The 72,089-nt window shown below is 34.8% G+C and overlaps 2 protein-coding genes and 1 long non-coding RNA gene across 3 annotated transcripts; all 3 read left to right on the top strand.

Moving 5' to 3' along the window:
* Positions 1 to 42,538: 42,538 nt before the first annotated feature.
* On the top strand, positions 42,539 to 46,854 carry LOC104906196 (transcription factor PRE6). Its single transcript, XM_010694921.4, has 2 exons — positions 42,539 to 42,989; positions 46,465 to 46,854. The coding sequence occupies exons 1-2, from the start codon at positions 42,864 to 42,866 to the stop codon at positions 46,618 to 46,620; spliced, it is 282 nt and encodes a 93-aa protein (XP_010693223.1). The 5' UTR covers positions 42,539 to 42,863; the 3' UTR covers positions 46,621 to 46,854.
* A 5,877-nt stretch (positions 46,855 to 52,731) lies between these two features.
* On the top strand, positions 52,732 to 55,143 carry LOC130590565 (uncharacterized). Its single transcript, XR_008968417.1, has 2 exons — positions 52,732 to 52,958; positions 54,914 to 55,143. It is a non-coding gene; the product is annotated as an uncharacterized LOC130590565 (long non-coding RNA).
* Positions 55,144 to 55,493: 350 nt separating this feature from the next.
* LOC130590439 (uncharacterized) lies at positions 55,494 to 56,196 on the top strand. The gene is made up of 2 exons (XM_057392875.1): positions 55,494 to 55,962; positions 56,057 to 56,196. The coding sequence occupies exons 1-2, from the start codon at positions 55,494 to 55,496 to the stop codon at positions 56,194 to 56,196; spliced, it is 609 nt and encodes a 202-aa protein (XP_057248858.1).
* The last annotated feature ends 15,893 nt before the right edge of the window (positions 56,197 to 72,089 follow it).

Genomic DNA, 72,089 nt, shown 5'->3' with positions numbered 1-72,089 from the left:
ATACTCAAAGTTATAAGGGTAAGCTCAAACTCGAGACACACTCAAAGCTGAAACTTGAAAACAGAAGGTTTTTAAATCTTAAACACAAAGCTATTTTTTCTCTTCCACTACACCACATATATATAGCAGGCTAGCAGCTAACATGAGAAATAGAAAACCAAAAGTTGGCTGCTAATTAGGCAAGAAAAATCGGCCAAAAACAGTTACAAAAGCACCAAAAGCTATTCCTTTCACTCCTCTTGTAATTGTTCATTAAATGAACTATTAAAGAGCTTAATTGGAGGCTAATTTGACTCTTTTTGCACGTACTATTGATAGCCAGATTATAGCTCCTTTAGGAATCAAATCTAGTCTTTAGCTCATTACAAGCTTAAATAAACATACATTAAAGCAAATAAAAGAGCCACATACAAAACTTGGTCTTAACAAGCACACATACCATCTTTTCCATGCTTTCACACGTCCATTTTGATGCAGCAACAAGTGGGCTTTAATCATACTCCCATGTAAATAATAAATTCGGGCTTAAAATTAACATTAAAATACCGCTTGCAACCTTGGATTGTAAGACGATCAAAATATAGAAATTGAAACTATCATCTAATTTGGATATTTTGAGTCGCCTTGACTGACATTTCTCAAGTATTTATAGTAGTATTTGGGTATGTGGTAGGTTTTGCTCTTTTCGGCCAACGGGCCAAATAATATCATGGACTTAGGAATGTCAATTTAGTCTGAATCCGACCCTATTCCGTTCTAAGAAAACAATCCGAGCCGACTCCGACAAATAATTAATCCCATCCGACTCCGTTTAAAAAGTCACGACTCCGAGTCGGGGAAGGTTCAGATCCCATAAAATAATTTAAAACTCCGACTTTAAGGGAATTAATCCTTTTTTCATTTATATTAATATATTTTGTATGCATAATCTGACTCTGACTTTGAGGCGATTATATTATATAAGATTTTTTCATTGAAAGAAATGATTGTTAACAATAATATAATGTTTAAATTATTTGTACTATATAAGATTTTCGTATGATTATTTAAGAAAATAGTATTAATTAGATTGATTGTATTATCGGAATTTTTTTTAATTAAAAATAGGGAGAGAAAGAAGTCGGATCGGAGTCGACTGTTAGGATTTTAAGTCGGGTTGGAGTCGGATTTTCTGAATCGAATGTCGGAGTCGGAATCGGAGTCAAATTAAAAATCCCACTTCTTGTAGAGTAGGAGTTGGATTATGCATAATCCAGTCCAAGTACAACCTGTTGCAATCCGTAGCCCCAACATATAATAAATACCATTAATTTATCCACTATCGAGTAATTTTTAGCAAAAAAAATATTGAGTGATTTGAGAAACATTCACACAAATAGATTTATAGTTAATCGATCTGCTAAGAAGATTAGATTCAACACAAATTATTAGAATAGACGATCTAAATTATTTTTTTAATTAAATGAACCCAAGACTCAATTTTTCTAACAAGCCCATTTCATTTCACTCTAACCCAACATCATGCTAGTCATCCCTTTTCTTCTCCTTCCTTTGTTTTCTTGATTATCGAACTACAACAGGCAATATAATTTCAAAAAATAACTCAGTAGTCTTGACGAACGGATTACACTAGTAACTAAATGGATTGGACTACTCACTGAATGGGTTAGAGAATGTTATTTCTGAATAGATTAAACTATTCACGAAATAGGTTAAACTGGTCCCTATATAAATTAAACTAATCACTATGTTAATAAATGTACCATGTTCTATTCTTAATATTGGGTTTAGATTGTGCCTAATCTATATAAATATATTAAAAGGCATGCGAGACAATGTATACACGCTACGTCGCACCTGCTTGCAACAAAATTTGAACCCGTGACCTCTTGCTATTATACATGACACAATTACCATCTCAACCAACTTTTACTCATACTTTAAGTATTCACATTATTATATTTGTATCTTTTAAATGTTGAGTTTTCCTTAATATATTTTAGTGGGAATGAAAAAATAGGCATATTAAGTTCGGAAACACAATACCAGTCCGGAGCAACACCCGAGCCTAAATACTAATCTATACAAATATATTAAAAGGCGTGCGAAAACAAGAAACTGTGCCACGTGGCACTCTCCATAGGGAGTTTTAGCTCATGTAATCCATGTACAATAAAAAAATTAAGAAATTGCATAGTATAGAGTTTGATCCCAAGACCTCAAGTACATATACTAAAGTTCTAACCACTAGGCTAAGTTGTATTTATTGTTATTATCATAAAATATTACATTAATAAATGAATTTTTTTCTTACCCGGAGCATAGCCCGGGCCTCCTAACTAGTTTTAAATTAAAAGTAGGCAATTTCTTTCAATATCAATTATAGATTTAATGATCTCTTCCCTATATCGCTACAATAATATCCTATAGACCTTATTAATATCTAGTGTCGGTATTAAACTATGTATGTAAAAACAGTTTTGTTCTGGCTATAAACACATATATCATATCTATTATTCTTGCCTCTTGGTACTCCGATAGTCAATTCTAACATCGTCTCTGGTGGAAATATCATTAACTTTACGAAGACATGAATAGATATTTGTCTTGAACGTATGCTCACTGTCCATGAAGAACGAGAACCCACTTGTAACACCAATTTTTACGATGGTCTTGTCCTTGCAAAATACCTAATCCTAATTACCTGCTACGGATTTCAACTTTTCTTCAATAGTAAGTGATTGAGAAACATAAAGCACAATATTTTTTGTTGACTGATTTTGTTAGAAGACCAAATTCAATTCTCCTTCTATTGGATCCCAAGAATTTTATCTTATTAATTCTATAATTTCCAGACGGCCGGGTCGTTATTGAACTATTTAAATAGAAGGTTATACTATATGCCTAAAATATGGATAAGTAAGTCTTTATAATACTTTAACTAGTTTTTAGGCATAGATTATGTCCCGGCTATTTATTGTCATCATTTATTTATATTTTAGTTTGAATGATAACACCAAACATTGCTTGATTTATTAGTTAATTAATATTTTAATTTATAAGTTTGGAGTCGATCAAATTTTATACGATGCATTTACTATATATTTTTTAATGTGTGTAGATTATATGTTACACCATAAGGGAGAGCATCGCGCGGCGTTGTTCCTTATTTGGGAGCGCCTTTTCAATATATTAGTAACTAGTATTTTGGCCTAGATGATACCCCGTGTCTGTTACAATTATCAAATATATATTATTATTCATAAATCTCATACTTGATTTTATTAGCTTTTCGTAAAATTATATCTAGTGTAAAATGGAAAAATGGATGTTATGGCATGATAAATTGTGTAAAGAAAACTTACAAAGAATTAGGGATAAAAAAAACAATTTCAATGGAATTAGTGTAATTACTGCTATTACTTAAAAGTATTAGATATAATTATAAGACTATATTATGTTTTTGTGAAAGATTACGCATTGAAATTGTAGTGTATAAGTGGTTAAACTCTCATATTTATTTCAAAGGCTATATGTTCGAATCCTACCATCTATATATACTAGCATTTTTTGCACGCTAGGCGTGCGTGTCCTATTATCTTTTTTGATTTTCTCAATTAGTTATTAACCAGTGTTACAAAAATTTGATTTGAAAATATATTTATAATTATTATTGACTTTTTAACGATATTTTCTTAAATCAATGCTTCATTGATTTTTTTAGTTATTTGTTCATCATTATTCAAATATATTATCGAGAGAGAGAAATATAAAGTAGAAGAAAGTTTGTGCTCAAATAAAGTGAAATTTTTTTTGTATCGGGTTCAATCATCGAAAATAATTTGATTCACATAATAGAGATTACTGAAGAATAATCAACATTTAGGTTTTGAAATATTATGAGTATAATTATTAATATGAAAATTCAAATTTTTTATTTTTTCTTCTAATTGTGTCAATCAAGTTATATTGTCATTTTAATTTTTTAATAGAGTTTTTCACACATAGGCAAGAAGAGGAAATCATCATCCTTAATTTAATATTTAATTGAAATTTCAAATTCAATTCCGTTATTAACTTGTTCAATATATATGGCAAGTAGGAGGAAAACAAGATTATTTAATATATATGACAATTTAAATTTATTAAGGGTATATTAGACTTTTTAAGAGGGGACACCATCTTCCTCCCCCTTCACTTATATAATAGAGATATTGATTTTTAAATGAGATTATAAACATGTGTATTAGAAGCTATTGAAAAGAGTACCAAGTGACACCGTTCCTTTGATAAGAATGTCTTTTAATATATTTGTATAGATTAGTATAATTATCTAGTTCTAACAACTTGTGTGCAACTTTTATCATACACCCGGGTGTACCGTGAACATGCATGATACATCCAAGGCTATATACAATTATACAGTTCTGTACAACTTTTATCATACACTCGGGTGTACCATAAATATGATACATTAAGGCTATATATTTTATATTTTTACAGGTTCTTCCTTTGAAACCTCCAAATGAATGAAATTTGTACAAAGAAAGACCTATAAATGAGCAAAATTTGCATAAAAGAGAGAACTCCAAATGAAAAAAACAAAATGCAGAAAAACTATACATATACCTGATACATCGGAATGTATAATGATGTTATTCAAATTATGGCTAAACTATTATTAACTTTATTGAAGACATCCATAGACATTGTTCTGTAAGAGTAATAGTCACATAGATTGATGTTAGGGTTGGTATTTCTGTTTCATTTTTCATAGCGTTTGGCACACCACCCTTCATTAAGATTCGGAGGCAATATTTGGTGGAACACATGACTTGCATAATTCTTTTAGTAGGTATTAATTAATATGCAAACCTTTCTCCATCTTTTTCTATAATCTACATGGTAAATTTGCAGCTTTTAGAAAAACATGACACGTGTCAAGTGGTGACGAGTGGGCCAAGACATGTAACAAGAAAGTTGACAATGGGGGAGTCCACTCTCACTTAGATCTGCACCGGATTAAGAGGAAACAAGGGACATTGATAAGATGGAGGATTTCAATCATAATACTCCATTCGTTCCATAATATATATAGTGCTTGCATTCTTCTTTGGATGTCCCAAAATGTTGGGCCAATTGATCAATTTGGTAAAAAAAAATTGGCACATAACGACAATTTGGTAAAAAAGTTAGGTCGGTGACAACTTGGTAAATAAACTTAGCTTCGAATGACAAATTGGTAAATAAACTTAGGTTCGGGTGACAAATTGATAAAAAAGTTAACTCTTGCGATAATTTATTAAAAAAAATTGAGCTCTTGCGACGTTGAGGCCAAAATTTTAAAAACCTATTTTCCTATGCTTTTCAATTTTTGTTAAATTTTATTCTTCTTTCCCACACATCTATTTACCTAACTATCGCTCATTATTTTACCATATATTCTTTCCGTTCTAATTAATACAAGAGGAGAATAAAAAATATTATTTCACTCATCATAGTTTAAGTGCAAACGTATTCAATATTTTTTATAATATTTAATGTATTATTGTCCCTAAAGTTGTTACTCCGGAGTGTATAGTTTCATTAAAATATTGTATCTATCTTAGAAATATTCCACAAAAATATTGAAATAAATTTCAATACATATTGCATACAAATGTTATTGTTTTTGAATGTGTTTTTTGAAAGGTTGCTCTCGAATGTTAATTAGAATGCAAACAAGAGAAAAATAATTGTGTAGAAAAGAGAATATTTTTAATTTATTAATTTCACCATTATTTCTTTTTTCTATATGCAATTATTTACCCAATTATCCCCTATATTTTCTTCTCCATTTTCATTCTAACTAACATATGAGAACAATAACATTTGTATTCAATATGTATTGAAATGTATTTAATATATTTGTGGATAATTTTTAAGATGAATACAAGCTTGTAATGAAGATATATGACAACTTTGGGGATAATGGTGCATTAAATTATCCCTAAAAAAAATCTCAAAAATATCAAACACATACGTGAATACATTTGCTCTCCACATGTGATGAGTGAAATAATATTTCGATGATTCTCGCTTGTATTGTATTAATTAAAAGGAGATACCCCTAAATTCAACAATAAATAAAAAGAAAAATAGGCTTTTAAAATTTTGGCCTAAACGTCGCAAGAGCTCAATTGTTTTTACCAAACTGTCGCAAAAGTTAACTTTGTTTTCAATTTGTCAGCCGAACCTAAGTTTATTTACCAATTTGTCATTCGAAGCTAAGTTTATTTACCAAGTTGTCACCGAAGCTAACTTTTTCACCAAATTGTCGTCAAGCTAAATTTTTTTACCAAATTGGTCAATTGGCCCAAAATGTTGTGCCTTTTTCGTTTTTATCAATTTGTTTGGACTAAATTATCTGTCATTTCTACATAAAACTTTCCAAAATACCCCAACTTTCTTTTAAAATATGTGCCCCTATTTATTGTTTTACATCATTCCAAGGTGTATTTATTGCTCTTTCATTTTATTTTAAAAGAAAAAAATGAAAAAAAAAACTAGTTCCAAGATAAAAATACCCAATAAACATTTACTTAAATATATATTTTTTTGAAATCCTAAAACTCTTTCCGTTTTCCTTAATTCTTGTGAAAAATGAGAAGTGAGCACTATATTATGAGACGAAGGGAGTAGTTTTTTTTATTAGGAAAGATAATTGGCTCGAAAATCAACTCCTAATAAATTACTAACATATAGGCATATCAATTCAAATGCTAGGTATAAGGTTAAATAATCCAGAAGACAACAGGCGTGAAGGCCTACGTGCCAGGCCATTACAAGAATAATTTCCAACAATTGTTGGAATGAGAATTCGAACCCCATGGCATTGCTCTATGATTCGGGTTGATATTCCACCTTTCCCTCAATCATAATAGTTTTTTGACATTGGGAGTTTGTTTTATATAATTGAAATGTAATAAAAAGAAAAACGAAAAAAGCCAAATTAATATAGATTGAATATCCGTTAACTTCTTCAGTTATTTGGTCAAGTTAACGTAACTGTCTAATTATCCTTCCGAAAAAAGTATGAGTTTATTAAAGTTCATTACTGAAGGTAGGAGGTATGAGAATCTCAATTTATAGACAGTATGTGGCGTATAATCAAGGGGTTTTTAGTGAGGATGAGATGAGAAATGCATGAGTGTGCATGAGATTTCATTTCCGTGTTACCTCAACCAAACAACATTTTCATTATTAATAATATCACATTGATTTCGTTCATTCCTAAACATTGAACCAAAATTAGCTAATTCCGAACCGAAATAGTTAATTGGCTATTAATTGAAGGCAAAAGCTAACAGACGTCCTAGGAGCGCTAGATAAGAAATATATTATTCTAATTAATTAATCATATTTATATAAAATAATATAATAATGTTTAATTCCAATGCAATGCTATTAATTTCCCTTACCTTTTGAAAAACATTAAATGTTTTGCATTGAAATTATATATTATTCTATTATTTTGTATAAATATGAGTAATTAAGTACAACAATATATTTTTTATCTAGCGCCCCGGGACGTCCGTTAGCGGGATCCTTAACTGAAAAGTAAAGGTTTTGCAATATATTTAAGCCCTCTGTGCCCAAAGAATTTTCTTCCTGTTTTTGAACTTTCCAATAAACAATTTGAATAATTAGTAACTTTACAACTCCTTTTGGAAATATTTCAAATTATTATGTATGGAGATAAATAATCTAATTTTATATTTGGCTACATTTATGATCGAAGTATGTCTGAATCTGAATGTGAAAATATGTGTAAAAGTGATCAAACTAAAATGAGTATTGCCTTCACATTTTAGAAACGACGTTTGCTTTTTTACTTGAACCAAAAAAAAAATTAAAACGGTAAATAGAAGGAGAGTGCAAAAGTAAAAGTAAAAGAAAAGTGAAAAAGATTAAAAGAAGGGCGTAATTGAAGAGAGCATGAATTATTTAGCTAAAGCAAAGACAATATCAAGAAAATTTAGCATATGTCGCTCTTAACACCACAAAATAACAAAAGGTACCTATGAACACCCATTAATAACAAAATATACCTATTAACACAAAAAAAAAAATGATATACACACTGTTAAGACTACATGCTTTCCCCATTTTTTAAAACTTGCAACATTTTCATTTTTTATCTTTGTCGATGCACAACTTTTACCGCTAATTCTAGTTATTAGACCCGGATTATGCCTCGGGTAAGGAAAATTTTAATTTATTAATATTATACATTAAAATGATAACACAAAATACAGCTTGGTCGAGTGGTTACAACATTAATATACGAACTTGAAGTCATTGGATCAAAACTTATGCAATGCAATTTCTAATTTTTTTATTATTATTTGGGAACATCTTTTAATATATTTGTATAGATATCTAATTATTTATGTTTGAAAATTATAAAAAGTTTAAAAGTATAAAATCTTGTAAATATGTATTAAGATAAATCAAACAACACGTTGCTTACTAAAATTTGTATTATATATTAGTAATAATTCACGATCAAAGTAAGTACATAAATAACGAGAATGTCAAAATGTTTCAAGTGAGAAGAATGGCAAAGGAAATGAAAAACAAGTAAGATTAAAAATATTAAGAAATATTATTTGAGAAAGGGTGTATTTTATAAAAAATTATATATAAATTTCTCCTTGGATGGTGCCCATCGTTTGACCATTAGAACCTTGACCTAAGGGGATTAGGTGAAACCTTTAGTTTCATTTTTAGTCCCCAAAAATCGTGTTAGATCATGTAATACTCCGTATTTTTTTAGTAATTTATTGTTTATATTCTTATAAAAGTTTTAGTTTTTAAAAAAGTTTTATTTACGAAAAAGGCTTATTATTTATTAGAAAGGCTTTTATAAAAAAAAAGTTTTGGGTATTGAAAATAAATTTTAGCCCAAATGAATTTTGGGCCTAACCTTCCTAAGTTTTATATTCAAGTAGTTTGTTCAAAATAAAACTAAAAAAATTTTAAAAATCATTTCAAAAAGAATTTACAAAAAGGTTTATAAAAAGAAAAATAAAAAATAAAAAATAAAAATCTCAACTAACCAAATTCAGTGCAAACTCACGTCAGTGAGTTGCATCCAAATTGGTTATTGTGGTTGTCTTATCTTTTGATTAAATTTGTTTGTTTTATCTTTTAGTTACTTTGTTTCTTTTATCTTTTGGTTAATTAAGCATCTAGACTATTTATCTTGTGGAATATTCTCTATTCTAGCTATATTATCATAAAAGATAGTTTATCCTAGCTAAAGTAATTATCTTTTCTCAAAAATCTATCTTTTAGTTCTTATTCCTATTCTTATCCTATTTACCCAACTAGTATAAATAGGGGTCTCTACCCATCATATTCTTCACACCAAATTTGAGAAATAAATCTCTTTTCTCAAGTTTAAACTCTCTCTCCCTCTTAGCCTACCTTTTCTCTTCTCCCTAATAGTTATAATTATTCAAGGTGCGTGTATACGTAGATCTTTAAATGTTATTTACATAGGTAGTATAATGTTTTAGACTTGTTTTTCTGAATTGAAACATCTGTTTTATGAAGTTGATTTTAAACGTTATGAGTTATTATGAACTTCTTTGAGTTTTTTGTATGATCATTAGTAGCTTACAATGAGTTTGATAGTATGCTTTTTAAATTTACTAGTAAAGTCACGTTTAATATGAGATTTCATAGTCTACAATTGGACGTTAGTTGCAACACTGCGTCAGTTTGTTTCTCCAAGCTAAGGATTGTCAACACCCACGCATGATTAGTCAATTTTTTTCTTTGTGGTGTTATTTGTTATTAATACAAAATTTATTATCTAATGTATCATTAAAATTTTCCAAGATGATTTCATGAGCAAATATTTTATTTATGCCTTTATATGGCTAAGTTTTAAGAATTATTATTCTTTTTAAAGGAGGATTATTTCCGAAGGATTTTTATTAGTTATATGATCTTTTATGATCACATTTATAAAGAGGCCACGGCTTGTTATTTATTAGCAAGAACGGTAGCTATTATATTATTTACCCATGTACTTTTTGTATAAGTCATGTGGACAAGGTAGTTCCCCTCATAATAGACTCATTAAAGAATACTAAACTTGGGGGGTGTGCACACTTTAGGCAAGGTACATAGGCAAGGAAAAAGGATTTTTATCAAGGTTATATGTTTTATATTATATAAGTATTATCAAGTATCCAGAAAGGTTTTTCGAAATTAAATATGTCAAAGGATTTATTAAATAAAGTGTTTAATATTCCACATATACATATACTCAGTATTGTTACTGACACGCTTTTGTTTTGTTTTGTTTTATGGCTTTGTCCCTGTGATGACCCTTTTGGTGAGCAGATTTTACAGGTTGATTGATGCATACTTCATGTTGGGGAGCTAGTGAGGAATAATAATTAGTTAAGGAGTTGTTATTTTATTTTCTTTATTTGTATTTGTTATATAGTTGTACAATAAAGTTTATATTAATAAAGAGAAGTTATTTAAGTTATTTCCGCTGCAATTAGTTTAAAGTTCAGTTAGTAGTTAGTATTAAAGCCTTTAACGTTATCACGTGGCAGTAATACTCTCAAGTTTCTCAAGGAGTTTATATTAAAATATATTTTTAAAAAGAGAGAAATTTGGGGGTGTTACAGATCAGGTCGGATCCTATTGAAAACATTTAAGTCTTAAAAAATTTAATAAATTAAATCTTCTACTATAGTACCAATAACTAATTTAGTAAACCACTTTGTCGTACGTGAGGTTAAATATATTGAAAACTTAATCTCTAATCTGTTCAACTTATTTTAACTTATTTTATAACAAATAAGATAAGATACGATAAAATCAGATAAGATAAGATACGATAAAATCAGATAAGATAAGATAAGATAAAATAAGTTGAATTAAAGGGACCCATAGTCATATCTCTTTCTCTCCCTTCTCCCAAACAAATCCTAGTTTTTCTTTAGCTAGTTGGGGATTAGTACTATCCTTTTCTAATGGTGGTAAGCTCCAAATTCTACTTTTTTACATTTATTTTTCTAGCTTTCGTCAATAATCATTGTCTTCTCTCGCACTGTTAGAGAGTTTAATTTCCTTACCTAGTTATTGGGTTCTATAATTTGTCTCCTCTAGTGGGAGTTTAGAGTTTCATTTAATAGTTTCCTCTTGTGGGAGTTTAGAGTTTAATTTAATAGTTTCCTCTTGTGGGAGTTTGAAGTTCGGTTTTTATGGTGTGTTGCAAAGATACACTTTATTGATGAGTTTGTTATACAAATTTGCAATTAGTTTCGGGAATTCATACACTATCTACGCAGTCCAATAAAGAATTTTGTCAAAGCTATGTCAAAATCATAGAAGCTCTCATAGGAAGTTGCATGATTCAACATACAAAAGGGGCTATGGCCATGTCATATTCATTATTATCATAGTTATATCGTACATGAACTTTATTTGATTTGCTTAGGTTGTGTTTTTTTTAATATCGATTATATATGTCATATGACTTTCAATTAATAAAATTTACCTTTCTCCTTTAAAAATAAAAAAGTTGAGGCCAAATTATTTACCAACTAGTCTTAATTAGACTTGTGACCTGTGTCATAAACGAGCATTAATTTATTACAGATTATTATTCCATATTTTGTTGCTAAAGAAATTACTGCAATAGGGACTATGTTATGTAAATACAATGTATAGTATATGGTTAGAAGTTTCAACTATTTTACATATTATTACAAGAATCTATAAATGCATATAAAATTTTGATTTTTTATATATATGGTACTGTCAGGACCTTTTTGGGCCTTTCTGTGTATAATCTATGTATTGGTTGTATTAGCCTTAGTATATTCTTACTCTAAAGCCCATTAGTCTTAATAGGTTGTATTTAATACTTGCTCTTGGCACTAATACAACTAAGAAAACTTAATTCCCAGCATGGTACCTGAGCAAAAAGCCTAACCCTATCCTGCCTATTGCCGATCTGCTCAGCCGCTTCCTCATGGCAGCACCAGTCGCGCCGCCTACTCATGGCAGTGCCGTCGCACCTGATTTCTTTTTCTTTCTTTTCCGTCCTCTTCCTCTCGTCTGTGTGTCTTACATCATGACAGAATATAACAAAATTGATCCTTCTTCTCCTTTCTATCTAGGTTCGGGTGATCAACCCGAGAATTTAATCACTCATGTGGTTCTTAAGGGTGACAACTACCTTGCGTGGGCTAGGGCAATCACGTTGTCCTTGAAGCTCGTCGAAAATTCGTATTTGTTGATGGCACGATGAATAAACCAACCGAGAAAAAGAAAATTCTCCATGCTTGCTTCATGGATGCTTCGAAGCATGTACTCGAAATTTTTTGCTTCAATTCCCCATTTTGATGAGGCGCGGGGGTTGTGGTTGTACTTGGAAGCCCGTTTTTGTTTTTCCGACGGACCCCGTCTTCAACAACTTCGTGCCATTATCATGGCCTGTAAAACAGACCAAAGGCATGACTATGGTCGATTACTATAACACTCTCATGGCCAATTGACCAATTTGGTAAAAAAATTTAGCACATAACGACAATTTGGTGAAAAAGTTAGCTTCGCTGACAACTTGGTAAATAAACTTAGCTTCGGATGACAAATTGGTAAATAAACTTAGGTTCGGGTGACAAATTGATAACAAAGTTAACTTTTGCGACAGTTTGGTAAAAACAATTGAGCTCTTGCGACGTTTAGGCCAAAATTTTAAAAACCTATTTTTCTTTTTCTTTTTATTTATTGTTGAATTTAGGGGTATATCCTTTTAATTAATACAATTTAAGCGAGAATCATTAAAATATTATTTCACTCATCACATGTGGAGAGCAAATGTATTCATGTATGTGTTTGATATTTTTGAGATTTTTTTTAGGGATAATTTAATGCACCATTGTCCCGAAAGTTGTCATATATCTTCATTACAAGCTTGTATTCATCTTAAAAATTATCCACAAATATATTAAATACATTTCAATACATATTGAATACAAATGCTATTGTTCTCATATGTTAGTTAGAATGAAAATGGAGAGGAAAATATAGGGGATAATTGGGTAAATAATTGCATATAGAAAAAAGAAATAATGGTGAAATTAATAAATTAAAAATTTCTCTTTTCTACACTTTCATTAGCTTATATTATGATTTATCCAGATTAAAACCTTTGCACGGATGTACTTGTGGTTCGTGTATTTGAATTGATGCGGATGCAAACACACTTGTTCTACATGAGCCTGTTGACTTGGTCATGGATACTCTAGGGTTCGAACTCAAGGGAAAGAATCAAGTCTTGGCATGTGTGGTGACTTGGCTCATGGAAGAAAGCGTAGGAATGGATGGCAAGGAATAAAAAAGAAGTCCTAGTTCTGTCAGGATTTATTCTTGCTTGTTACATAGAATCTGAGTTCTGATAGGATTGTTATGTTATTACATATATATAGTAGATTTTATAGTTTGACTAGGATAAACGTATAATAGTAGATGTGTGGTTATTAGATAGAATTAGTTTAATTCTTATCTTGTTAAGTTGTGTTTTCCTAGTCAAATTAGCATAGATTGTAGCCTATATATATAAGCGTGCTATTCATTAATAATACATAGATTTTTTTTTTTTTTTTTGTGTTTTAAACATACTTGTAATTATTGTTTTGCTTGAGAGCCAAACTAATCAAACCATTAAAGGCTTTTCAGGAGTGTTAAGTTTTTGGTGTTAAACATCTTAATGTTAAGAGTGTTTAGATTCTTGTTTCAAGTTTCAGGAGTGATCTTTGAAGAAGATATATCCTTGTTCGGACTAATATCATTGTGTGTGTCTATTCTTGGAGCTAATCTCTTCAAGATTCTTATTTCTACTTGGTTATCAAGGTTATTGGTTTAGTAATCATATCAAGTGATGGTATCAGTTTCCGAGGGAGGAGAGGATAGAAAGGATTATCTTTGATCAACAAAGATCCGAGGGCTAGAAGCAAAGTTAGTTCGAGTGTTGCTACATGTTAAAGGCTTGATATTTTACTACAAAGATCCATTCTTTACGTTGCAAGGTAGTAATAACATGGGTTAGAAGTGGTTTTTACATCCAATATTCAATCTTTCACGTCCAAGATTCAATCTTTAAGACCAAGAAAGTCGAGACAAGCATAAGAAAGTACATAGCCATGGAGTCCGAGATGGACAAGGTGATCAAAGCTATTCAAGAACTCAGAAAGTTGCATTATGATTCACAAATCCGACTTAAAGAGATCACTACTACAATCAATGGGATTGGTAGTAACATGAATAGGTTGGACACACGCGTGAATGCCATTGCAACAATCATACAAAAGAAGCTTCATCCGAATATGGACACCTACATAGGCGCCAATTCAGATGAAGATGTGGAAGAACGTGGAGAAAGATCATCCAAGAATACATACAATGATGATCGTGGCTTAAAGTTGGATGACTACACAGGAGATAGTAATCCAGAAGACTTATTGGAGTGGATTCGCCAACTTAAGAAGGTGTGTGATTCTAGAGGCTTTGATGAAAAAAAAAAAGATTCAAGATTGCCTCCATAAGACTCACTAAATATGCTGGAATATGGCTTGAGAGTTTGAAGGCACAACGAGCCAAGAAAGGTAAAGAAAATCTTTGTAGTTGGGCAAAGTTGAAACAAAAGCTTAAAGAGAAGTTATTGCCTAGTGACTATGAGCAAAAGCAGTTTCTAAAGCTCATTACTTTGAGCCAAGATACGCTTAGTGTACATGAGTACACCATGAAATTCGACAAACTAGGTCTTATATGCGACATAGAGGAGAAAGAACACATGAAGATTTCAAGATATATCAAGGATTTGAACAGCCATATTGCCAAGAAGGTCGAAGTATCCCAATATCACACCTTTAAAAATGTGACAAAGTTGGCTAGGAGGTTCAAAGAGCATGAGAGGGAAGAGGCCTAAGAGTACATACACGCCTAAGTATGATGCTAATGCCAAGGCCAAGGCTGTAACTTCCTACTCAAAATGGTATGAAGGACCCAAGAATCCCACCCAACCTAAAGAAGACACAAGAGTTGAGAAGCCTAAAGTCCTCGTTTTAAAGGAGAAGTTTGAGGAGACAAGGAAGTGCTTCAAGTGTCAAGGAAGGGGAGACATATCAATCAATTGTCCTAACAAAAGAGCCCTCACCATGAGACAATACCTAGCTTTGCAAGAAGAAGAGGATGTCTATGAGTTCGTCCCTGAAGAGGAGCAAAACCTAGGGGAAGAAGAGGAGGAGGATGCTTTTGCTGAGGATGATTTGAGGCTAGTAGGGGTCATAAGGCGCACCTTACATGTCGACCATAAACCTAGCATGGAGCAAAAGGAAAATCTTTTCCACACTAGATGCAAGGTAGGTGACTATATACATGTAATGTGATAATAGATAGTGGCTCTTGCACTAATGTTATTGCATCTGAGGTGGTGTCAAAGCTAAACTTAGCTACAAGGACACACCCCAAACCATACAAGCTGAGTTGGTTAGATGATAGCACTGGCAAGAAACAAGCTTTGATTGAATTCTCTATAGGGGGTTATAAGGATGAATTATGGAGTGATGTACTACCTATGAGTGCATGTCATCTCTTGCTTGGAAGACCATGGCAGTTTGATAGAAAATTCATCCATGAAGGGGAATCTAATGTGTATTATGTGTTGGTTGGTTCCAAAAGGGTACATTTGCACCCTCTATCCCCTCATTCAGTGGCACCAAAGCAACCACCTAAGACACCCAATTACTTCCTCTCATCAAGGGAGTTCGAACAAGAGGTGGAAGAAGAAGGTTGTGCTTATCCAATGATTGTAAGACATGCTGCCACAAGTGTCAAGACTGTTAGCAATGATAAATAGAAGCCTTGATGAAGGAGTTTGAGGATGTCTTTCCAGAGGAGCTACCACAAGGACTACCACCCTTAAGAGGCATAGAACATGCCATAGACCGTGTACCTGGCGCCCCATTGCCAAATAAACCTACTTATAGGTGTGATGCAGTAGCATCAAGGGAGTTGCAATGGTAAATTGAGGACTTGATTGACAAGGGATAGTAAGGGAGAGCATGAGTCCATGTGTTGTGCCAGCTTTGCTAGTTCCTAAGAAAGATGGTACATGGAGGATGTATATTGATCGTAGGGCAGTGAACAACATCACAGTTAAGTATAGGTTCCCTATGCCTATATTTAAGGACATGTTGGACGAGCTATATGGAGCCTCCATCTTTTCTAAGATTGATCTTCGAAGTGGCTACCACCAAATGATTAGGATTAGAGAAGGTGTTGAGTGAAAGACAATATTCAAAACCAAGCAAGGATTGTATGAGTGGATGGTGATGCCTTTTGGCTTATTTAATGCACCAAGCTCATTCATGAGGTTGATGAATGAGGTACTTCATCCTTTCCTTTACAAGTTTGTGGTTGTTTACTTAGATGATATACTTATCTATGGCCAAAGTGTAGAGGAACACTTGTTGCATTTGCGTAGCTTATTTACAAGGCTTCGAGAGCAACAACTCTATGGTAAGTTGGAGAAGTGTGAGTTCCTAGTACCTAGAGTGGCGTTTTTTGGGTATATTGTGTCACAAAAAGGAGTTCATGTTGATCCTGAGAAGGTGAAGGCTATTTCTTCTTAGATATCACCCAAGAATGTCTTTGAGTGTAAAAGCTCTCATGAACTACCATCATTTTACAGGAGGTTCAGTCGAAACTTCTCTTCTATCATGGCCTATCACAGAGCTATTTAAGAAAGGAGAGTTTACTTGGACTTCCTCATCAGAGCAAGCCTTCGAAGATGTCAAAGGTAAGCTTTGTTGTGCTCCTATTTTAGCACTCTCGGATTTCCACAAGTTGTTTGAGGTGGAGTGTGATGCAAGTGGTGTAGGTATTCGGTGATGTTCTCTTACAAGAGAAACGTCCAATTTCTTACTTTAGTGAGAAATTGAGTGGTGCTAAGCTCAATTATTCTAACTATGATAGAGAATTATATGCTATATATTGTACGTGCCTAGGATCATTGGTCACACTACTTGAGACCAAAACCTTTCATACTTCATTCTCATCATGAATCTTTGAAGTACATCCATAGACAACAAAAGCTCAATCATAGACATGCTAAATGGGTGGAGTTTCTCCAATCTTACACATTTTCCTCAAGATACAAGGAAGGTAAGTCCAATGTGGTGGCAAATGTTTTTTCTAGGCGTTTCTACTTGTTGACAATTGTGGATGCACAAGTGTTAGGGTTTGAACACTTGAAGGAGTTATATAAGGAGGATGCTGATTTTGGGGAGAAGCTAGCTCATCTAGAAGGTCTCTATGTGGTTCATGAGAGTTTTCTATTTAAAGGAAACAAGTTGTGTGTGCCTAAGTGGGGCGTGAGAGGCCTACTTGTGAGGGAGGTGCATAGTGGAGGTGTGGCTGGTCATTTTGTAGTGCAAAGGACTCTTGATACTCTTCAAGAGAACTTCTATTATCCACACATGATCAAAGATATTCACTTGGTGGTTACACATTGTGCAACTTGTCAAAAGGCCAATAGTACATTTCATAAAGGTCACTATACACCTTTACTAGTGCCTGATCAACTATGGGACAGTGTGAGCATGGATTTCATAGTGGGGTTGCCTCGTACTCAAAGAGGGAAGGATTCCATAATGGTGGTTATGAATCGTTTCTCTAAAATGGCTCACTTTGTTCCTATGCATAAGACTGATGATGCAACACATGTAGCTAACTTATACTTTCGAGAGATCATTAGGCTACATGGCATTCCAAGGAGTATTGTATCCGATAGGGATTCTCAATTCCTAGTTCACTTTTGGAGGTGTTTGTGGCGCATGATTGGTACTAAGTTACTCTTCAGTACTAGTCATCATCCTCAAATAGATGGCCAAACTGAGGTCACCAATCGCACTTTGGGGTCTTTATTAAGAGGCATGGTAAGTAAGACACAAAAGGATTGGGATATCAAGCTAGCTCATGCAGAGTTTGCTTATAATAGGGCACACTCATCTACCACATCCTCATTCTTCATTTGAGGTAGTCTATGGTGTTAACCTTTCGCTTCCTATTGATTTTGTTGTTATTTTTAAGCATGATGTACATACGGATGCAAAGAAGAGGTTGGAAGCATTCACCAAGACTTGTGAGCAAGTGAAGGCTAGGATTGAGAAGATGAACATCCAATACAAGACAAGGGCTAACAAAGGGCGCAAGCAGCTGATAAGTGACATTTATGTCACTTCTAGGGGTAGTTTTTAGCGTATTTTTATAGTTTATTTTCATTTATTTTAACTTTTTTAGCCTTTAATTCTTATTTTTGTATTTTATGGCTTAACTAGATTAATTAGTTATTTCTATTAGTTTTTAGTTCGTATTTTATTATTTTTATATCTCGTATCTCCCCTCGTGTTTTGATGTTGCTTGTAGGTGAGCATTTTGGAGCTATGGTGTGAGATTTAAAATTACAATATAAGGCTTATCCTCCACCACACTCTTATCCTTAACCTACACCACACTATTTCATATCATACACCACACTAAGCCTTTGCTATACCACAATACAACACCACCATCTCCCTACCCCAAACACCACAGCACCACCATCACCCACGGCAAACACCACCTCCACAAATCTGTCCCAAAACAAAGAGGAGCGGTCGCTCCCCTGTATAACGGAGCGGAAGCTCCGTTTGAGTTCACCACAAACAGGGAGTTCCAGAATGTTTCGAGCGAGGCACGAGCGACTTTAGAGCGGGAGCTCCAGCACTTTTACGGAATTAATGATCTTAAACGGCTGAGATTTGTTCGAGCAAAATCCATGGCCAAAGTTTCATGACAAAAGAAATTGGATTGGAAAAGAAACAACAACCATGATTGATAGACAACGAAGATCGACGATGATGATGGACGTTGATGATGATGATCGACGATGGTGATGGACATTGATGATGGTGATGCGGCGAACTCAAGACAGCGAAGAAGAGGAGAGATAAAAGATGGGGTTTTGTTTTTGGGGTTTTATTTCATTTTATTTTCTTTTTCCTTTTTCTTTCTCCCTTTTTTTTCTCCACTTTTTTTTTTTTTGAATAGTAAAATTAATTCATTAATAAAAAGTCATACGACATCTACATAAGCAATCGAATCAAACAAATACATAAGTTGAATCAAACAAAAATTTCCTTCATAAAAACTACGATCGTCAAACAAATCTTGCAATGTGGAACATCTCCCGCTTATATCGCTGGAAAATACAGCCTTGTTGGAGAGACAATCTAACGATCCCTTGTAGTCGTGAGGATGATTTCCGTCGGATTCATCTGACTGTATTCGAAAAATTGATAACCTTTGTGATCCCGCATAATTCTTCACCAACAAAATAATTTCACGGCAACCCATTAGATCTAGTATCCCGGATTGTAACCTGTAGAAATTCCCCCTCTAAAAGAGGAGAAAAACCCTGTCTTTCGAAGGAGGTCGAAAAACCTTGTCTTTCGAAGGAGATCGAAAAACCTTTTCTTACGAAGGAGATCGAAAACCCTGTCTTTCGAGGGAGAAATCGTTATTGGAAACCTAAAAACAAATAAAAAAGCAAAGGTGGGGGCTTTCCAACGGTAAAAACCGATGAAAGCCCCTTTAAAAATCAACAATGGAGGCTAGGGTTTTTGAGAGTAGAGAGGAGAGAGGGGAGAGAGAAAAAAAAGGTATTTTGGATGTTTCTTTTCTCCACTTCTTCTGTACTTTCCGGTTTGTTTTTTTTATTATTCACTTTTCTATTTTTCTTTTCTTTTTTTCTTTCCTCCCTTTTTCTACTGCTTTTTGGTTTTAGTTTTTAGGTTTTATTTTCTTTTTCCTTTTTCTTTTACCTCCCTTTACTTTCTAGTTTCTACTCTTTTCCTATTTTTTGTATTTTTCTCTCTCATAATATTAGTAGTATAAATATCTTAAGTCATCTTTTTAGAAAGAGAGTTTTTCTTATTAGCCTAGTTTTATTTTTTCACCACTCTTAGTTTTAGACTTTTTAGGGTTTTAAGGAGGTTTAGCCTCCATAGATTAGTTTAGGAAGGAAAGGGAGAAAACTCAAAGAAAGATGGAAGATTGTAGATTCAAGGGTGACATTTGTATCGAAACTTTCAACCATTAATCAATGAGCATTTCTTACTCTTTCTCCTCTTTTATTGTTTTATTTTCATTGTTTTTCTTAGATTAGTTGTTCTTGATTAGTTTAATTATTTATGATTTATTTTATTTAGTTTAATGTTAGATTAATGATTATTATCATGTTATTAAAGTTTAATTTCTCTAAAGTCCTCATTTTTGTATTTATGGAGTAGTTTGTTGGTTAGGGTTTGGGTGAAAACCCAACATGATTGAATTGGGCATTTGAAATTGGATTTAGAGATTTTTGTGATTAAATTATTGCTTGTTTAGCTCTTCTAATCTATGTTGCATTCTCTTTGATCACTTGAATGTCGTATTAGATGGAGTTGATTGATTTAGGTTGGCATGAGAGTGTGACCTATTGATTTCTATTATTGACTTGGGTTACCTTGAACCTCGGGATATGTTAGTAATGGATGAGAGTCCTTATTTGATGTCTTTGAGGATTTCTCCGCCTATGAGAGTAGGATGGGAGTTGTGTGTTGGGTCAATAGCTAATTCAAGTAATGTTCATGTATTATCTCTATGTTTGATATTCTTATGCCTATTTCATGATTAGTTGGTGTTTAATCCCATCTCCTAACTTTAGTTATCTTTGATATTTAGCTTTTTCGTAGTTCTTAGTTGGTTATTGACAATTTCCGACTTGATTCTGGCCTAGCTTATTGTTTTATCAATACATTTTGGTGTTCCTTAGTCCCTGTGGATTTCGACCCTTACTTATCACTTTACCTAGTTTAGTGATTTAGTTAGGTTTTGTTTGATTTTAGGAGGCTAGTAACGACCTAGTTTTTCCTAAGTCAGCAGCATAGATTCAAAGTTGGTGATCTTGTGTGGATACATTTGAGGAAGGGAAGCTTCCCTAGAAAAAAGGAAAAACAAGCTAATGCCTCGAGTAGTTGGTCCATTTGAGGTGATTGGAGTCATTGGAGATAGTGCTTACAAGATAGACTTCCCAGATCAGTTTGGGAATGTAAGTTCTATCTTCAATGTAGGTGATTTGTCTCCTTACTATGACAATGACAATTTGAGGGTAAATTCTTTTGTGGAGAGGGAGAATGATGCGGATGTAAAGGCACTTGTTCTACATGAGCCTATTGACTTTGTCATGGATACTCTAGGGTTCGAACTCAAGGGAAAGAATCAAGTCTTGGCGTGTGTGGTGACTTGGCTTATGGAAGAAAGCGTGGGAATGGATGGCAAGGAGTAAAGAAGAAGTCCTAGTTCTATCAGGATTGTTCTTGCTTTTTACATAGAATCCTAGTTCTGTTAGGATTGCTATGTTATTACATATATATATAGTAAATTTTATAGTTTAACTAGGATAAACATAAAGTTGTAGGCGTGTGGTTCTTATATAGAATTAGTTTAATTTTTATCTTGTTACGTTGTGTTTTCCTAGTCAAATTAGCATAGATTGTAGCCTATATATATAGGCGTGCTATTCATTAATAATACATAGAGTTTTTTTTGTGTTTTAAACATACTTGTGATTATTGATTTCTTGAGAGCTAAACTAATCAAACCATTAAAGACTTTTTAGGAGTGTTAAGTTTTTGGTGTTAAACATCTTAATTTCAGGAATGTTATTAAGAGTGTTTAGATTCTTGTTTCAAGTTTCAGGAGTGATCTTAGAAGAAGAAATATCCTTGTTCGAACTAATATCATTATTGTGTGTGTCGATTCTTGGAGCTAATCTCTTCAAGATTCTTATTCATCCTCAGCTATTAAGCTTATTGGTTTAGTAATCATATCAGTAATGTTGCCGACAAGTTTGCTGCTGATTGCCATGAGGAGAAGCTTCATTAATTCTTCATTGGCAGGGACGATGATCTTTTACTCCACTGTTCGATTGAACCTTCTCTTTCAACAACCTCCTCCCGACCTTAACAGGGCCTATCAAGCGTTCCTTCAAAAGGATCGTGTTTAGGGCATTGCACGTGAAAAAACCATTGTTACCGAGGCTCAAGTTTCTACTGTCAAAGCCTCGCCTGGGCACCCCGACAAGTCGAGCCTCAACTGCTCTCACCGTAGAAAAACGTGGCCATGAAATGTCCACTTGTTTCAAGTTTCATGGGAAACCCGCTTGATGGGAAGAAAATATGGGAAGGGTTCCGGGTCTACTGCCCCACCGAGAACGACGTGCCTCATCTCACTCCTGTCGCCTCGATCAAGTGTCGCACTTTTCCCCTGCTGTGTGTGCTCATGCTGTCAATAGCACCACATCCTCTCCTAGCAGCAGCATGGCCCCTGCCAGGTTTAGTGATGGTTGTACCAGCCCGAGTACCCCGCTTGACTCCATGAACCTGACCCGGATACAACTCGTCTCGAACTTCGTAAATGAGAAATCCAATGATCACATGATGGGTGAGTGTAATTCTTCTCCTTGGTTAATTTATACGGGATCATTTACCATGTTACATGAAATGCACAATTTTTGGTTGATATTGTTTGTATTCCTACTTTCCTTGTGAAATTACTGAATGGTCATCATATTGTTGTTACTCAAGCTGGGACAATTACTCTTATTGGGGGTCTCACCCTTCGTCATGTTATTATTGTTCCTGGACTTCAATGCAATTTAATGTATGTGCCATAGTTGACCGATGATTCTGATTATTGTGTTCGCTTCACTGATTCTCTTTGTGCTATACACGACCTTCGCTCAGGGAACCTGATTGGAGTCGGCGAACGTAAGGATGGACTCTATTTTTTTCATGGGATTCCGAGTGTGTGTGCAGTATCAGTGAATTTGAGTTGTGGCATCGTCGACATGGTCATCCCTCAGATAAGTTCGTTAAGCTTCATCCTGTTTTCAACTCGAGTAGTAGCCAAAAGTCATTGAATAAAGCTTGTAATGTTTGTCCTTAAGCTAAACAATCCCGTCCTAGTTTTCCCATTAGTTACAATAAAGCGAGCCATATTTTTGAGGTTATTCACTGTGACTTGTGGGGTTCTTATTAAATTACTTCTTCTTGTGGTGCACATTATTTTTTAAGTTTTGTGGATAACTTTTCTCGTGTTATTTGGGTCGATTTGTTAGCCTCTAAAACTGATGTGTATAAGTCATTTTATTTTTATTTTCTATGATTGAATGTCAATTTGAGTTGAATGTTAAAACTGTTTGTAGTGACAATGGCACGAAGTTTAATTGCGTTCTTGAATACTTTGATACTCATGACATTATTTTTCAAACCACTTGTGTTGGTACTCCACAATAAAATGGTCGTGTTGGGCGTAAACATGTATAACAAAACCCCTTATGAGGCTCTCTTTGGTGTGGCTCCTAACTTTTATGCATTAAAAGTATATGGCTCCCTTTGTTTTTCTCACAGTCAACTAATAAAGGGGACAAGTTTGCTTCTAGGAGTCAAAAATGTGTTTTTGTTGGTTATCCTACTTATAAGAAGGGTTGGAAGTTGTTTGATTTGGAAACTCATGAGATTTTTGTTTCACAGGATGTGCACTTTTTTTAGAATGAATTCTCCTTTAAACATGTATCTTCTTATTTGGGTGATTCTGTTGGTTTGGATAGAGAAGTTTTAGATGACATGAATTATGTTCTCCTTAATGATGATGCTTTGGTTGGCTTCCCATGGACCCGCCTAGTGGGTCGCAGCCCGTGTCTCCCCCTGGTCCGCTTGACCTGCACGCTGCTGCTTCTACACTTGGGCCTTCAGCCTCGGTCTCCACTGAGCCTCCTTCCCCACAGGCCACTGGCCTCGCCCGCCTCTTGGCTCTATCAGCGCTACTGCTTCTTCTGGCCTGCTACTCTAACTGGGCCTACTGCTTCTTTGGGCCTGCACGCTAGCACTGCTCCCACTCCAATAGAGGAGCTTATTCCCGATTTGGGTCGAGTTAAGCGCGATAAATTCCGCTCAGTTTTGCTCCGTGATTATGTTACTACTCTGAATCCTACTTTGAGTCCATCCCCAAGTTCTCCTACTTCTACTGGTTCGTCAGGTACTCTATATCCTTTAACACATTTTGTGAATTCTGACAAATTCTCTCTGCGCCACCGTATTTTTTTTTGCTGCTATTACTGCAGGACATGAAACTCGTAGCCTCAAGGAAGCCATGGCTCATGTTGTATGACGTGAGGCTATGCAAAAGGACATCTATGCTTTGCAAGCTAATGATACTTGGGTGTTAACTACTCTACCTCCCCGGAAACATGCTCTTGTTTGTAAATGGATCTAAATAAAGTATCATGCTGATGGTTCTATCGAGCGTCTCAAAGCTCGCCTTGTGATTTTTGGTAATCGACAGGTTGAGGGCATTGATTACAATGAGATCTTTGCTCTTATGGCAAAGATGGTGATTGATTTATGCCTTACTGGCTATTGCTGCAGCTAAAAATTGGGAATTGCATCAAATGGATGTTCATAATGCTTTCTTCCATGGTAATCTCGATGAGGAATTGTATATGAAACATCCTCCAGATTTTCAAGGTCATACATTTAGTTTGTTGTGTCGGCTTCAGAAGTCTCTTTATGGTCTTCATCAAGCTTCTTGTTGTTGGTTTGCTAAGTTGTCCACGTCTCTTAAATAGTATGGCTTTCTGCAATCCTACTCTTATTGTTCCCTTTGCACTTTTACTCAGGGTTTTGTGCAACTCAATGTTCCTGTTTATGTGGATGATCTGATTATTTCTGGGAATAATTCTTCCGCTATTGCTGCTTTCAAACACTATTTGGGTGACTATTTTCATATGTAAGATTTGGGCCTTCTCAAACATTTTCTTGGTGTTGAGGTTGCTCATCTGTGAAAGATTTAGCCCCGAGGGGATTTTTCTCTATCTGTGAAAGATACATTGGATATTATAGCTGAATCTGGCCTTCTTGGCGCTCGACCCTCTACTTCTCTGATGGAACAGAAACATCGCCTTGCTCTTGCCACTAGCGCTCTTCTTGATGATGCCAAGAAATATCGCCGCCTCGTGGGCCGCCTTATTTATCTTTCTTTTACTCTCCCTAATTTAGCTTACACTAGTCACATTCTTGCTCAGTTTATGCAGGTTCCTCGCCAAGAGCACTAGGCTGTATCTCTTTGGGCCGTTCAATATATGAAGGGGTGTCCTGGACAACAAATTCTTTTTCGTGCTGATTGTGTTTTTCAGTTGAATGGGTGGTGTGATTTTGATTGGGCTAGTTGCCCCCTTACTTGCTCCTCTCTTACTGGTTGGCTTATGTTTCTTGGTCATTCCTCTGTGTCTTGGAAGACTAAGAAACAACACATTGTCTCATTTTTATAAGAACGCTTGTGAAGCACTTCATTTTTATATCAGGACATATTTATATAACGTTTAGGTCCTATATCTTCAATACCTTTCACATATTTATCAACGACTTTTTCATTTATTTTAAATTTTACGGGTTTTTCACCAAATACCTCTAACCAATTTATTTATTTACCAGATACCCTCACTATTTTGAAAATTTACCATATATCCCACGAGTTCAAAAAGAATGTAGAGAAAGCCCTTAAAGACTAATGGAGGTTAATACAACTTCTTCAGTCATTAACCCAAACTCTGCAAATAATCCTTAACCTTTAAACCTCCTAATTAACCTAATCAATCCTAGAATTTTTATTTTAAATAACTTTCTTTTTAATTTAATTTTCTTCCTCTTTTCCTCCTTTTACTCCCATTTTCTTTTCTCCCTCCACCAAACCACCGCCATCCACTTTCTCCATCCTCCCCACCCCAACCAAAATTACCACCCATCCCACCCCAACCAACCCCACCCACCCACCCACCCTACCTTACCCCACCCACTGCAAACTACCCCTCCCCTTCCCCAACCCTGAAAATCCCTCATCGAATCTCGAAACTCTTGGATCTACATGAAATTCTTCAGTACCAACAATTTTTATAGCTAGCGCACCTGCTATCCACCCCTCCCCGCTTACGGTTGAGCCACCCTCCCAGTACTCCTCCCCCCATCACTTTCCTTCCTCTCTCAGTACCCCCCCTCCCACCTCACACCACTACAATCCCAGTCACAACCCAAAGATGAGCAACTCATTGAAGAACAACAACACAATGAAGTTTAACAATTTGCTTCTTGAATTTCTGATGGGGCGTCTTCCACTCCGGCAACAACCTCTTTATCTTCTACGTCACTCGTTTGAAGACATCCTCTTCGATGGCGCCCACTTTTCTCTCTCCTTCAATAAAGGAGACTTCTCCACCATAACAAAAATGTAATCCCCTGTACTTTTATTAATTTTATAAATATATTTTAATGTGTATTTATATATAATTTAGTATATTTTAGTATTTAAATGATTTATTCTTAAAAGTTTGAATATTTAAAAATCAAAGGAATTATTTAATGATTTTAAGTAATTAAATATTTTATTTAGTCATACTTGAAATTATTTAAATAGCTTGAACATCTTTTGTAGTAAAAATGATTTTAAAATGGATTAGAGGAACCCAAATATGCCCAAGTACCTAAGCATTACATATTATTGAAAGCCCAAAAACCTTTATAACTTTTATATGACCATCTTTTATTAAACTAAACCATCAAGCCCAATTTTCTTTTGAATCCTAATGGGAACCTATAAATACTCTTTCATTAAACAAATACCACATTGAAAAGACAATCTATTTTCTCTTCCTCTCTCTCTCTCCCCCCTCACGTCATTTATTTTTCTTTCTCTCCCTTCCCCTACGTTTCCCTCTCTTCCCCAGCCATCCTACCGCACAGCCCCCGGCGTCTTCATCCTCTCCTTCTTGACAGTCGTATCCTCCTTCCTCTTCTCTTTGGTTATTTTCTTCTTCCTCTAGTTGTATTTAATGTTAAAGTTTTTTTTTTTAAAGGATTGTTTAATGTGTTTATGATTAAAGTTATAGTTTGATGTTTAAATATAAATTTTAGATTATGTAACTTATATGATAAAGTAATTAAATTTCAGATTTATTTATTCTGTTTAACTTAAAGTTTTAAGCATCAAAGGCTGTTTTTTTAGGGTTTTATTAGTTGAAAAATAATAGTAGTATATAATAGTTTGTAAAATTGAGTACTCTTATAATTATGATTATGTTTAAGTATGTTTTAAAGGTATTTTAATACATTATAAGTTGCTGGAATTTTTATTACTATGCTTATGATGGAGTTTTAATTATCAAAATATTAGTTTTAAGGATTTTTAATGACTAGTATAGTAGTACTACACTAGAAAATATTAATAATTTAAGTTTTAATGATGAAACAAATTTTTAAAGACTTTTAAAGAGGATTTAAAATATTTTAAATTTTCTGAAAATTATTTTAGTATTGATTCTTAGTTATGTTGGTATTTGGTAGGCGGAGAATATTCTTTAGAAGACTTTTAATCTTGCTAAAGTATCTTCGAATTTCATCTACACAAGGTACGTACATACCTGTGCATGGGTTGGATTACTATCATGAACTAAGGATGGGATTTATGTAGTATCATGTGTAGGAAACTATTTTTAGTTCATATGTGATTTCTATTAAATTCGATTCGCATGTTTTATGTCGTTGTGTGAAGCATGTTGGTTATGATATTGATATTATGTTTGTATGGAAGATTGATGCAAGCATATGTGATTTGAGAACTCTATTTTATTAATTCACATGAGGGACTAATATTTATGTTGGTGTTGGATCATGATTGAATCATGTTATTCCATTTGGATTATTTAATCACTGTATGAGGACCGATGGTTGTATTTGGTAAGTTGATTATTATATCTGTGAAAGGTTGGTTGGTTGTTGACTTGGTTCAACTAATAAAGGAAGGTTATGGATTAAATATTGGAATTAATCTTGGGTTGTTAAATTGATGATCACCTTATCTAATCCTAAGATAAAAATGGAAGTTTATGATTGTTTTATGATTATATCATTTGTGCTACTAGTAAGTCATAATAAGTGAATAAATTATTAATCATGTAAAGTGAAACGTGGATAGCAATAGTTTTAGACTTGTGCAAGTCTGAATTTTTGGACAAGTATGAGTTGGAGTACATGGTGGTAGCCCATGGCTTTTCTCGGGACCGGATGGATCACCGTGTCCTATTTTTATTTTAAAGGTTCGTCGATATCGTAGGTCGGAGGAATACGGATTCACGCCCGTATTTCATCTTCTAGATTGAAGACTGGTTTTGGTTTAGATAACTTGTTCTATTAACTATTCCATCTAAATTAATTAATCTATTAGTTGTGAAGTTTAGTTCAATAAAAGTAGTCTGCAATGTTTTCGTTTTCTAGATTGAAGACTAGTTTTGGTTTAGACAACTCATTCCATTGACTATTTTCATCTAAATTAATTAATCTATTAGTTATGAAGTTTAGTTCAAGAAAAGTATTTTGTAATGTTATTTATTACTACCTCCGTATTTTTTTAGTTGCACCATTTGCTTTTTCACATTTGCCGAGACGATTCTTTGAACGTTAATATCTCTTATTGGGTGCAAGTAAAAAATATAAAAATTTGATATTTGGAATCCTCGCATTGAGACGAATCTAACAAGACCCCATTTGACTATGTTTTTTCTTATATAATAATGCGAGATAACTTAACAAAGTTGATTGATGAATAGTGCCACCAAACCAAATGGTGCAACTAAAAAAGTACGGAGGTAGTATTATTTATCCCTGCTTATTATTTATTAGTATTCAGTTAGAATTGTTTATTTATTTATTATGTAGTACTCAGCTTTGCTGATTACATGTTTTGTGTGTAAGTGTTGATCATGGCTATGCCTTATTGATCTTGTGATGACCCATTTGGTGAACAGTCTCTCGGGATCAATAGATCATCGTCGTTTACAGGTTTGAAGATGATGCATCATGAGTTCGGGAATTCAGAGAGCTTGTATTGACTTTACATTTTCTAGTTGACTTTATACCTTTTTTAGTTTACTTTGACTTTTGAGGTTGATTTTTGACTTTACGTTGGTTTGACTTTTGAAGTTGACTTTTTAGTTGGCTAAGTTTTATTTCCAAAATTAATTTATTATTATGTTCGCTGGAAAATTCTGAATAAGCCGATACATTATCACACGGGCGATAATGCTTTGATAATTCTCTAAGTTTTATATTGAAAAGGTATTTTGGAAAATAGAGAATTGTCGAGATGTTACACAAAATCTAGCTTTTCAAAGAAGAACTAGAGCTCATTCTTATTCACAACACCTAATCTTTGAAACCCAATTTGAGTCAAGTTGTTGCCATTGCAGAACGCCATGTTTCCGTTGGATTTCATTGAAATCAAGTTTCTTAGGGTAATGATGATTAAGATTTTGGGTTCAAAATTTATCTTTCTCTATCGTTGTTATTGGGGTTGAGAATTCAAATATAGGGGAGAGTAAGTGGTTAGGTGATGCATGTTAAAAAAAGTGACTAGGTGGTGGAAGTGATGGGGGTTGTGGTGGTTGGTACTGGCGCAAGGGGACAAAGTGGGTGGTTCAAAGATGGAGAGGGGTCGCTGGAAGGGAGAGGCCTGGGTTGAGTGAGAAAGAAGCAGGATGAATGTCATAGAGGAAGAGAGAGAGAGAGAAAAGGTTAATTAGAGTTCATTAGGTTAATTAATTAGGGATCAATCAAAGGGTTTATGACTAATTAAACAAAGTTGGGGTTAATGACTAATGGAGTTGACTTATGCTTGTCATTAAGGGAATTAAGGGGGTATATGGTGAGTTTTTAACACAATGAGGGTATTTGGTTAATAAATGAAGTTCTTAGGAGTATATGGTGTAGATACCGTAAATTGTACCACGTTACTTTGTCATGTATACATCGACCACTATTTTTATCTTAAACAATTGACTAATAGAAGTTCACAATATATATCGGTATGTAAAATGTTCATAAAGGTTAAAATGGTAGGATTATGAAAGACCGAGATACACATAGCAAGTGTCATAAAAAAAACGGGGAGATTTTGGAGAGAGTAGCACGAGGAACATCATTAGACACTTTTACACGATTCTGCCAAACTAATATTTTAACAGTAGCACTTGCGTTGATATTCGAGTAGCTAGCGTGCTAAAGAAACATACAGTAAAAGACTTCAGACTCGTTCACTAACTAAACTAATACCAGCACTGGCACTCAAACACCAAAAATACATGCACTAACCAACACTATCCTCATGAATCATGATGTTTTTCTACGTAGAAGCTCTTTTTGTAAGGATAGAGATAAGATTATGTATGATGAATATATTTTGTTTAGGATTTTTTTTGTAGGTAAGTTTAGTTTGGTTGTGATACCATGTCAATATTATAAATGAGGCAAAAAGTTTCTTGTATTATTATTCATCATGGCATATTACAAACTATCCCAATAGAACTAGAACTAGGAAAATAAATCCTAAAAATAATGTTTTATCATACAAATCTTATCTTGAAAAGCACTAATTTCATGTTCTCTTGTCCAAGTTGGGCATTTTTGATCTACTTGCTCCAACTTGAGCAGGGTGTTTGGATAAAACTAAGATTATGTATGATAAACATGTTTTCTTTAAGATCTATTGTCCTAGTTCTAAATCTATTAGGATAATTTGTATTATAATATGTCATGATGAATAATAATACGTTAAGCTTTTTGTCTCATTAATAATATAGAGAATTTTGTTGTTTAAGAAGCCTATGTTATGTGCATAGTCTGTTCAACATAGAGTCGGCAAACTTGCGATCATTGATTTGACCCAATAACTTATAGTCGAGTGAGGGTTTTTCAGAGATATCAATCCACAGCAAACCCTAATCGTCCCAAAATAATCCAATTTACCATCTAGTATATTTTGTGATCATAAAAACTAATTTTAGGTTTGATATATACCCTAAATTATTGTCATGTGCTATATTCAAATAACTTAAGACAATTAATGTTATTTCTCCTTAAAATTTTACAATAGTCTTCTTAAGAAAAAGGCCATCATAATACTTTAAAGTGAGCCACACATTTGTACACATCATTAGTATGTTATTCATGGCTAGATAATATAGATTAAGTCAAATACAATATTTTCATATTGTGTACTTGCACTTAGAGCAATTTTTACTTTTCAAAAATAGTTATTATATATAATTTCCTAAATTAGTTCTTCACTGATTTTTTGACCATGAAACAAGTTGGCAGGCACCCAAAATACTTGGGAATTCTAACCTTAGCTGGAAAATCTAAAAAGATGATTTTTGCAGAGATCAAGGATTGTGTTTGGAAAAAGTTATAGGATGGAAGGAAAAACTTTTGTCTAGAGTAGGTAAAGAGGTCCTCCTAAAATCTGTTATTCAAGCCATTCCCACCTATATGATGAGTGTGTATAAGTTTCCCGATACTGTTATCCAATATCTGCACTCTATGATGGCACGTTTTTGGTGGGGTAATTAGAAAAGGTGATCAAAGACCTATGTACTGGAAAAGTTAGGACTCCCTTTGTTCTCCTAAGTGCTTAGGAGGGTTCGGCTTCCAAGATCTCTCAGTTTTTAACGAAGCTCTCCTTGTTCATAAAGCCTGGAGATTGATTTAGGTGGAAGACTTGTTCCTTAACAGTGTATTCAAAGCTAAATATTATGCTAACTCTTCTTTTTTGGATTCATCTCTGGGTCATTTAGGAAGTTATTCTTGGAAAAGCATATGGGGGTAAAGTCTCTTGTGAAGGAAGGTCTTCTATGGTGTATTGGTGATGGCACTAGTATTAGAGTTTGGGATGATCAGTGGGTCTTGAATGGTGATTCTCGCTATATTTTTGGGGATAGAGTTAAGGGTATTAATTTTGTTTGTGATTTAATTGACTATGGTTCTATGGATTGGAATGTGAACTTGGTTACCGAGTCTTTTGATGAGCGAAGCCCACGCAATTTTAGTTATCCCTCTCAGTGAGCGGTTCCCCTCAGATTGCATTGTGTGGGCCTCCACTAAAGATGGTGCTTCCTCCATAAAGACAGCATATATGGTCGAAAAATCTGGCAACATCTGGAGTTTGAATGTGTTCTCAAGGTACGTTATGGAGAGTTGTCTCCAACTCCCTTCTTGCATTCTTCCTTCAAGTGTTGCCATATAATTAAAGATGATGTTTTCCCACTTTGTAAGGTGATTCCTGAAACTTTGAACCATGCTCTCCGCTCCTTTTTTTGTCTTGCGGTTCGCAATGCATGGGAGATGGTTGGCCACATCAGCCTTTTACCCCTCGACGAAGATATGCACCGGGTTGAATTTTGGAACGATTAGATGCATATTGGGGATGAGGTGTTGGTGAAGTTCAACTGCCTTGCTTACAATCTATGGCATAGATGTAATAAAGTGGTGTTTGAGGAGTTCTGTAGAACAAATGAGCAGGTTTTGGACTATCCTACCAAAGTAGTTGTGGAGTTTGGGCATTATGCGAAGAAATTTTATAGGGGTGCGAGGGTTGCTTCTCTTCCTTCTTCCAAGCTCTGGCTGCCATCCACCGGCGGATGCATAAAGGTTAACTCGGATGCCTCGGTGAGCGAAGATGGGTGGGTAGAACTTGGTATAGTGGCTCGAGATTACAAGGGAGATGCGGTTTTTACTGCTTCATGTTGTGTCACGGCTCACTGGCCTGTAGTAGTGGCGAATGGTAAGGCGCTTTGCTTGGCCATCAAACTCGCGAGAGCTCATGATATTCAAGATGTTATCTTTGAGACGGATTGTGTAACCATTAAAAATTGTTTGACTAGGGATGTCATTTGCTTTTCAGATTTAGATACAGTACTTGAGGATCCTCTCACCCCAAGTAGAGATTTTATTTCTGTTTTTTGTTCTCATGTGCTCAGGGATGACAATTATGTAGCCCATCACCTACCTAGATATATTCCTTTTGGTGTTGAGCAGCGCTGGGAGCGTCATTGTCCAGCGGAGGTGTCTCCTTATGTTTTGATGGATGGGTTGTCCGATTCTTAATATATTCACCCTCACTTTTCCCCTGCTAAAAAAAAACTTGGGGACGCTCATAAGTGCATAGTAAGCTTAGCCATATCTTTCATAGAAGGTTGCCAAAAAGTTACACTAAATCGCTAATTCCGTCAAGTCGATTCATTCATATATATATATATATATATATATATATATATATATTAAGAAGTGAGGGTGAATATATTAAGAAGCGGATATCCACCGAGATATGAAATCACTAAGAGCAAATATACTGAAACTCTCAAATACATAGCGTTTCCACCATGTTCGTCTTAAGGACCACATGAGTGCCAAGTTTAGGAGACATTAAGAGCTATAAGCTTGACCTCATGAAGTGCGCAAGTCATGAAGTTGGTAAATTGTGCGATATAATATGAGTTTTTTTGGGACTTTTAAGTCTACAAGAACACTTGTGATATACAAGGTCTGGTGCCTACAATGAAATCCACAACTAACTGGCTTTAATTCTATTTCCCTCAATGTATCAAGTACTCATCTCCTATCAAGTTTTTAGCTAATGGATTTGCAATGTTTTATTTTATCATATCTCACAAATTTCATAGACAGTCTCACTCAAATTATTTTTGTCACATACTCATGTCTAATGCGTTTATGTTGCTCTTTGACATTATATGTATTATCCTTAGCAACACAAGTAGAAACCTATTATGAGGCACACTATACATTAGAGGGGTTAGTTTCCCCGACAATGGAACATCATCCATTAGGTTCTTCAAGCACTTGGCTTCCTGACTTAGGTAATCCCATAGCAATGAATTCCAACTCCCTAGTAAATGCAATACAAGTATGCTTTGATTTGGGAACTTTTGAGAGACTGCAACTATACACAAAGTGAATAAAATATCTAATTCAAGCAACCATTTTGCGTCACAAACTCACAATACCCCTCTAATGCACTAGGGCATCCCACGTGATGCAAATTTAAATCCCAATGCATGGTACCCTTAAGGCACCTTAACTAGCGTCTAAGAGCAATCCAATGCTCTGTAATAGGGTTGTGGGTAAATCAACTAAATGTGCTCATTGCATAGGCAATGTCGACGCGTGTAGTTGAATAAAAAGACCTTGTTACTTTAGCATACTCTAGTTGTGACACTATTGTCCATGTGGTTTTGGGTGTATGCTAGAATCAGAGGGGGCTAAAAACATGTGGAGGGTGAGCAACTGCACAGTGACTCTAAAATATAAGAGTCGAATTCTCCGTCCAAATTAAAAAAGAAATAAATTAATCTAATTACAGGTGTTCATTTCTAATATATTAAGCATAATATTAGATGCAAATTTAAAGAGATAAATTTCTATTTGGTGTTTTGATTCGTTCTTCTTGTTCTTCCAAAAAAAACCTTTAATAATTCCTCCGTCTCTACCTATTCACAAAAAAATTCAACCCTTATAATTTAATTAGAATACAGGACCTTAAATTGTACGAGATGGTCCTGCTAGAATGGTAATTACTAGCTTCAGAAACAAAATTATTCAACCTTTTAACTATCATCAGGATAATGCGCTTGTTATTAGGAGTAGCCATTACTATCTTTTGGTAACAATAACACCCCAATTCACATACAATTCTTCTAAATCTTTCATTTTAAAATTAAAGGATAAGAACCTTTATTTGTCTACAAAAAATCAATGTATCTATATATTAGTAGATGTACGATAATTATGATTAATGTTGCCTTAACCTTTTAGGTTTGCCTAGCAATAATATATATATGTGAGACAATAATACAAGAGTCCTTCCTAAATATAGTTCCTACTCTAATACAATCCCTTAATATTTTCAGGAGGCAATTGAGAGATTGAAACAATGTCTAATAAGCAAATCACTAGAAAGACCCTTAGTAAAAAATGTCAGCAACCCGCAATGTGGTAGGAATATAAACCAAACCTTCAAACCACCCTTTGGCACCATCTCACTAGCAAAGTGATAATTAACATCAATGTATTTACTATGATCATGCTGAACGGGATTAACAACAAGATAGTTAGTATAAACATTATCACAATAAAGAAGAGCAGGATGTCCAAGTAAGTATCGAAGATCAAAGAGTAATTAATTGGCGTAGCCATATAGTCTCAGCAGCAATAATATAGGCAACAACATGATATTCCGCTTTAGTAGCAACTCTCAAATTAAACCATTGTTTTAAGAGCTTCATTTAGACCATTAAAAGGAGTACTTTGACTCACAGACTTTATGTTCATTACTTAGAACGACAAAATTACGATGTTGAACCATTGTAAATCCGTTCTCTAGGCCATCATTACAAAATTTAATTGTAACATCCCTATAATGTACTATTAAGGTAAAACTTGTAGCTAAAGCAATTGAAGAATGTATAGTAGCAATCGTAGTTACGAATGAGTCAGCGTAGAAGGTTTTAGCTCCAAATTTCTAGGTACGCCCCTCAGTTACGAGTCCTGGCTTATGCCTCTCAAGTGTATTGCCATCAATTCTCAATTTCATTCTTATAAATCTATTTACAAATAAGACTATGTACAATTCATCTAATTTTTACTTATTTCATATCAGATTAGATCAGATTAGACCAAATCAAATCAGATCATATCAGAAAAAATAAATTCAGATCAGATATATTCGGATTATGCTTATATTTAAAAGCTTATTATTATTGTTATTTGTACAAGAGTGGGAAATAATTGTGTTAACCTCTTGTAGGTTAACCTGGCATTCAATATATATAGTGTATATAATACAGACCTATTACTATGAAAGTACCCTTCTACCCTTTACATATAATATTATCCCTTTACATATAATATTATCCAATACACCCCTTCAATCTTTACGGGGTGAAACAACGGATAGATTGGTATGATGTTTAGTAAATAAATCAGTAGATAGGCCTTTAGTAAAAATGTCTGCAACTTGAGACTGGGTAGGAACATGTCGAACAATAAGACCTCCCTTGGCAACCATTTCTCGAACAAAGTAATAGTCAACATCGATATGTTTGCTACGATCATGATGAACTGGTTTAGCAGTGAGATAAGTAGCAGAGACATTGTCGCAATAGACAATCACAGGACGATGGAGAAAATGGTCAATGTCAGGAAGAAGTTGCTTGAGCCAAATGGTTTCTGCAGCTGTGTAGGCAATGGCCCTGTATTCAGCTTCAGTGGAGGACTTGGAGACAGTATGTTGCTTTTTCGAACGCCAGGAAATTAAATTCTTCCCAAGAAAGACAGCATATCCAGTAGTAGAACGTCTTGTGTCAGGACATCCTGCCAATCTGCATCAGAGTAGGCAATAACAACAGTAGGAGAACTACTACTATATAAATAAAGTCCATAATCCAGAGTGCCTTGCAGATATCTAAAAATTCTTTTCACAGCATGAAGGTGAGTAGTACGAGGAGCATGCATAAACAGGGACACCATATTAACAACATAAGCAATATCAGGACGAGTCATAGTTAAGTACTGCAATGCACCAACCATACTACGATAATCTGTTGGATCAGCAAGAAGTTCGCCATCAAGCAGAGACAATGTTACTCTAGAGACAACAGGAGTGGTAACTGGTTTAACAGTATGAAGATGGCATTTACGAAGTAAATCAGAAACATACTTATGTTGGGACAAAAATAAACCAGAGGGAGTACGTACAACCTGCACACCTAAGAAGTAATGAAGATCCCCTAAATCCTTCATAGCAAATTGAGAAGAAAGGACATATATGAATTTGGCAACAAGAGGAGGACTACTACCAGTAAGGACAATGTGATCTACATATAAGAGCTGAATAATGAGATGACCACGTAATTTGAGAGTGAACATAGAAGTGTCACAACTGCTGCACTTGAAACCAATAGATAAAAGAAAGTTGCTAAACCTGGAGAACCAAGCTCTAGGAGCTTGTTTCAACCATAAATGGACTTACGAAGACGACAAATATGTGTTGGTTTAGATGGATGAACAAAACCCATAGGTTCACGCATGTAAACCTCTTCATTGATAAAACCATGAAGAAAAGCATTTTTGACATCTAATTGACGAATAGACCATTTAAGAGAAACAACAATAGTAAGAACCAAGCGAACAATAGTAGGTTTAACAACAGGACTAAAGGTTTCAAAGTAATCAATACCTGCCTGCTGATGGTTGCCTAAAACAACAAGTCTGGCCTTGAACCGCTCCACAGAACCATCAGAATGATATTTAATCCTGTAAACCCACTTACACAAGTAAATTCTTATCATAGTTGCGAGGTACCAACTCCCATGTGTCATTTTTAATCAATGCATTATATTCATCTAACATAGCTTGACGCCAACGTGAGTCTTTAGAAGCTTGTTTAAAATTAGTAGGTTCAGACTCTACAATTTTAGTGTTTAAGTTCATTAAGACACGAGGCTTAGACACACCATCTTTAAGGCGAGTGACCATGGGATGACGATTACTGACACTACCCAGAACAGAAGAGGAAGTGGGCGAAGTGGAACAAACATGGGGGGGGAGGGCATACCAGCCACGACAACACTCGGACTTGAGCCAGCAGACGCAGGGGAACAAGAAGCGATAGACGCGGGGGATGGGGGGAATAGCCCAGCGAGCCTAGGCTCAGCAGAGGGCGAGGCAGGGGACGCTGGGCTCCCTGCAGCCGAGGAGTTAAGGCCAAGAGGGAGAAGAGGAGAGCCAGTGACTGCAGGGCTGCGGGTCGGAGGTGCGGCAGGCGAGTAAGACATCGTGGCAGCAGAGCTGCGTGCCGGAGGTGCGAACAGGACAGGTCGAGACACTAGAATCGAGGGACGGTCAGGGGAGACATTAGTAACAGGCCAGTCAGTAGACAAGACACTAGGAGACGTGTAAGGCTCATGAGAAGTAGAACCAACCAAAGCACGATATGGAAATTTATGTTCATGAAAGAGAACATGACGACTAGTGTAGACTTTCTTGGTAGTAGGATCAAAACATCGATACCCTTTATATTCCAATGCATATCCAATAAAAAACACAAGTTTTAGATTTAGGTTGCAGTTTGTGATTTTTAGAGTCAAGGAACAAAGGAAAGCATTCACATCCAAATGTTTTCAAAAATTGATAGGATGGAGGACGATGAAATAATTTTTCAAAAGGTGAAACACCCCTAAAACCGAGCTGGGTAATCTATTGATAGTGTAAGTGGCAGTATATGATGCATCAACCCAAAATTCCGCAGGAAAGTCAGAATGAATAATCATAGTACGAGCCATTTCAATGATATCGATGTTTGCGTTCTGCAACACCGTTTTGAGCTGGAGTGTGGGGACAAGATTTTTGAAAAATAATACCATTGTCAGAAAAATGTTGAAGAAGAGGAGAATTGTCAAATTCCCCCTCCATCACTTTGAAATATTTTAATTTTGCAATTAAAAATTTTCAACCATCTTTTGAAAATAAGGAATTTTGAATAACTTCCGATTTTGACGTAAGGATAAATCCAGGAATAGCGTGAAAAAATCAACAAACACAACATAATAGCGAAATAATTGATTTGACAAAACAGGAGATTGCCAAAGATCACTATGAAATTTATATAATGGATATGTAGAAAGATGTTCAACAGAATCAAAAGGTAAACGATGTATTTTTCCTAGCTTACAGCCTACACAATCATCATGAAATTTAGAGGTACATGTGATGTATTTATTTGAACATAACGTTCCTAAATGCTAGAAGATGTATGACCCAGACAGCATGCCACACGTCACGACTCCTTAATGGCTAGGAAAGCAGGAACTGAAGGCTCAGGAGGGACAATGCTGGGCTGTAAGAGGTAGACACCTTGTTTACTGGTTCCCTGAAGCAGAACTTCCCCCGTTATCTGGTCCTTAACATAAACAGAATTTTTATCAAAACTCACAACACAATATTTTCATGACACAACTTGTTAACTGATAATAAATTATGTTTTAAATTAGGGACATGACAGACAGATGATAAACGGAGGGGACGACTTGCAGTTTTTAAAGTTAAATGTCCAGTACTTTTAATTGGGAGTAAGGTACCATTACCAACTACAACAGAACTAGACCCAGTATAAGGAGTTTTAATAGAGAACGTACCATCCTGAGGAGTCATGTGAGATGCAGCTCCCGAATCCGGGTACCAGACTGAGTCATTAGCTTCACCACCAACAGACAGTGCAGCTAAGGCTCGAGTGACACTTTCTGAGGAGGAGGGAACAAAGCTATGATTGAAACGCTGGGCAGTAGGCAGCTTGGTGACCTGGAAACCAACACAAACCACATGTATCGGAAGTAGGGGTAGAGGTAACATTGTTACATTTGATGAATTACTCCCTGCAGACGACAAATTATTAGTAATATAATCTACAAGGCATACTATAGGATGACAAGTTAGAAAATTTACTTATACCATTTGACGTCCCCGATTACCATGTTGTTGTTGTTTCCTCCAGAGCCACGATTATTATTGTTCACCATTCCACCATTATTATTTCCGAGCATTGTTGCCCCACGATTATTATTAACCTCTGTTTTGTTATTCCTTCCCCGATTTCTCCCTCCAGAATTATTCTGGGAGAGGAATTGAACCAGTACCAGTAGATTTAACGGCAAGTAAGCATGATGGGATGAGGTCAGATGCATCCTTAGAATTATCAATCTTTGTTCATGCAGTAACAACTTGGGACGCAAATCATCAAAACTAATGGGAATGGATAATGCAGGAGGGTAGTAACTATATGATCGTACTCAGAATCACGATCTAAACCAAAAAGGGTATACTGCACTAAATCCTGGTTGACACAGGACATTGAATAGCAGCAAGGGAATCACACATCACCTTAATCTCACGTAAATATCCATCCATGGTCTGGGAAGCAGTCTTTTTAATACGAGTAAGACGGGCCTTTAATTCCATTGATCTGGCCATACTAGCATGCATAAATCTAGTCTGTAATCTAGTCCAAATTTCCACAGAAGTAGATAAATCATGCACATCTACAAAAATCCCTAGAGAGTGTGGCAAAAATCCAAGATTTAATTTGTTGATCCACCCGCAAATATTCATAGAACTGATTATTATGAATAGAAACACCATGTGCATCAAGAACAGTTGCAGGGGGAATAATAGCAGAACCATCAACCATACCAAACAGATTATGGGAAAGTAATAGACAACTAATATGGGTTTTCCATAATAAATAATCTTCAGGGGAAGAAAGAGTTATTGTTATCAAATTGGTGAGGTTGGGCGCTGAAACTTGTGGAAGAGAAAAGAGAGATGTTGGCGTTGATGTTGGGAAGATCGACATGGGCGTCGATGTCGGCACGACTGAGTGCGCCGGAAAACCAGGGGGGTACCGAGGTGGCGTGCGCGACGAAGAGGGTGAGGAGATCCCGTGGAGGACCGTGGAGGAGACACCCAGGTCGTGGCTGGGGTTGCCGGCGCCAGCCAAGAAAGGCTGCGAGTAGAAAGTTGTCGCAGTGGGCGACAGGAAACTAGCCGAAGAAGGTGGCGCTGCACTCGCCGGCGATGGGGAGGAGACGCGGAAGGCCGGCGTCGGAGAGTGGCTGCGCGATGGCAGCGTTCATGGCGGAAGTCGTGGTGGAGTTATCCATTGCCAGGAAGAACGTAAAAAAGAAGGCAGAAAAAAAAATTCTACCTTTTTACGTGGAAAAGAAAAAGAGATTGAAAAATAATTTTCTTTTAGGAAACGCTTTGCTGTGATACCATGTACAAGTGTGGGAAATAATTGTGTTAACCTCTTGTAGGTTAACCTGGCATTCAATATATATAGTGTATATAATACAGACCTATTACTATGAAAGTATACTTCTACCCTTTACATATAATATTATCCCTTTACATATAATATTATCCAATATTATTATTATAATGATTATTATGATGATTATTAGTATTACTAATGCTATTATTATTGTTGTTATTGTTAATTATTAATTTTGGTAGTTATTATTAATGCTATTGTTATTATTGTGAATGTCGTCATTGATATCACTATTTGAAGCTATATATATTTGAGTTCAAGAAGAAGAATGTTCTTTATTTATATTTTGTTCTAATTAACAATTTTGATATGCAATGTTCTTTTTGATGTTGTACATGTAATGAACTTGACAACACCCAACAAACACTATTACTGGGCCCTCCCTATATAGGAACAACAATGGGCCAGGATTGTCCTGCTTTCGTACCATGACAAATAAATCACTGGGCCTGCACATGCAAACCCACATTGAAGGAGAGACTAACCACACACAAATCCAGATGATGTTTCATCCTAAAATCAATTGGCAATAGGATGAGGAGTCCATTAAGCTTATATATTAGTCATACTTTATATTTTTCTTCAATATGGGACAAGCTCACATAGAGATTAACACCTTAGCAACTCCCTTCAAACAAGCCATGCATCTAGTTCCCAAGTGTGATTAGAAGTAATAGAATCAAGGCCCAAAAGGTGGCCCCACTACATCGTTAATATGCCACAAACAAGAACCAAACGGGTCAGATGACGGTGGCATGTGTGAATACGTCTAACCCATAGACCACAGTGGGACAACTTCAAACACTATATATAAAGGACTAATATGTTAATATCAGCTAGCTTAGTTTGTTAAAGTCATGAGAGGTGGTACGTAACCCAAGACATGAGATCAAATCTTTTATGCTCTTGTAGCTCTCCCCACACGCCAAAAAAAAAAAGAAAGAAAAAAGAACTACCTACATTATGTATCAACCGTTTGGTTTATGTTGTTTCCTTTAAAAGAAAAAAGGTAGAGCAACGAGAGGGAAGGGTCAATTGTTAAAGAAGTTTGAAAACGAAAGTGTATATGATGAGTTACATCCGTGTTTTTACTCCTCAAGTACCTCCCAAGTAATCACTCCACGTCCAAGCATGGCATGTGTACCTCTGACTTATTAACGTACTCTAGTCTTCTTTACCTCCATTCTTGCCAAAATCAAATGCCCTCAAATCTAGGAAATTCAACCTAATAACATAACTTTCTTCCTTAATCTTTGTTCATTATTTATTTTAACCTTTCCTCTCTCATGTTATGGTCAAATATTACAATAGCATGCCTTTAAATTAAATTTATGTAGAAAACAATAATAATAATAATAATAATAATAATAATAATAATAATAATAATAATAATAATAATAATAATAATAATATAGATTCTAAATAAGTTTGAAGGATCCACCCCTGTCTTTCCATGTTCAATGATCACATGGGAAGATGTCTAACATTGATTTATAACACCATTAAAAAGGCCCACTTTTGTTAGCTTATTTACAAACACTTATATTAAATCCCACTTTAACTTAAACCCCAACTTGGGGACATAAACTACAGCCAATATAATGCCCCCTTCTTCTTAACTTTGTTTTACCCACATGTCTTCTTCTCTAGCTACATCGTTGTCTAATGTAATTGTACATTTTTCTCCCTTTTGTGGTCCATCTTACTTGTAATTTTTACTTTTTTTCACCGTATAAAAACTATATATTATAACCTTCTTCAGCTTCTGTTTTGTCATACAACTTACTGTATTTTTCTTAGCTCATTTTGTCCCATTAACAAGAAAGCTACCATTCAGTTTATAAGCACCCTTCTAGCTCTACCTTTATAAGCTACCCTTTAAGTTTTATTACTCACATATTGAGTTTTACTTACAAACAACAATGTCAAGCAGAAGGTCAAGGCAGCAGCAATCTGGTAGTTCAAGAATTTCTGATGATCAAATCATTCAACTTGTTTCCAAATTGCAACAATTAGTTCCTGAGGTTCGCCAACGTCGTTCGGACAAGGTAAACAAACCTACCTACCATTTTCGTCTTTCTGTTATTGGTTTCTTCTCTTTGAAACAAGAAATGCTAATAGTTCAATTACAAGCAATGGGATATTTGTTTTAGCTCTTTCATGTAATAATGTAGATAATACCTAATTGATGAAAAGATGTTTAGCTTTGTTCTTTAATACTTTTACCATTCCAAACAAATATTTCATGCGTTTTTAAACAAATGAAACACTTTTTTCTTTTATGTGAGAGGTTTCCGAGACAAAAGATGTCATTTATTTCACAGTCGATGAGAAGTACCACATAATTTTGTTGAACTTATGATAGTGTTAAAAGTTTGAGAGAAATGAAATAAGTAAGTATTTATAAGGGAGAAAGAAATGGCAAAAGGACTTCTTAAACTAAAAGAGAGAAGGCGCATTACATTGGTGGGGCCTAAACTTGCCAAAATAGACAATGGTAGAAGTATTCTAGAGCAGCCCAAAATATAATGTGGTAAAATATAATAAGTTTCGATTAAAGGCTGATCTGTTGGGATAATACATTTTAGATAAGTTGTGATTAGCAGTATTTATGTGAAAAGAAGGAAAAGTGAGTTTAATTTAAACAACACTATAATATAAGTGAATAAAATGGTAGATCATTGTAGTGCAATCTTACAGTTAAAACTGAGTAACTAACCGTTATAAGATTCTCCTGATATATATATATATATATATGCTAGCTAGATACTTATATTTTACCATTATATTTTAGTAGTTATAATTGCATTACCCTATCACTTTCATCTTTATATAAGAATTCCTCTCAACCAACTATTATGGAGATTAAGATCCTCAAAAATATTTTCCTGCACTTTATAAAGGACTTTTAAAACTATTTGCTCTAAGGTTTTTGTCTCTATTTTTAGCTTTATTTTGTTTTTTGTTTATTGGTTTTTTGTGGGGAAGGGATCATGTTCATTGTAAACTCATATTTATTTTTTGTAAGAATTTGTCTGGTTAAATTCTCAAAGTAAACAACCCTAATAAGAGTTAGAAAGAAAAAGGTGCTATAAATTAGCTAGGAAGAAAAGGAATAACATATACACATAATATGTTAATGTGCATGTGGTTCACTAACTATAATTTAAGGTTGACAAACACAGAGCTAACCATTTCATAGATGAATTATAAGTTTAGTTTGTTAAATATTTCGACAACTTAAAAAGTCAAAGGAAGTTCTATCCTAAAATAAATTGACAATAGGAGTAGTAATTTTGCAAGATTATTAAATTATTTATTTCTTTACATATGTTCAATGCGGGATAACACTTATACTTACATATGGATTGTTGGTGTGATCTCAACAAAGTTCATAAACAAAGTCGTAATAATACATGTTATGATGAACATTTAAAAGGATAACTAAGTCATTACACACATAGACAAGAAGGCAGCATAGTTTACCTAGTTATTCATTACCATTGACTGATTAATACAACATAGATAGTGTAGTTACAGTTGCCAGGAAGTTTCTTTTGTGGTGTGTACAGAAATGTTGGTTATATTAGTTAGGGTAGTAAGAGTAATTGAAGCCTCACATGTCAATGATAAATTATTTCCAAGAAAGTGCTAAAGCTTAAAGCGACATGACTTACTATTAAGATGAAATTTCTAACCGTTTGGGCCCTAGGCCTCACCGTACAATAGTATACACTAACAACTATAGGACAAACATGAAAATGACCTTAAAGAAAAATGAAAATAAGGCATAGAGGAAAAGTGATGTTTTGTGTAGGTCTTTTTTCTTTTTTATGTTTCTAATATCACTTCTTCGTGCCATGTTACCTGCCTTAATGCAGAGGATCTACTATATTTATCAACGAAAACCTCTCATTAAAAACAAACAAATTGGTTTTTTTGAGCGGACTAAACAAAATGTTTCTAACAAAAGGTTACAAAAGGTTTTTCATACATTTTGAATTATATAACAATTAAGTATTATATCTTGCATTCACTAATAACTAGCATATTACTTCATATGTTGTGTCGTTGTTGCTTTACATTATTGTATAATTTTATATTACTCTCATTTCCTAAAGATTTGAACAATGGTTCGAACATATAGTTTAAGTTGATAAGTTATAGTGTTGTTATAAAATATATTATTAAAAAGTAGATCGTGGGAGTTGATCGAGTATTTTTATTGAAGGAGTGAGAAAGTTCGGTAGTTTGTTAATGATAAAGTTAGAGTGTGGGTGAAAAAGTTGTAAAATATTAATATAATATTAGTAGGGTTATACCAAAAATGGAATGTTCAGATTACTTTGGAATAAATATAAAAGAAAAGTAATCTGACTATTTTGAGACGAATAGAGTATCAAACAAATCAGGTCAATACTGAATATAAATTTGTTAAAGAAAGAATATATATAATGAATCATCAAAATATATATTTATGCTATGGCATTATGATAGATAATAGATGGTCAAAGTTAAAATAGTTATAACATTTATGACCTATTTTATAGAGCAAGGTAATACAATTCAATCTGACTATACCGAAAATAAAGGAACTAAAAGCCATGGGATTATAATATAAAAAGTATTTTGATTGATTTTTTTTTTTTTTTTTTTTTTTTTTTTTTTTTTTTTTTTGAAAGAAAGAAAAGGGATTTCATTAATATTTCGCCAAACGGCACTTACAAGTCATTTCTGAAAAACATAAAATTCTAATAGAAATACATATCACCCTAGAAATGTAAACATCGCAGATTTGACTTAATTTTGCCTTAATAAAAATCTTCATCTGAAGCAATGCAATCTGTGAGTTCGCTCTGGTTCGGCATACGATCTGCAGATGCGGAATTTTGGGATGAACGTACTCCAATAGTCTTCCATAATTTACAGAAGTTGTGAAACCCTAATTCTTCATATTGAATCTCGAACTTCAACCAATGAGAATAATTTCTCATACCTAAAAACAAAAGAACTATACTCACAACTCCCATAGGGGAGAAGGAGATTTCCAAAACAGAAACTAAAAACCCCATAAAAGGGTTTGAGAAAATCTCATAAAGAGATACTAATTTATTGAACAAAACAAGAAAATGAACTAAAAACTGAAAATAAAAGGGAAAAAGGGGCTTACCATGGATGAAAAACATCCATGGCAGCCCCCTAATTGATGAAGAAGGGGTAAGGGAGGCTAGGGTTTTAGAGAGAGAAAAGGAGAGGGGAGGCTAGGTTTTTTAACAATTACTATTATATTATGAGATGAAGGGAGTATAAGTATTTTGATTGATTGATTGAGGAACAAAGTTCCAAAAGTCAATTATAGTAGTAAGATGGAGTAGAAATAAAATTTCATTGTAATTTAGGGCTGTAATTTGAAGCATAGTAAATTTTATTTATTGTGATCGACCCTTATGTCTTTTATTATTTTGTTATCCTAATAAGGCCGGGCTCCTTATCCACATCATTTTGCCTATGTTCTCTGAATAGGTGTCAGCTTCTAAGGTACTTCAGGAGACTTGCAACTATATAAGAAATCTACAAAGGGAGATGGATGACCTTAGCGATCGCCTCTCACAACTCTTGACTACTGTTGATGCTGATAGTGAAGAAGCACAAATAATTAGGAGCTTACTTAATAATTAATTACTTTTTAATCCTTAAAGTCAATGCTTTAATTATATATATATATATATATATATATATATAGTGTTATGTAGCTAGGTTTTTCGTACTATAAATGAAGCATGCATGGCCTAGGGATGAGTACCTGGATCTAGCTTGTAATGCAAATATCAAATACATATATATATAGTAGTATATGTCTTTTGTAATTAAGCTCTTTAATAATAAGGATTTGCACGCATTTAGGTCCTTTAAGTAGATGTTAAGCTAGTGTTATTAAAGTCTGTTTGACCCGATAATTATTCAAGATGAAAAGATCATAATCAATAGACAATTGCACGAGGTATGATTGATGTTCGAAGACGGTTCAGCAATTTAGTCCCTTGTTATACTTCAATATATAACCTGTTGGGTGTAAATCGCTAAAATTGTTAAATCGTTGTATATCACGGTATGACGAGTGTGATTAATTGTGTTTAGGATAGATTAATAGTTGCATACTGTTTGACGCATGATTATGGGTATTAATGAGTTTAGCTGGCTCGTAAAGCTCGAAATTTTCTAGAGCTGAGCATAGAATAGCATAGAAATGTTCGATTCGAAAAGTTCTTGAGTAGGCTCAAAATATGTTTCAGCTATATTATTTTACATATTATAGGAATTAAAATGAAAAGTTATATTGAAATTTTGCACCATACTTGTGAAAAAACTCAAACTATCTAGTTTAAATCCGATTATAGAATATGTGTAATAAAGTTTTTTAACTCAAGTTCAATTATAACGTAAATTGAACTAGAAAATCTTCGCTCGAATAAAAAACTCAATACTTGGCTCGAGTTCGAGTAAAATTGTAACAAGTCGAGCCGAGCAACCTCATGCTCGGTCTCGGTTCGTCTCGTTAACACCCCTAGACATGACATTAAAAAGGGTAAACGATAAAGATAAGACAACGATAGGGACTCGTCAAAAATATTTTTTGGGTCATTTGCAAGGCTATTAATTCTCGGTATTTTATCAGCCTCGGGAAAGGAAAGAAAAATGGACCCCTTGTTAGGAAAATAATTATATATACATAATCGTGTCTCCCCACTGAGCAACCAATTAAGAATGAAATATATTCTCGTCCTAATTGGTCAAGTTTAAAGGAAAATCAGTTCAAAAAGCTAAGCCCAAAATCATTGTAAGAAACTAAATCTATTTATTGTGTAAAATGGTTCTAAGCTTGCTTTTAGAAGCCTAATTAATTATTCATGATAATTCCACTTTCATAAAGTTCAATTGATTAGTCCTGATTATAATTGTGTTTTAATAAAATTTAATTACTCTTCATAATTGATAAATATTTCCAAATTCATAGATATTTCAAAATTTAGATTTTATTCCTTTTGAATTTTGTCTTCAAAAGATAATATTTAATAAAGGATAAAGGACGCTTTAATTTCGTAAATACGCTCAGATTTGTGTTGCATCATGAAACACATGGATCCGCACGCACAACGTCAAGACAGTCAGCGAAACTCAGAATCGCAGGGAAGCCTACGCTAGGTGTATGGCTTGTGCGCGGAAGGCACACGCCCTACACCAAACGCAGGGCTTTTCTTTATCTCTTCGAGTGATTTTTGGACTTGCTTTCCTATAAATATTCTTGTTTTCGACAAATGTTTTACGGACTTTTCGTACAAACTTTCATACATATTATACATACACTTTTACGACAACCTTACTAGACACTTGCATACATTTACCCACTACGAAAACACTTCAAACTCATATTCAAACACATCGTCAAACTCCATCTGAATTTCATATTTCAAGCTTCAAGAGTGATCAACATACAGATCATTATTCAAGATCCAGGTAACAAAGATATAATTCCTGAGGGTCAATTCTAATTAATTCCTATTTTAATAACAATCTATCAGTCACGATCTAGGTCCTCAAAGAAATGGTGCTTTTCTTGTACATTCTTCTCTAAACTCTTTCTTTATGCATGTATTTATATAATAATTATCCGTAGGTAGGATGTATGCTTTAATGCTTTCATAACAACGCATGTTTGATATTTTTAAGACCTAAATAAATATTCTATAGCTAAATTCATATAATTCAGACAAATTAATTAGGTTTCAGGGATTTGATTGCATAATAACATGTCACTAAAAGTTAGTCTTTTGCGTGTTTAATGAACCGACATAGATTAATTTTTTATATTGCATAATATTTTATGTGGTTATTTATTTGCATTACACTCGGCATGAATTATATTAATTAAGTAGAAGCCAACAATAAACGAATTTAAGTCCTGACCATATTTGTACCCTCATCTCATAACTCTATCTTTGGTTCATTGGTTAATTATGAATAAGTTATAACAGAAAAATCTACATTGAAAAAGTCTCAAGGTTGTCCAACGGATTTCTTAAAATCCAATTAGATTTATGGGTCTTTCTTTAAAAACTTGTTGGAGACTTCTTATTTCAAAATAAAAACATTTACAATGAGGTAGTCAAATATGTGATCATCCCACATAGGTAATAAAAACAACCTACAATAATATATGGAAAAATTTACATAAATAACCTGAACTATGGGTGATTATCTCATAATAATCTTAACTATGGATTATTATAGAATAATCCCAACTATTGGGGATTTCTTCTCAAAATAGTTCATTGACCTAAAAAAATCAATTTAAAAGGTCAAAAATAATGCGTCAAAAACTAGTTGGCTTGACAGAGGAAGGGTACACTAGAGAGGAGCAAGAAAACTGAAAAAAAAAAAAAGAACTACTTAAATATGTTATTAGACACTTAATATCATTTTGGAAAAATAACTCCCATAGTAGTTAGGATTACTCTAGAATAATACATAATTTGCATTATTATTGAAAGATCGTACCACTCGTAGTTTGGATTATTCTTGTGAATTTTTTCTAATATATATTGAATAATTTGAGAAATTATAAATACCAAATCTTTTTGAATTACTTGTATAATTTCGTATATGACACCATATTTTAAAACATAAAAAATCAAGTTTAAATACATTGGTACCTTCTAAAGAATAGCAAGAACTCAGAATTGTAGTAGCAGCATCCTTGTCATTTTCCCATTCACTAACAAAATTGTCTTTTTTTTATGAGACTAATAACTTTGTCTTTAGGGCGTGAATTTTGCGATCTACTCACCAGTCTTGAGCGGCAGTCTTAACAAGAGTCTTTGCAAGACTCAGGGATATTAGGGTGTGAATATCGCGGTCTGCCCACCATTCTTGAGCAGCAGTCTTAACAAGAGTCTTTACAAGACTCAGGGATATTAGGGTGTGAATATCGCGATCTACTAACCAGTCTTGAGTGGCAGTCTTAACGAGAGTCTTTACAAGACTCAGGAATATTACATCAACAAATTGAAGCAAGTCTTAACCTGAGTATTGAAATCAAAGACTCAACTAAAGACTCACTTTATTTTGCAACATAAACTTGCCACGTTTTTTTTTGTTTGAACTCCAATTTGACGGTAAAATCATGTTTCAACGGTAATATCTTGTTTCTTCTATAAATATTTTGTGTGTTTTTTCTATTTTTTTATACTCACCCAAATCTATCATCTCTATAATTATTTTCCCTCTCCAAAAAATGTATCTGTCTATATTATTTATAATAGATCCAAATCAAAATTTTGATTTGAATTCTCTTATGAGCTTCTTGCAAAATAATTCCCAATTTTATTCCGCTTTAGGTCAGCAAAACCAACACCTAAATTCCCAAAATCCAAAATATAACTTTTCCTAGTCCGACTAATATAGGAAATACACCTCAACAAAATTTAGCCAATTTCTCCAAACTCCAAATTACCAATATAATCCCACAAAGGATAATATGGATCAACCTCCATTTACACGCATTAGTATTGGATCTAATTCCGACAACCGACCTATGGATAATGTGGGCATTGAAGAGGTTGAAAATGCGGATGTCACTACAACCATTCGAAGATCTACCCGTACTACAACATGTCGAAAAAGTTTAACAAAAGAGAAAAAGGTTTTAGCTTGGACAATAGAAGATGAAAGACGTCTGGATTAATACTACAAAAGATGAAGTCAATAGCAATGCACAAAGAGCAGATGCGTACTGCGCACTGCAAGTTGTCATGAGTCAATGGAAAATTTATGCTTTCTTCAATGAAAATAGTCAAGAAGGCGAAGCTGAAAGAGAAGTAAACCCCTGCAGGTTGTTATGCCAAATATGAACAGAGAAGTGGGCTCAATGAAGCTTTGAAGCTCTTAGAAGAACGTGCACTCTACCAAAGTCTCTACCAGTCAAAGTTTCACTACTATCATGTGTGGAGTATTGTGTGTGATGAAGATAAATTTAAGTATGAACACAAAAAAAGTTTTAGAAACGTGACGACAGTGAGTCATGGAAGAGGAGCAAAGTTTCTGAATCAGGCGACTACAAAACAAGCAAAGAGGGTGTTGGGGGTTCCGATGAAGTTGTTGAACCCAAGCCAATGGGTCAACAAGCTGCAAAGAAACCATTAAATTCTCAAAGGAAGGGAAAAAGCATTCAAAGTGATCATAATGAAGCTATATCAATTGCAAGGAGTACCCGCAGAATCAACAAGTCGTATCGCAAATTTAAAAAAGTAAGAGCTTGAGAATCAACTACTCTGTGCGAATGTCACCAAGATGACTTCCTCGCAAAGAAAAATTCATGAGAAAAAAAAATACAAGCACTAGCAAACAAATATGGATGGACTTTTGATTATTACAGTGATTTAGGCTAGCAGAAATATTTAAATGTTCTCATTAATGTTCGTTTATGTTATATTAGTTTGTTGTAACTATGTTTAAGTTAAGTGACTTTATGTCAACTATGTTTATGTTAAGTGTTTTTTTTATGTTGATCAACTATGTTTAAGTTAAGTGTTTTTGTTTATGAGCTTCATCTAATTTAATATTAATGGTTATTCGTAGTTTGTCTATTATTGATTTGATTTATTTACATTAATAATTATTAGTAACACTAGTGACAATAATAAAAGGTTGAATTATAATACAAATAATAACGGTGAGTTGATTGCACCTGCAATGAGTTGTCAACTCCATGTCCATATTAGTGCATCACTTCTTACTTTACATTGATTGTTGCATAGCTCTAGTCTAATCACATTTTTCTTTTCAGTAACTTTGTCAGCTATTATTACACTATATGTTGAATTAATGTAATATCTTTTGTGAATTATTGTACCAAAGATCAGTGTATTTGTAATAGCCCTGTTTTTCAGAACCTTTATTTAAAATCTAAAAGTGGATAAGACCATCATTCTTAATGGTTAAGAAAGCTTGTGGATAAGATATCATTCTTAATGGTTAAGAAAGCTTGTGGATAAGACTATCATTCTTAGGTTAAGAAACTTGTGGATAAGCATCATCATTCTTAGTGGTTAAGAAAGTTGTGGATAAGCACTACATTCTTAGGGGTTAAGAAAGCTTGTGGATAAGCACTATCTTTCTTAATGGTTAAGAAAGGTCAAAGAGGATAAGAACCATCATTCTTATTGGCTAAGAAGGCTTTGGAAACCAATAGATAAGTTAGAAAGTCCTTGAGAGCCTTAAACATTAAGATTATGAAAATCGTTTGGAGATTGTTTTATCGGGTAGCGATGAACTTCCAGTTAAAGAGCCTTTCGGGTTGAATCCAAGCTCAGAACCTAACCAAACTTGATATATGACATGCTTGGGATGTCCTAAGGTTAAAATGGTCATTTATCCCAAGAATTACGTGGCTCAATAAGGTAAATTGCTTACATAGTAAAACCTGGCCAGCTGAAATTACAGCTCAGACCTATCCTCAAAGAAAGCTGCTTAGCAGCTACTTAAGTGTCGATCTCTCAAAGCCTTTTTATGCATGAAAGCCAACACCTTAGGCTAACACCTCAAGCAAGAATCACCCAAAAAATCCAAGAAACCGACCTTGCCCAGAAGAGGTTTCCCTCTTCCTGGGGTACCGCCAGAACAACCTATAAAAGACTTTCTGGTTTTCGTCTCTTTTCTCTTATTTCTTCCTCTTGGACACCCAGTTTTCTTTACATAGAACTCTTCTAGACATCCATACAAAGTAGTTCAAGCTTTGTTTCCAATCTTTAGACCTTAAACTCATATAGAAAACCTTGCTGAAAGATCACATAAGTTGTTGTAAGTTCAACAGTTTACACCTCTTGTATTTAAGCTTAGTTTTTCATATCTATAAGCTTGTTGAAACTAATCTTTAGCATTTTATACATTCAGGGGAAGCTGTAGGAGTAGTTAACCAAGTGGATTAAGGAATTTCGTGGCTTTAAGCATCCTTAGTTAAGGTACACACTTAGTTTGGTTTTACCCTAGAGATTTCCATACCTATAGTTAGGTGATTGTTTCTTTCTAGTGTAAAGCATTTATGAAATGAATTTACTTATGATGTGTTTTTATTATGTGTATATTGAGTATATTACATGAGATAACATGCTAAGGTTCATTAGAGATGTTTCATTTGACCTAAACAACACTTATACACTAAGTATACGATTATGCTTCTTAATGGAATGTGTTTAGTACATGGACTTGTGGAGTAATTGTGATGATTGAGGTGGAGTTGTTATGTTATTGTTGTTGTGGAGTTGTTGTGGTGGTTGTGGTGAAGTTGTTGTGGAGTTGCTATTGTTGTTGTTGTCTGTTGTTGTATGTTGTTGGGTTATTGTTGTTCTGTCATTGTGGTTTGGTGGAGTTGCTGTGAAATTGTTGCCTATTGTTGTTGTTGCGCCGTTGTTATGGTTGTTGTTGTAGTTGTGGTGGCTATTGTGGAGTAGTTGTGATGGTTGTGGTAGATTTATTATGTTGTTATGTTGTTGTGGTGATGTTGTGGTGGGTTATAGTTAAAATAGTTTACTAGTTTGGAAGATGAATTAGTTTGGATATGATTAAAAAGGTTACGATGATGTGTCCAGAGCTAGTATCATGTGGTTTATAGTTTAAGTATATATATCCAAAGTATTCAGTAGAACAATATGGTTCATCTTGTTATTATGATTCAAGAAGTTGGAGTGATAAATTTGGGAATATGATTTACTTAGGTTTTTATGAACATAGTAGGTGGTGGTTTCTGTTGTTGGTTGTGCTGTTGTATTGTGGTTGTGTTGTTCTGTTATTGTGCTTAATGTTGTGTTATTGGTGTTGGAGTTATTGTTGGTGGTGGAGGTGGTATTATTGTTGTATGTGCTGTTGTTATTATGTTGTTGTATCGTTCTTATTGGATAGTCGTTGTTGATGATGCGAGGGAAGTCATAATCTTAGAATTGGGAGACTGTTATAATTATTGTAGTTGGAGTTGATATGCATGAAGTCGAGTTATGAGTTATGGAATGACTTCGTTAATTTCTATTTACGGGATTCAGTTTGATTAGCATAATGGTTGCGTTAGAAGAAGATAATTAGAATAGTTAAGTTTGGTTATTGATTATTGATGTTACTGTGAGGTGGTTGTTGGAGGATGGCTATGTAGACGTATAGAATTGAAGATGATATGGGAAATCAAGTTATGATGATTGGAGGTTTCGTATAATGTTATAGAGTTGAGGTAACCTTTAGGTTCAGCAAAATATATTTAAATGCTCCCGTGGGCGTTATATTGAATTTTGGATATCATATATCGTTTGTGGTAATGGCCATGATTATAGATACATCTCTATGAGTTAGTTGTGAATTGCTATTGGATTGTTATAAAAGTATCTTTTGTTCAATTATCGAAATGTTCGAAAATACTATATTTCTCAAAATATGATTTGGTATGATAATGAGGAAATGATTCAAATATGAGTTAAGACCAGTAAGGTCGAATATGGTGTTATGTTATGAGTATTGAGGATTCAAGTATGAATCATTAAATATCTTATTTTATAAATATGAAAGTGAGGCATGAATAGGCACCCCGAGTTAGGGCGGGTAGAGTCCCTAGCTGTTGCCTTCCAGGAAGGGCGAACTCCTGGCGTTATAGGACATGTCCGGGTAAGTCTTGCAAGCATAACAATAAAAGGCTGGGTGACGACCCTCAATAGTTTGGAGACAGCTGGTACTGCGTGGTACCCCTCTCCACTCGCGTTCATGCCAAACGATTTGATTTTGTGAAACTATAATAACTGAGTTGAATGTGATTATCTGTTATTATAACGATGTGTTAGTTTGCAAAATACACCTAAACTTATATTTTCTATTAACAGTGTGCCAGCTTTGCTGATAGTGTTGTCATTTCTGTGGCCTGTCACTTGGTGGGTGGCAGAGTGAAATATTGTTGCAGGTTTGGTGTTGTGAGCTCAGAATTCTGAAGTGAAGCAAGATAAAGATGTCGTCGTAGCTTATGGATTGAGTTTGTATTCTAGTTAGTTGATTAGAGAAAAATTATTTATTGTTTCTTTGTATACAATAGTTGGGAATATTAGTCGAGATATTGGTGTAATAATTGAAGTCTTATATAAAGGATTTTGTTTTGTGGGCCAATGACCCACAGGTCCAAGATCGTTTTCTAGGTTATGTTTCCGCTGCGAGTAAATGTTTATTAAGAAGGCTTATTAAGCATTGATTGTGATTAGTGGATCTTAAGTGTATTTACCTAGCAGCTCGGGAAAACGGGATGTTACAGTCTTGTTGAACTAGTCATTGAATTGTGTGAATCATGTGCAATGAATTATGTTTCAACAATTCTATATATTTATCCCACTAAAGAGCTTAAATTCTCAAAACAAAACACTTACAAAGTCTCTTACACTTAAAAAAACGAGATTGTCAAGCTCCAACCCCCTACCACATTTGATGATTTGTATAATCAAATGTGTGATTCATACATATAGGGTGACACTTCCATGGATGGGGTAGATAATATCCTAAATGATATCATTCAAGATACTTTACCTTTAAATAATATAAAAGTAAGAAAGAAGCGATGTTACACGGAAAGAAAATGTGAAGAAGGGCACGAGCGCATATGGAATGATTATTTCTCCAGCAACCCGGTACACAACGCACGACAATTTCGCAGAAGGTTCAGGTTGATAAAAGAGTTATTCCTTCGCATCGTCAATGCTCTCAAAAATCATTCTGACTATGTTACACAAAGATTTTATGCGCTTGGTAGAAGCTCTCTCAGTCCACTTCAAAAATGTGTTGATGCCATTCGATTGTTGGCTTATGGAGTGGTTGGTGATGCTGTAAATGAATATGTGTGCATTGGTGGAAATACAGCGATACAATGCTTAAAGAAATTATGTAAGTGTGTCATCGAGATATTTGAACCTGAATACTTGAGAAGGCCAACTATGGATGACATTCAACGTTTGTTTCAAATAGGGGAAGCTAGCTCGCAGATTCACATGTATGCTAATTAGTATTGATTGTATGCATTGGCAATGGGATAAATGTCCTACAGCATGGCAAGGTCAATACACTGGGGGTCATCAAGGTGTACCAACTAGAGTATTGGAAGTTGTTGCTTCATCTGATTTATGGATTTGGCATGCATATTTTGGTGTTGCAGGTTCTAACAATGACGTTAATGTACTAGATTGATCCCCGATATTCGATGAGTTACTTGAAGGTCGAGGTCCAGAAATCCAATACACTGTAAATGGAAGCATGTATAATATAGGATATTATCTTGTAGATGGTATATATCCTGTGTGGCCAGTTTTCGTCAAATCCATCCCTCAAGCGAATATGCTACCCGAGAGAAGGAAACTATTTTCTCAATATTAAGAAGGTGCAAAGAAGGATATAGAACGGGCTTTTGGAGTACTCCAAAAGATATTCGCGATTGTTTGCAACCAGTATGTTTATGGGATAAAAGTGAAGTTAGGGATATCATGAAAGCATGTATAATATCGCATAATATGATTATTGAGGATGAAAGAGATGATAATGGAATCACCCCCTACTGTTGAATATACGGTATCAAGAAATCAAAATAAAAGCCCTCAACTTCGCACTAGTCTGCTTAGAAATTATTATGCAAATCGAAGTAGATACTTTGAAAATCATACGTGAATTCGTAATCGAACTCAATGTCACCAATTACAACATGACTTGATGGAACACATTTGGTCATGTTTTGGAGAAAATGCTAAATAAGTTTCATGTGTATTTCTAAATAAATTTCGTGTGTATCTTTTGTCATATGTTGTAGAAATTATAATGCATTTAGTTATGTTTTTGAATGCCTTTTAAATTTAATGAGTCTATTGCTCATGTACTCAATTAGTGTTATGTAAATTTTATAATACTAATGTCAATGTAAAATCTTAAATAATGAATTAATTTTTTTTTCATTTAACTAAATTTATTGGTAATTATTCTAATTTATTACATTTTTATAATATAATGGTATTGAAAACAATAATAATAATAATAATAATAATAATAATAATAATAATAATAATAATAATAATAATAATAATAATGCATAAGATAAAGTGAAGTGAGTCTCGAGATAATCGGAGGGATATAGTATAAAATTGGAATGAGTCTGAAGTGAGTTTGTAGAATTAAAAAGTAGTGAACAGTTGATGTGGCACAGTATGAAATTTAGAGTTGAGTCTGAGGTATATACTCACCCTTATATTTACAGTGATGGTGAGATTGCGTAAGACAAGATATAAATGTCCTACGATAAAAAGTTAGAAGATTGCTGCAAATTACATATCAAATTGAAAAAAAATGTCCTTATTTTTTGTCTTCTGTTCTAGAGGATATGAGACGTATAAATTATATTTAATTGTTTATATTTTTCTTGAAATGGTAAAAACATCCTCTGTTACTCAAACTAGATCTATCTATTTGCGCAAGCCTTTTTATTGATTTTTTTTTTTGCTTATACTGCTAAAATCCACCTGAATTTTGATTTAGTGTTGGAATACTTTTTTTCATAATCCAAGCTAATCCTTGAAGTATGTTAGGTTTCGAATGCAATCAAAAATTTATTACCCTGATGTTAGTAAAAAAAAAAGAATATACTCATTTCAATATCATATCATAAATCTAGTACTATTGTTACAACGAATGAGCAACAATGTAGACCACCACATGTCGCTTTAACTCATTACACTGATATAGTGCAACTTCTTCTCTAATTTAACATGACATTTCTTAAGCTAGAATTGATAGAGAAAATCTATAAGAAATCGCAAACCCCAAATCACTATAATTTTTATCATTAACTCGAGTGTACAACACTTATGGTACACATATAGTTATTTGTTGATCATTACTCATTTGAAATAATTCTCCAAATGAGTGTATTTCTTGTAATAGCCGTCTTCTTATTAGGAAACTTAGAACTAAAAATATAATCAAGTTAGTATAATTGATGTAATCAATGTGTAACTTCAGATTGTGAAACTGTGTGGTAAATGTCTTATTTACTCCTGATTCTCATTATAAATGGCAAGAACAAATAATTTTTATGAGGATGTACTCATGGATGTTATAAATAAATGATATTTAAGGATTTTATGTGATAGAAGAGGATAAAATTGTAATACTTCCTCAATTTCTCTTTAGATGCAACAATATCCTTTGTTATTGGCAGTTTCAAATTAAATGCAACAAATTTTTTTCGTTATTGTTGTGGTTTTGTGACATGAAGTTACCAAAGTGTCCCTCATTATAAATCAAAACCTCATATTATATACCCTAACTGATGATTAACACAATTAATCTAATATTTATTACACTAACCTCCCCCACCTATCACACACACTCTCTCCTCTTCTATCACCTACCTCACCCTCTATATCATCTTCTACCACACCATTTCCACCCAACATTTTTCAACACTAACTTCCACTAAAACCAACCACCTCCTCCACCCTTATCAACCCAAAAACCGCCACGAGTCTTTAACCACCGCCAAACTTATTGCATTGCAACCACCAAGACTGACTTCTTCAGCGCCTCGACTAGGTCTCCTCCCAACCACCACTAATGCGATCTTCATCAACGACCATCAGCAACACGAATATATCTCACTTCTTCATCTCCCTCTCTTCAGTATCTTCACCATCACATCTATTCTTCTTCTCTTTTTTGGTTAATTTAGGGTTTTGAACTTTGATGGTTGGATTATGGTTTACATGTTGTGGTTGTGTTTTTAAGGTTCCTTGGTGGATTTCGATGGTGTTGGTGGTCAATGGGTTTATTTTGGTGGATCTCGATGCTGTTAGTGGTGAAATTGGGGTTTGGTGGTGGACATGGTGGTGTTTTCGTGGTGTTGGCATTTCGACAGTGTTGGTGGTGCATCGGTATTAGTTTTAGTGTATCGTTAGTTGTGGTGGATTAGGTGGTGGCAGTAGGTGGTGGTGGCATAAGGTGGTGGTGGTGGTACTTGGTGTTGCTTTATTAAGCTAAGCACTTGCCCTCACTTTTGTTAACCAATCCTAAAAAAAATTTGCCTAGGAGTCTGTGCCGACCAAATTATTGATTTAAAAAGAAACGAAGTAGATAATTTTGTAGTATGCATATTTCAGGAATTATAGGGCCCATCTGTCATTATTAAGTGGCAAAAGTCATGCTATTAATGGTTACTAGATTCTGAGGTAGTAACCAGAATTTTATATAAAGACAGCTAGGACAAGACCATTACACCCTTAATAAGTGATGTTAATTACAAAAATGGACCGACCAAAACTTCCCTTATATAAACCCCTTAAACTAATAAGAATCGTCATTAAAAATCACCCTCTTTTATGCCTGCCTAGGAACCCCTCTCTCTTCCTATGCTATGTCCGCAAGTTTCACGAGTAGGAGGAAGCCCCTCTTCTGTGTTTCTTTTCTTGGTTTTACTTCTCAACATGCAATGACTCGTCTTCACTTGTTAGTACTAAAGCATATTGGGGAAGTGAAAATTGTTGGGCCATGAGTCCCTTCCTATGTGGAAAAACTCGTTGTATTTGGGTTATTTAGCCTAAAGTTATGAAGCTTCTAGAAGTTGACTTTTGGGCACAACTCACATTGGTGTGAAGGAGACAAAAGAACTTTGGCTTGCTTCATAAAATTGGGGCATTCAACTTTGACGGTGTAAGTGTGAGTTGTACACGCAAACAAAAAAAATACCGAGAGAAGAAAAGTGAGAAAAATAGAAAAAAAGAGTGCAACCTCCTTCTCGGTTTTCTGGGTACAGTTTTACAAAATACCTCCGATTGAAGGTTGTTCGTGGTCCAATTTGACTGAAAATTTGACAGCTTATCCGGGACATCTTGGGCTATATTATGGATGGTGGGATTGTCTTTTGGTGCTCTGTTTGTGAGATATTGCTACTCTATTGAGCTTTATTTTTCAGGTGATATTTCTCAATCTTCCTCTTTCGTAAGTTGCTACTTATGATGTCTATTGTTGGGTAATTTGTGTACCCATTTGAGGACTTGAAAATGGGTTTGTGTAACCTTTCTTTTATCATAATAAGAGCAATTGGGTGGACTCCTAATCGTCCTCTGGTTTTAACTCTTCTCATTGAAGGGGTTTCCACATAGAAATTTGTGTGTCTTTGTTTGATTGTTGATATTGTTGAATTGCTTATCTTGTTGTGATTGTTGGTTGATATTATTGGAGAATTCTGATTTGGGAGATAGATCATGTTTATGGTGACTTTGGTGTGACTTTGAACATACTAGAAGTAGGAACTTGCTAGTTGTGTTTATTCTTGTCACTTGAGTAATTTCGCAAGGAGGTGTATTTACCTAAACAGTCTGGTATCAGAGCAATGGTATATTGTTTTTTTATTTCTCCATGGATTCTAGTAATATCAACAATAGTAGAATGGTCAATTTGAATGGTACTAACTATCATCTTTGGAAACGAAAGATGAAAGCTTTGTTGTATGTCAAAAGTTGGCATTTACCTTGTGTTTAGTGCCAAGAAACTCGAAGGTAAAACTGATGAGCAATGGCAATTTTAGCATGAACAAGTTTGTGGGTTTATTCGACAATGGGTTGACGATAATATTCTTAACCACATTAATGATGAAGTTCATGCATGGTCGATCTCTTTGGCAAAAACTTGATTCCCTCTATGCTAGAAAGTCGGGCAATAATAAATTGTACTTGATTAAGCAATTGATGGAATTGAAGTATAAAGAAAGCAAGGCTTTGTCTGATCACTTCATTCCATCAATTGTCTTCCATGGATATAAAGTTTGATGATGAGATTAATGGGTCTTTTGTTGCTTGGTACTCTTCCTGCTCCATGGGATACTTTTAGAATGATACTTTGTAACTCGGCACCAAATGGCAAAATCACCTTTGATTTTTCTATGGTTGCATTGGTATCTTGAATGAGGAGATGCGAAAGAACAGAGGTAGAGGTAAGAGCAAGGCTCCTAGTGGTAGAGATAAAGGTAGGAGCAAGTCTCATGGGATATATAAGAGTTTTAAGTGCCATTATTATGATCAAAAGGGTCATATACAAGATGAAAAGAGATAACAAGGGTGGCAATGGCAAACAAGATAAGAAGCAAGATCAGAAAAGACTAACATAATGATGATCGAGTTGCAGTTGCAACTGTTGAAGATATTATCATTGTGCATGATGAGAGTTTGGTGAACCTAGAGAACTATAAGACAAATTGGGTGATCGATAGTATGTGACATCAAGGAAGGAATTCTTTACGTCTTATACACTAGGTGACTATGGGGTATTGAAGATGGGTAATGATGGTTTGGCTCAAGTTGTAGGTGTTTGAGATGTTTGCTTGGTGACTGACATTGGAGCAAAGTTAGTGCTCAAGAATGTTCGACATGTCCCAAATATTCGATTGAACTTGATCTCCACCAGCAAGCTCGGTGATAAAGGCTTTTGTAGTACCTTTTTTATAGTGGTTAGTGGAAACTCACTAAAGGTAGTTTAGTGCTAGCTCGCGAAAAGAAGCACACAAGCCTGTATTTGTTGCATGCCACAATTTCCACAAATAGTGTAAATGTAGTATATGATGATCTAGCAAGGCTATGGCATAGAAGACTTGGCCATACGAGTGAAAAACGGCTAAGTTGTCTGATCAAGAAGAATGCACTACCGGATTTGATGAAGAGTGCAAAAATTGACAAGTGTTCACATTGTTTCATTGGAAAACAAAACATAGTCTCATTTAAGAGACATCCTCCATCGAGGAAATCAGGTTTGCTTGACCTTGTTCATTCTGATGTTTGTGGTCCTTTCAAAGTTAAAACTTTTAGTGGTGCACTTTACTTTCTAACCTTTATTGATGATTGTTCAAGAAAGTTGTGGGTATATGCTTTGAAAATAAAAGATCAAGTACTTGATGTGTTCAAGCAATTTTCAAGCTTTGGTTGAAAAAGGCAAACCGGTAAGAAGCTAAAGTGTCTCCGCTCTGATAATGGTGGTGAGTACATAGGACCTTTGGATGACTACTACATGTCATTGGGTATTAGACATCCGAGAACTCTAAAGAAAACTCCATAGTTGAATGGCGTGCCTGAGAGAATGCACAGAACTTTGTTAGAGAGAATGAGGTGCATGCTTTCCGAGGCAAAGTTACCAAGACACTTTTGGGGTGAAGTTTATTCACTGATGTTCATGTGATTAATATGTATCCTTGTGTTTCTTTGAATGGTGATGTTCCAGATAAGGTATGGTTCTGCAAGGAGGTTTCTTACAATCACTTACGTGTCTTTGGGTGTAAGGCATATGTGCATGGTTTGAATGTTGAAAGATCAAAGTTGGATTCTAAGACTCACCAATGCATTTTTGTGGGTTATGGTCAAGACTAGTTTGGCTACAGGTTTATGATACCGTAGAGAAGAAATTGATTCGTAGTAGGGATGTAGTGTTTGCTGAAGATCAGAATATTGAAGATATTCATAAGGCACAAGAGACTACATCTTAAAATGGTTATGATCTGGTTGATTTGGATCTACCCCTTTTGACTTCTGCACCTGCACCGGCTGAAGAAGTGCAAGCTAATGGCAATGACGGAAATGATCTCGAGGTAGATGATCACGTTGATGATGATGCTATTGAGATATATCATCATGGCTCTCCTGAAGTTCAACCAGTTCATGTAAGACAGTTTATCAGAGACCAAAACCCTTCTATGAGGTACCCTTCTTCTGATTATTATGTTCTCCTAACTAACGGGGGAGAACCCAAGTCCTTTCAGGAAGCTATGGATAGTGATGACAAGCAGCATTGGATGGATGCAATGGAAGATGAAATGAAATCATTGCATGATAATCACACTTTTGATCTTGTGAAGCTACCAAAGAAAAAGAAAGTTTTGAGGAATCGGTGGGTATACAAGCAAAAACAAGATGAGAATGCAAAGAAACCACGATACAAAACTAGACTTGTTGTTAAGGTTTGCAATCAGAGGAAAGGAGTAGACTTTGAAGAGATTTTTGCACCAGTTGTCAAGATGTCATCTATTACAGTTGTTTTAGGTCTTGCTGCTAGCCTTGATTTGGAGATTGAGCAACTAGATGTGAAGACTGCGTTCCTTCACGATGACCTCGAAGAAGACATCTGCATGGAACAGCCAGGGGGATTCAAAGTCAAGGGAAAAGAAGATCATGTGTGCAAATTGAAGAAGAGCTTGTATGGCCTAAAACAAGCTTCGAGACAATGGTATCGCAAGTTTGACTCGTTTATGGGGGAGCAAGGCTACAAGAAGACTTCTTGCGATCATTGTGTTTTATTGAAAAGGTTTTCTGACAATGACTTTATCATTTTGCTTCTTTATATCAATGACATGCTAATTGTAGGGCAAAATGTGGCTAGAATTGTCAGCTTGCAGCAACAGTTGAGTAAGACTTTCTTTATGAAAGAACGGGCCTACAAAACACATTTTAGGCATACGGATCATCCGTGATCGAAAGGCTTGAAAGTTATGATTATCTCAAGAAGCATATGTTGAAAAGGTGCTTCAAAGCTTCAATATGGAGAAAGCAAAACCAGTAAGTACTCCTCTTGCTTTGCATTTTAAATTGAGTACCCAACAAAGTCCTTCTACTACTCAAGAGAAGGAAAGTATGCAGCATATGTCTTATGCTTCAACAGTGGGCTGTTTGATGTATGCAATGGTTTGTACGAGATATGATATAGCACATGCAGTTGGTTTGGTAAGTAGATTTCTCTTTAATCCAGGAAAAGAGCATTGAAATGCAATTAAATGGATTATGAGGTACCTACAATGTACTGCATATATGAAGCTTTGTTTTGGAAGTGATAAGGCCATTGTTGTCGGCTATTCAGATTCAGACATGGCTGGTGATATTGACTCGAGGAAGTCTACCTCGAGTTATATGATCACTTTTGCAGGGGGATCAATCACTTGGCAATCTAGGTTGTAGAAATGTGTGGCGTTGTACTGAGTTGGAGTTTATTGCAACGATAGAGGCATATAAGGAATTGCTTTGGATGAAGAGATTTGTCTGTCAACTTGGATTTACACAAAAGAGGTATATGTTGTATTATGACAGTCAAAATGCAATTCATCTTGATAAGAATTCCACTTTTCATGCTAGTCGCAACATATTGATGTGAGGTATCATTGGATACATGATGTTCTTGGTGCTAAGTTCCTTGAACTTGAGAAGATCCACACTGATGACAATGGTTCCGACATGATGACTAAAGCATTGCCAAGAGGCAAATTTGAGACTTGTCTTTTGATTGCTGGAATGGTAACCACCTTCACATAGTCGGGAGGGGGAGATTTGTCGGGCCATGAGTCCCTTCCTATGTGGAAAAACTCATTGTATTTGGGTTATTTAGCCCAAAGTTATGAAGCTTCTAGAAGTTGACTTTTGGGGCACAACTCACATGGGTGTGAGGGAGACAAAAGGACTTTCACTTGCTTCACAAAATGGGTGGCAGTATTCAACTTGAACAGTGTGAGTGTGAGTTATACACGCAAACAAAAAAAATACCGAGAGAAGAAAAGTGAGAAAAATAGAAGAAAAGAGTGCGGCCCCCTTCGCGGTTTTCTGGGCACAGTTTTACAAAACACCTCCGATCAAAGGTCATTCGTGGTCCAATTTGGCTGAAAATTTAACAGCTTATCCGAGACATCTTGGACTATATTATGGATGGTGGGATTGTCTTTTGGTGGTATGGTTCATGAGATATTGTTGATGTATTGAGATTTGTTTATCTGGTGATATTTCTCAATCTTCCTCTTTTATAAGTTTCTAATTATGATGTTTATTCATTGGTAATTTGTGTACCCGTTTAAGGACTTGCAGTTAGGTTTGTGTAACCTTCCTTTTTATCATAATAAGAGCAATTGGGTGGACTCCTAATCGTCCCGTGGTTTTTACTCTTCTCATTGAAGGGGTTTCCACGTAGAAATTTTTGTGTGTCTTTGTTTGATTGTTGAATTTCTTATCCTGTTGTGATTGTTGGTTGATATTATTGGAGAATTCTGATTTTGGGAAATAGATCATGTTTATGGTGATTTTGGTATGACTTTGAATATACTAGAAGTAGGAACTTGCTAGTTGTGTTTATTTTTGTCACTTGAGTAATTCTGCAATGAGCTGTATTTACCTCAACAAAAATTATAGGAAGAACGGTTGAGGAAGTTAGTGTAAGAAAGCAAAATTTGTCAGCTAAGTTAATAAAGAACGTAATTAACCTAAACTCTTGCTCAATTGAACCTCTTTATGTAGATATAGAAGATGATAACCTATCAGAAAACGGTTTTTGGAGTTGATTTCATGACCTATATTAGAGTTTATCTACTACGTATCTTGCTAGTAAACTATTTAGAATTACAATGACCGTTGTGCATGTTTTACTGAATAATGACGAATCTTGTCAGAATTTATATTTTTGAATGTTTTGGATGTTTAAGTAGTGGCGGACCCAGGAATTGAGTAATGGTGTACGAATGTATTTATTAAAATAAACAAATCAACAACTCATAAGAGTTATTTCATAGTTACCTTTCTAATGATGTGCTTCAATGACATTTCATAATATAATTAAGGACGCGCAAAAATTAATGCTCCCCTCCATCTCATAATAAACAAAGCAAAAAACTATTTTCAAGAAATAAATAAATGATGGTGGCATGACTTTTCTAGGCAAATTATCGAAAAATATGGAATAAGAAATCGAAAAAAGAATTATATTTTGAAAAATCAAACAAGGAAATAAGAACTAAATTGAGAGACGAAGTGTGACCTGAGCGATTTCGATCACCTAGCTTTTTTTTTGGAGGCTCCTTTTGGGAACTCATGATAAGAAGGATTTCTTCTAGGCTACCCTCGCATAGGCCTGATAAGAGGTTTTTAGTGTGTCGTTCAGGCACTAAGAACCGCTTTCAAACAATATTTATAATCCTAACAAGCAACTACTAAGGGAATAGTAAGGGCAAGTCAAGGGTCGATCCACAGAGAAAATGGGATTGATTAGAGTCTATCTAGTCTAGACTACCTAATTGAAAGGTATTTGGGGGTTTGAAAGATGTTGGTAACAATTAAGACTATCTAACAACTAGAACAAGCAAATATCACGAGTTTAAATATCAAATAAAAGACACTAGAGTTAAGGTTACTAGTATGAATAAGAACGGATGATGATTGTTAATGCGATTGCGAAGCAACAAAGACGATTATGCAAGGTTTAGTTTTCCTCTAAATTACTTGAGTCCTCTCTCGAATGGTCCTCAAGAGTAATCACTCAATCAATCAACTAAATCCTCTCTCGAATGGTCTTTAGTTAATTGACTAAGAGATTCAATAACTTTGGAAAACCCCTAATGAAGGATCCCCTTAATTTCCATCCAATATCTTGGTATAAATAAGTTAATTCTTGGGGATGATAAAAGAGTTCAAAATCCGGTTTCAGAACGTTTGAAATCAAAATACCAAAGTATAAATATGATCAATATCTATCCTAAGGTCTCAAAACACCAAGATCAATGCATAAACTTCTCCACACATCACAATCACATCAACATCATAATTAAAAACCTAATTCATACTTTCACCCTAACCCTAGATATGAAACTACTCACTGATCATGGAGTTTAAGCAATTAAACATAAAATTTATGACTAATCTAAGGTTAAACATGATTAAGAAATTATTAAACTAATAGAAATCACAATTATTAAACTAAGAGAATGAAGATCTAAAATAATCTGAGAACATAAACAAACACCAAGAGAATGAATTAAAAACTGAAACTTTGAATTGAATTGAATGAAAAGTACCTTGAATGTAAATCGAATCACAAACTATGATCACTAATCTCAACTATCAATGGAAACTAAAGTGTTTTCTCTCTAATACAAAACCCTAGAATGTTGTGTGAAAACTAGAATAAAACGTCAGTCTTCGAAATAAAACAAAAACTTGTTTAATGAAGCCACGAGCTCCATTTTCCGGAAACGACTGGTGCGGGCGCACCAAGATGAGGTGCGGGCGCACCAAACTTGTTTATATGCTACTACTTGATTTGTCCTGTTTTAATTTGCTTTTAGGTCTTTATTCTGTTGCAACAATAAGACATATTGTACTCAATTGGATGTAAACTAGGTGCTGAGTTTGTGCTTATAAATCTGAGCAACTAAACACCAGAATATCCTAGCTTGGATCTTTTTTCATAGGTTTTAGGACGTCTAGATTCAGGAGAACACACATCGTCGCAAATTGGAGTTTCAGGTTGGAGATTATGTGTACTTAAAGCTTCAACCATACCGACAGGGCTCTCTGGCTAGAAGAATCAATGAGAAGCTTGGTCCCAGATATTATGGACCTTACGAAGTCATACAACGGATTGGCAAAGTGGCTTATAAGCTGCAACTTCCCCCCCCCCCCCCCACTCTAAGGTCCATAATGTGTTTCCTATTTCACTTCTAAAGCCAGCAGTAGGCACCAGCATCACTCCACTCACCCTCCCTCCTCAACTGTCTGCTGATTTGGTTATGGAAGCTGTACCAGAGGCCGTTCTTGGCATGAGACCCAGTGCTTCTGCCCCACAATCTGACATTGAAGTACTGATTAAATGGAAGGCTCTCCCTGATTTTGAGGCTACACGGGAGGATTACACTTCTCTCCTCACTTTGTTTCCTTCTTTCCACCTTGAGGACAAGGTGGCTGTGTGGGAAGGGGGTAATGCTACATCACGTGCCAGGCCACCTATCAGGTTCACCTACACCAGGAGGTCTAGGAGGAAGAATACTGAAATGTAGAGTAAGCTGGCAGGTGGTTAGTTACTGTCATTCTAGTGGGTGAAATTCAGGGAGTTGGTTAGAGAAACATCTTTGTGAAAATCAAGAGAGACTATTACATAATGCAATCTGGTTCTAGAATTTAAATCATTTGAGTTTATGCAACCATGCTGAATGTATGTGTTGGATGTGGTATGAGGATCATGCTGCTTTAACATGTTCTGTTATTATCTGCATATCGGAGGGGTGAAAGAGAACTTTAAGATAGAGAACAATTCTGTAGCTAGTTGCTGCGTTAGATAGGTACCTAGAATCATATAGTACCTTGACGAACTCGTACATCTGTATAGTATTAATTAAGTAGTATCTATTCTCAGTTTATGAGATATTCTATGATTTATCATCCCAACAAAAAAAAAGTATGATGTTGATTACAGTTGCTTGTACCCTTTAAAGTCCCAAAGTTTTGTCAGCATTAGTAGTAATTCTTGGTTCAGAGGAGGTAGTTTGTAAGAATAATGTTCCTGGAGCTAACTCATTTGCTTTCAAAATTTGGTACTCTAAGTGTTCATCCTGGTCATTGGTTCTTACATGGACATGGAAATTAGTGCAGCTGAAGTTTAAGATAGACTGAAATTGATGCGAATGACCTCATAGTGAAGATGTGAATGTCAAGTTGCTCGTCCATCTAATGCGAAATGTCAGCAATTCATTCTTCCAAGAGGTTTTCTGAGCAGCAGATATAAGAGGAACATTTTGCAGTTAGTTACTTCCCCTCTGTTTAATTTTACTTGCAACATGGGGGAGGCACAGGAGCCAAGGAGAAAAGAGAGATGGAGAGAAATAAAAGAGGGCCCATGTGAGTTTTACACAGAGAGTAGTCGAGGATATAACATGCTGGTCGTATTTCATCCCTCCAACAATTTCTCACTGTTATACTTTCATTCAAAAATTAACAGTTGGTGCAAATATAACTTGTCTCTTATATGTATTTGTTTCATTCAAAAATTAATAGTTGGTGCAAATATAACATGAGTTGGTGCAGGTCCCATTGTTATACGCAGATGCTGTGATCGGTACCAATTACGCGACATCCTGAGTTGTATAGATAGTTATTGATGTGTGGAACCCCGTCATCATTTCTTTTCGGTTTGTTGAACATGGTCTCAACACTTTCTAAATATCTCGAGCAAAATATAATTGTCTCCCATAAAAGGAACCCTTCGGTATAGACCCTTCAGGTTGTGCTTTATTGTTAACATGAGATTTCAAAAAGGCCAAGTACCTTAATATATATGAAGATCGTGAGTATGAAAGAGATAAGAGAAGATTTGACGATGGATTTTTATAAAAAAAAATTAACAAATTAAAAGAAAATCTGAAATTAGAAATAATGACCTTTCAATAGGATACATCCACCTGTAATGAACAGGTCCACCGAGTTTAACCTCATCCACTAAATGAATTAGTAGATGAACCATAATTGTGAAAAATGTTGGGAGGAACTCTTTCTCCATCTTACAAAGGGTCAGCACAAGCTTTGACTGAATGGTATCTAACTCTCCTTTATCAATGGTGGTTGAACAAATCTTCTTAAAAAAGTACGACAACTCCTCAAGCAAATCAATAACTTTTGTGGCATTTGATGCTCTTAAAGCAACAGGAAGGATTTCTTGCATGAGGATATGATTGTCGTGGCTTTTCATATTAATAAGTTTACGCTCCTTCATGTTCACACATCTTTGCAAATTTGATCCATAACCATCAGGAACTCTGAGCTTTTTCAAGACTCTTAAAAAACGTTCTTTTTCTTCTTTATCCATGTTGTATGAAGCTGGAGGCATATACTCTTTAACACGATTAGGATGCGTTTGAAGCCAAAGATGAGATTTTATATTTATTTGTTTCAGAGCCTCCCTAGCTTTCTTATCATCTCTACTCTTGTCGGTTTCTAAAAGAGTTCCTAAGAGATTATCACACACATTCTTCTCAATGTGCATAACATCTAAATTGTGTCTAAGAAGATTATGTTCCCAGTATTCCAAGTCAAATAATATACTTTTCTTTTTCCAAAGAACCTTATCATTATCATTATCAATTTCATCATCCTCAACTTCTTCTCTCCCTCTTTTTTTAGGAACCGTTTTTGATTTCCCATAAACATAATTAACTTCTTCTTGCTGCTTCAAAATTTCTGTCCCACTAGCATGAACCGGAGCAAGGCCATATTCCTCTTTCCCATCAAATAAATTAGCTTGAGAACGGTAAGGATGATCAATCGGTAACCATTTTCGAGAACCGGGGTAGAAATTTTACCACCAAAATAATATGAACAAGTAGATTGGCACAAGTAGGGCAAGCTTTATAACCTTTTGTACTCCAACCCGACAACATAGCATATGCAGGAAAGTCATTTTAGTGGAATGTAAGGATGCTCGTAGTTTAAAGTTTTTTCCACTATAAACATCAAAGGCATCTACACCTTCCACAACAATTTTAACTCATGCATTAGTGGTTGCAAATAAACATCAATATCGATACCGGGACCATATTTTCCAGGAATAATCAAGGACAAAATAAATGATGATGACTTCATACAAAGCCAAGGAGGCAAATTATAAGGAATCAGAATCACTGGCCATGTACTGTAATTAGTGTTCATAAGACGATATGGATTAAAACCATCACTTGCTAGACCCAATCTAACACTACGAGGATCTTTAGCAAATTCCTCATATCTATCATCAAATTTTTTCCAAGCCTCTCCATCTGCCGGGTGGGTGATAATTTTATCGTCCTTGCGGTCAAAATGCCATCTCATGTCTCTTGCAGTATTAGATGACATGTAAAGCCTCTTTAGTCTAGGGATGAGAGGAAAATACCGCATTACTTTAGCTGGCACCCCCTTCATACATGTTTCTTTACCTTTCTCACTTGTATCACCTTGCTTGCCTTTCACATTTTGCCATCTTGGTGTGTGGCAAATATGACACTCACTTTTGTCTGCAAAATCCCCCCAATATAACATGCAATCATTTGGACATGCATGGATTTTCTCATAACCTAAACCCAAATCTTTAATTATCTTCATGCTTTCGTAATAGACGATGGGAACTCCATAATATAAGGAAATGCGTCTAATAGAAGTTCAAGCAATTTATTAAAAGACTCAGTAGACCAGTGGAACATACACTTAAGGTGAAATAAGTGCAATAGAAACGATAGCTTTGAAAAAGTAGTACACCCCTCATATAGACTCTCTTTAGAAGCTTCCTTGAGTCTATTGTACTTTGTCTCTTCTGCGTCGGTGTTAATTGATACATATTCATTATCTACCTCGAATTGAAAATTTACCTCTTCATGCATCTCATTTATATCTTCGTCATCAGAATCTAACTCATTTAATAACGGGGGTTCGTTAGTGGATTGTGGACTACCAACCCCAAAAGCTGCATTTAGTAACCCATCAATATCATCTCGACCTACTCCCTTTGCTTGATCACTATGGAGCCCTAAGTTGTTACCCACTTGATGACTACAATGAAAAATCCAATTTTTGTAGTTCTTATAAAAACCGTACAATAAAATATGGCCTCCTACTTTTTCCAACTTAAACCATTTGTTTAACTTGCAATTATTACATGGGCATCGAGTTTTTCCTTCAACAAGAGTCTCTTTAGCAAGCTCTAAGAATTTCATGCAACCATTATAATAAGCGGGATGGCCTTTTGGTAAATCTATCCAACTAGAATCCATGTCTACAAAAAAAATATATACGATAACAAATAAGAACCATATTAAGAAGAAAAAAAATATGAACATATATCTTCAAATAGTTCACATAAAACATGACCTAAACGAAATACTCTTGCTTATATGACTTGTTATGTACTCAGTGCCTAACATATCTAGAAATTGAACTCAGTGCCTAACATATCTAGATTAACATGAATTGTTATGTACGTTCCCTATCTATTTGATTTATTTTGCGTATTTACCCTATATGTCCACACTTCAGCAACACAATTCGTGCTGGAGTAGTTTAAGGCTTAGGCAGTTATATTACTATATATGAAAACTTATGTAACTCAGCCTTGGCTACTAGAGTCAGATAGTGTCAGTCTGTCAGACTCCATCTTTTGGAAGCTTGCATGGTTATTGTCCAGAAATAGTTCTACGATAATTTATGTTTGAAAGCGTACCAGAAAAAAAAATGTTCTTTGCTTTTCGAATCATAAACCTTGGGATTGATGGGTTCCACGTGAGAAAATTATAAAAA

This window comes from Beta vulgaris, chromosome 2, assembly GCF_026745355.1.
Source record: "Beta vulgaris subsp. vulgaris cultivar EL10 chromosome 2, EL10.2, whole genome shotgun sequence".
Taxonomy (NCBI): domain Eukaryota; kingdom Viridiplantae; phylum Streptophyta; class Magnoliopsida; order Caryophyllales; family Amaranthaceae; genus Beta; species Beta vulgaris.
The sequence above is the reverse complement of the archived record's forward strand: the minus strand, read 5'-3'. Positions and strand labels throughout refer to the sequence as shown.

What these genes read in the sequence shown, in the direction of transcription:
- LOC104906196 (XM_010694921.4), top strand. Translation starts at nt 42,864, where the DNA reads ATGTCAAGCAGAAGGTCAAGGCAGCAGCAATCTGGTAGTTCAAGAATT. An exon ending in GCCAACGTCGTTCGGACAAG is followed by an intron (nt 42,990 to 46,464) that starts GTAAACAAACCT and finishes TTCTCTGAATAG; the next exon opens with GTGTCAGCTTCTAAGGTACT.
- LOC130590439 (XM_057392875.1), top strand. Translation starts at nt 55,494, where the DNA reads ATGGATGGGGTAGATAATATCCTAAATGATATCATTCAAGATACTTTA. An exon ending in AACTATGGATGACATTCAAC is followed by an intron (nt 55,963 to 56,056) that starts GTTTGTTTCAAA and finishes AATGTCCTACAG; the next exon opens with CATGGCAAGGTCAATACACT.